The 72,089-nt window shown below is 36.8% G+C and overlaps 1 protein-coding gene across 1 annotated transcript; it reads right to left on the bottom strand.

Annotated features, from left to right (window-relative positions):
* Positions 1 to 24,914: 24,914 nt before the first annotated feature.
* On the bottom strand, positions 24,915 to 71,320 carry LOC101730747 (mucin-5AC). Its single transcript, XM_031901312.1, has 23 exons — positions 71,259 to 71,320; positions 68,024 to 68,138; positions 66,613 to 66,703; positions 64,008 to 64,114; positions 59,770 to 59,992; positions 57,948 to 58,070; positions 57,157 to 57,274; positions 50,628 to 50,640; positions 49,632 to 49,742; positions 48,604 to 48,673; positions 47,712 to 47,849; positions 44,987 to 45,151; positions 41,155 to 41,410; positions 39,585 to 39,634; positions 38,838 to 38,938; positions 37,200 to 37,351; positions 35,640 to 35,778; positions 33,681 to 33,791; positions 30,949 to 31,128; positions 28,617 to 28,856; positions 27,613 to 27,769; positions 26,131 to 26,259; positions 24,915 to 25,063 (listed from the first exon to the last, which is right to left on the bottom strand). The coding sequence occupies exons 1-23, from the start codon at positions 71,318 to 71,320 to the stop codon at positions 24,915 to 24,917; spliced, it is 3,000 nt and encodes a 999-aa protein (XP_031757172.1).
* Between the last annotated feature and the right edge of the window lie 769 nt (positions 71,321 to 72,089).

Below are 72,089 nucleotides of genomic sequence, written 5' to 3'. Positions count from 1 at the left end.
CACCTACACAGTGAGAATATACAAGATCCTTGCAAACCCAGGAAGAAACCTAGGACATCAGAACTGTAAATCAGCGTATTCCTCTAGTAGGGTGGGTTTTTCTTTTCTACTTGGAAAATGATAACACATTATGAGCTGAACAGTATAAATTCTACTCTTTTTAAAGTAGTACCTTTAATATAGAAGTTTGTCCACTGGATGTTGTCACCACACAGGAAGTCTGGACACACTGTCCACAGCACTGGCCACTAGAATTTGTGTGCTCTTGGCCCTAAGGGAAGAGATAAACACTATTATTTCAAATTACTAAAACATGACATTTTGTGATGCAGCAATTGCTTGTAAAATAAAAATAACATATGAATAAGTTTTAAGATAATTGTGGTTTATGAAGTATACAATATCTATTTATGTTATCACTGTTTTATAACCAAAGAACCATATACAGACAAGCATTTGACATCATTTGTGCTAAACAAGGTTTACCACAGAAGAACCTGATCGCTTCTCTAAAACCTATATAATTATTACCTTCCTGTCACGATTATATGATTAAGCAGAAAGAGGCCATTGGGAGGCCTTTGGCACCAGGCAAATATAAAATATCTGTATGATTTTAACATACTGATATATACCAGAAAGACTTCCTAACCTTAACCTAAACCACTTTCTAGAATCCAGGAGGGGTGCTTGTCTCGTAGCCTTCACTTTGCCCATTAATCCAGGTTTTCCCTGATGATATTCTAGTCTTCCTGAGATGATTATTTTCTCCTGGGTAAACCAACCCAAGTTGTTAAACCAGAGGGTTATGAAATTGAAATCAGCTATCATTCCCTCCTAAGGAAAAACATGGAGCTTTCCAAGTAAACCCAACTTATTATGGACATATCATACTACAGGTATGGGACCTGTTATCCAAAATGCTCGGGACCTGGGTTTTTCGGATAAGGAAAAATAAAGATTAATTCAATCAAGTACAAGGTACTATTTTATTATTATTAAATAGAAATATTTGTTAAAAAATGTGAATTATTTCCTTAAAATGGAGTCTGTGGGGGATGGCCTTTCCATAATTCAGAACTTTCTGGATTACAGGTTTCCGGATAACGGGTCCCATACCTGTAATGAGTTACATGACTTTCCATTTTCTCTGATATTTCTTTTATCTAGAAGGAACAAAGCAATGGAATACCACTTACTGGGCCACATTGTTCACTGCATTGCACTGGCTGACACTTCACCAGATTTAACTCAGTTTTAGGGTCCATTTCAGAACTGCATATGCATTCATAGCAACTTCCAGGAGGAGATGGTATTTGTGACCCAGGCTGAAGAGAAAAGAAACGTAGCAATAAGACATATATATAGCAAATATTATGATCTTAATGCCTCACTTGTAAGTATTATATATGCACATTTATGCAGGTTAGTGTTTTGTTTGTTTTTCTGAGCATTTGTTTCTTATAGGGCATGTTTGTACATTAGTGTTTTTGTATTAAAATGCAAAAGCTGTCTAGTTAGCTAAAGAAACAAACTACACAACATTTACTGGTTTTGACCAGCACGTAATCCAATATAATCACATGGGACCTATAAGAGGACTATATATATGTATGTGTGCACTTACCTGATACTCTATTTCATTTTGCACACACACATTCTTTGGAACTGTGCAAACAAACATAATTAACATTGAGTAAGTTCATTAGAATAAAGAACATTCATAGTCTGTGGAATCTTGAAATGTTTAACAGTAAACAAAAGAGCACTTTAAGTATATTTATATAGTTAGGATTCTCATTTATTTAAGGGTTAATGGCCGATACACTGAAAAATATGCATGCACTTTCTCTGTATATATTGCTTGAAACAAATGTGAACTTGTGCAGACTTTAAACAAAGCCCTAGACAATCAGAAAGAAGATATTTAATCTCCAGGTTTGGTGCCTTTGTTTAGTTAGTATGATTATGGCTCCCCTCAACTACTGTATACCAATAGGATAAAGTGTAGCAAATAAACAAAGACAGAAGATCATCTGTACTCATCCATAATCAATATGCTAAGGACATTTTGTGCATTAAGCTACCAAAAGTGTCTTCCCCTTTAAACAAAACACGTATTGTTTGTCCATATTTGCAATATTTGTGGTGAGCACAACTCAGTTCCATTATTCTCACGTACAGTGAGATTGTATAGATTGTAAGCTCTACGGGGCAGGGACCTCCTTCATCTTGTGTTTCTGACTCTTATTGCAACTGCACTTTGTATTTATTGTATTTATTGTTGTACTTTGTATTTATCCATTATCTTTAACCCCCCTGTCTGTATTAATGAATTCTACTGTACAGCGCTGCGTACATAAGTAGCGCTTTATAAATAAAGATATACATACATACATACATACAGTCAGGTATTTCCTGGCCAAAGAAAAAGGAAACCACTTGGGAGTTTTAATCTTGAAAAGCAAACTGTGGGTAAAATATAGTCCCTGTGAAAAATGTATAATAAAACAATAGAATTCTGTATGAATGATTATGATCTATGAGGATCTATTGTCTTTGTCCTTATGAATTTTGTTACAGTCTCATTGCACAGATTGTAGATAATAACTTTTTCTAGTGGAGCACCATTTGCCCCCAAACCAGTCTTTTCAGTACAAAAGTGAATGCTGAAATTCATAACTTGGCAAACCAAACTAATTAGGAAACTTACCACATGTGATATTCACACAGCAGTCATGTGATATGATTGTTTTTTCAAATCCAGGCGAACATTCAATAATTGGTGTTGGACACAACGTGGTATTGCAGACTGTTTTGTGTAAATGAAAAAAAATTGAGAGCTAGTCAATGGAAAATTTTGAAGTTATCGACCAGTAGTAGTGGGTAGTGATGAGCGAGTCACGTTTTGCTTCCTTGAAAATTTTGCTTAATGGCAAAAATGTCACCAAACGCAGCTACCATGTGACTTTTTTGACACGACCATGACTTTTTTTTATGCCACCGCAATATTTTCCTCACTTTGCAATTCTTTTTCATGGCGATTTTTTGCAGCAGTTTCACAAAACAATTTGCCAGTATCAATGCGCAGAATTTTGCAGCAAATCAATACCTAGCAAAAAATTTTGCTCATCACTAGTGGTGGGCACCCCAGTGCCTTGAGTTGTGCACATATTCTTTATTAAAATAACACATCAATCAGCACCCCACAAAACCCTCTATAACTCTGTATCTCAGAGCCTACCAGCAACCCCTGGGTCAACTATTTCCATTGTCAGTAACCTGTAGACCAGTGATCCCCAACCAGTGGTTTGGGGGCAACATGTTGCTCACCAACCCTTTGGATGTTGCTCTCAGTGCCCCCAAACCAGGGAGTTATTTTTGAATTTCTGACTTGGGGGCAAGTTTTGGTTGAATATAAACAAGATTTACTACCAAATAAAGCCTCCTATAAGCTGATAGTGTGCATAGAAGCTGCCTAATAGCCAATCTTAGCCCTTATTTGGCACCTCCATGAACTTTTATGATGCTTGTGCTGCTCTCCAGGTGTTTTGATATTTGACTGTGGCAGGCTGGGAACCCCTGCTGTAGACCATTAGTTGTAAACATGACTTAAGTCATTACTTAATTACTTTTTTGAGTGTATAGAGAAAGTAAAAATGAAAATTGAGTTATGTGTCATAAACACTGTTTGTAAATGACTAAAAGAAAATTACACATAAGTATCATATGTATCACAGAGAGTGCTGATGCTCTTAAAGTCACTTAAGTTATATGGCAGTACAGACTAGACCCCCCCCCCCCCATCTTTTTGCTGCCCCAGGGAAAACTGCATCAGGTGAGGTTCTCCACACATGTCAGGGTACAAATTTTTCTATACAGTGTTTGTCAACAACCAAGAGAATATCAAGATGTTGTACTCACAACATTGAGTGTAGGGACAGCAAGGATCTGCTGACACAGTCTGCACTGGCTCATAACCTGGTATATCACACTTAACATTCACAGAGTCACATGTAACAGGTGAACAGGTTATTGTGAGGTTGTATGGATCGCAGAAACAATTTTTGCAGTTTTGAGTCCATATGCTACCAGGCTGAAAGAATAAATCATACCATTAGTTTTAAAGGCATAAAAGAATGTTTATGTTTATGTCTATACAATATTGTGCCCATTCATGTAAATAATTGGTTACATACTACAACATTAATAGAAAACTCCAATGTTTATGACATAAAATAATGTTATAGAAAATTCCAATACTGACATAACCTTATGTATCACATACTACACTTTCTTGCGTAAAAGTAACAGTAGCTTGAATTACTATTATCACTTGCCTGTGATTTTCAATTTCTTTCCACATAGAATGCTTATACAAACTGTTAAGTCCTTTTACATAATGCAAGAAAATTGTTATTGCTGTATTTAGATTGAATTGTCAATTGTTTTCCTAACAACCCTTTCAGAGCAGGTTGCATTTTGTTGTACAATTGTAGGGACCCTAAGATATAAGTCCCTTTACTTAGGTTCCCCTTTAGGCAGGTATGCCAGATGTGGACGCCTAAAGGTGGTCCTAATAATGTGCCTATGGAAACTATTCTTTCCAGGTTAAGAATGAGCTTCCCCTGCAGTTCAGTGCAGGTGGAGGTGTTCAACAGTATAAAAGGGGACTTCACTTCACTAAGAGGTATCTACAGGAGTTAGTATAGATAGTGCAGTTAGTACAGTTATAGTCACTCTAGGAGTGAAAAGATAGAAAGGTTATTTAGTTGGGCAGCTCCAGGCCCCTATGAGGAGAATAGAGAGGTTATTACTTCATGGCATTACTGGCCATAGTTTCAGGCAAAACCTAGTGGTTAGCTCAGGGCTTAAGTAATACCTGAAGAGGGGGGATCATTTGATATGAGAGAATTCCATGGTGTGGATATCCATAAAGGGAAACCTGTGCCTGATTATAATACTACTAAATGTTGTCCTGGAGCAAATAAAGAAGTTATTGTTGGTTTGCAAGCAACCTCCAGTGTTCTGGTCAACTATCTGGTAAGGATGCAAAGGTCCCATGAGTTATAGGGAGTTGCACATGCCTTTAGCCTGTTCAGGCCTACATTAATCTACATAGCTCAAACAACACACACGCTCAAAATGCTTCCAGTCAACACTCACAGGTGTGCTACACAATATAGCCAAACTGAATGTACAAATATGCTTTATAGTCATAGTGCTGTGCAGTGTTCTAATGGTATCGTTAATCTCTACACCTTCACCTCTGCTACTCTGCATCTGAGCTTATCCTGTTCACAAATTCAGGTAGTGAGTAATCAGCGAGAGGCGTAGGGGAGAATATCTTTGTTTTGTCTTGGAGATAGGGCTTAGGCCAATGGATCATTAGGTGCCTCTGAGAGGACAGTGGTAATTGGGCATTCAGCAGTATATTGTAATCAGCTCCAGGTTTGGCAAATAGATTGGATCTGCAATAAACGTTTTCTCTCTCATGTTGAATGAAAACTAACAGTAATAGAGATTTTTCCACTGCCAAGTATAGTATACTACCACCTACTCCCCTTTAACAATATTATATTAAAGGTTCCAGGAGTATGGAAAAGAAGATCAAAAGGTCTGATATGTGATCCTACCAAGTTTAAAGGAAAAGGAAAGGTAAAAACTAAGAAATTTTTTCTATGTAAATACAGCCATAAGCATTTGCAGAAAGGCTGCACTGAGTCCTCTATCAAAAGAAATACAGGATTTCTTGTCTTCTTTTGTGTAAACATATTCTTCAGCATCTGACTTCCTCTCTCAGAAAAATCCTTCATTCCTGCTCAGATCTCTCCCCTCTCCTGCTCCCCCCTCCCACTAGAATGCTAAGAACTCCCTCCCACTCCCTTAGGAATGTGTGATCTGAGCTACCAATGCCTGGAGCTGCAGCAGGAAGCTACTTAAAATGGCATCTGCTCTCTTAAACAAACAGATGGAGCTTCTAGGGCTCTACTCAGGTATTGTAATGGTTTCTGCAGAATAAATATAGGGTTCTAGGTGGCACTAATATGGCAAATCTATTGGCAGTAAAATGTCAAAATGACTTTCCTTCTTTATAGTGATGCAAACTTTTAAGTGAAATTAACTTTCTAGATTTTGCTAGCATTAATAAAGAGATACGCATCAGTTTTACCAAAATAATTGTTGGATCCCTAGATACATGTATTTTAAGTGTTTTTTTTCTAAAAAAGGCTAAATAAAAGTTACATTTTGATTGGATTTCAAACAGCACACATTTGGGTGACCTTTACACCAAGAATACGTTGTGGGTGGAATGTTTTAGTTCTAATATGATATCATCTAAACTTAATATTAGCACATCACAGTGTAATTTCATAAGAGTATTGCTGACATTTTTGAGACAGACTTTCTTCATGAATGGTATTTATGGGTGATGTTTTGAAATTATTCTTCCTGACACCTAACCAGGGTTTGTACACAAGAGGTATACTGCATTTAATATATGGACTGTGCAACGTTTAACTCCTCTGGGAGTGTCTTTCTCTCTGTTGTTCTTGTATTTTTGTGGAGTTGTCAGCACTGGTACTTAGTTATTAGGAGGTAAGGAGGATATTATCAATAAGTGTTACATTTCTTCCTTCCTACATCTATGGGAGATCAGGGCCGAATTTGTTGTGAGGGCACAAAGGCTTGGGCCTAGGGCGGCATGCTGCCCAAACCACATTGTAATTTTGCTGACATACGGAGCAATGGGGACCTTTGCGCATGGGGGGGGGCGTTGTTCGCGAATGCGCATGTGTGCTTGGGGGGCAAGAATGGGGGCGGCCTCGGGACACCCAGGTGACAAATACGGCACTGTGGGAGATGCCCTTTCCATAATTCAGAACTTTCTCTTTCTGGATACCGGATCCCATAACTTTATTGTCAATGCAGATCATTTGACTAAGAATATTATTTGATATTCAGTGAGTACCAAACAAAGATTTCCCTATTTTCTCAAAGACAGTTAACACAAACTTACCGGTCTGGCGATTGCATCAGGTCCCAAGCAAGCTAAACAAAGAGTAAAAATTGGTTACAGGAGTTTAATCATATTATTAATATGGGTTTAAGAGTAATCTGAGTGAGATGGTTTTCTGTAATAACAAGAAATCTTAAAAAAAGTAATCTGCAAGCACCTGGTACAATATGTCCAGCAACTGTCATCACCTTGCTGTGCGCAATGGTCAGTCAATTTGACTGAAAACCAATTGGATTAGAAATACTCTGAATATGTGAGATGGTGACAGACAAATCATTTCTTCCTTGTTGCATACAATGAAGTACATGCTACTTAGACATTTAGATGAGATCCACATGTCCTACTATAACTCCCTATTTTGAAAGATAATTTTTACCTTTCACTCGAAATAAATATAGTGATGCATTGTGCCAAAGGGTGCTGCCCCCTAGGACAAATTAGGTGCAAAATGAAAGGGGTCATTAATAATGCGGAAGGCAGGGGACAAGTACAAAATACTGGTGCAGTCCTCCATGTTTTTGCACTTTTGAAACTCAGATATAAAGTACGTGTCAGTTCTTACTAAAAGATGCCTGAATAACAACGTTAACATATATGAGCTTACGTGGACATTGGAAGCGGAAACAGCATCCTTTTTCATCATAGATCCTTTGTGGTTCCAGATTACTTTCACATGTGATTTTTGTTTGAGCTTTACAATTCATAAAATTAACAGTAATGGCACCAGTGGTAGAGCATGATGCATTAAAGCAATCACTGATTACAGAACTCTGAAAAATAAATAGCAAGAGAAACTTAAAATTAAAACACCTTCTTGCACAGGTACATTTAAAATGTTCACAAACATAGATGTGTTAAGATCAAATAGTATCCTAGGCAAGGCAGAGATGTTTTGCCTAAGTTCCAAATCCCCAGAACCACAGCAGAACATCATTAATGTAGTGCTTCTAGTGCTGTTGTCTTGTGAAACTGATGGTGCACTACAGTATGTGCTAATCTTGGTAGTTTTGTACGTAATTCTGATCACAAAACAAAATGCAACATTTTCCAATTTTCCCAACATTAGTTAAGAAGTTTTTATCAAATGGTCACTTTGTGCCTGAAGCAACGAGGGTATTATGTAATAAAAGGTTCAACATTTGATGCAGGTTTAGCCATCTATAGCAAATAAATAGAAGGTAACATTTGGCAGTTAAAAGCAAACATCTTATTGGTTGTTGTTGGTTTCTGCACCTTGGGAAATACAATGGACTTTAGTGCTGACTGATGTCTTCCTTGTGGATGTTGCACTTACTGACAGTGGAGTGGTAGATTTTGTAACAGTTTTATGGATGACTGTTGAAATTTTTGTACTTTTGCCATTTTTTCTCCCAAAGAAATGGAGTCATTGACCGTTGCTGCCATGATATATTTTTTTAAAATTATATTTTTATTGAGTTTTAGTACTAATACAAATATAGATCCATCTGAACATGTGGTTATGTAAAAACATGGTAAAGCAAGAGAAAGGCATGTCAAATACTATACATCTTTACAGAGGAGTCGAGTATACGTTCTCTAGCCTCCTGTGCATTCGATTAGCGGGGTCCAGCTGGTAGAATCATGGAAGGTGCCATGATATTAATTTATCTAGTGTAGTGGGGGGGGGGGGTTGGAATAAATTGATGGGAAATGTATGAGAATGGCAAATGTGAGATACATAAAGAGAGGAGAGAAAACAAAAGCGAAAGAAGTGCAGAAGGGACAAACAAGACAAAAGAGGGGAAAATAATGGGTGAAAAGAAAGAAAAAATAAAAAGATTCAAAAGTCAGGAAGTAGAAGGGGAAAGAAAGAGTTTATTGTTTGTGCTCATTGTGGGCCAGAAAAGAGACAATCTGCTGCTTCATCTGGGTACAAATGGTCCCAATGCAAAAAAAAAGTGAAAGCTCACTGTAGAAGATCTAGAATCTGGCAAGACTGTAGACTGTTAATGTGAATTAAATGGTCTTTGGCACCACAGTGTCCAGTAATAACCTTATGATGTGCATCACACTCTCAGACTCATTACTCTCCTTTATGGTGCCCTGAGCAAACTTGACAGATGATGCCATAGACAACTGAAACCACATTGAGTGGAAATGGGGATTGCACATTAGATTATTTTGCACACCCAACTATAAAGCTACAGTGTAGGCAATAAGGTATTATGGGCCCTTCTGGTGAAATGTCTGGTTTACATTATATAAAGTAAAGAGAACATTATTATATGATACTTATAAATAGATAGAAAATCAACTTGGAAAAAGTGGTGTATTATTTACAGTTTAATAAATATGAATGGCTAAATTTTTAGAGAGACAAACCAGAGAACAGATAAAGTACGTCAATTGCTGGTTTACATTTTATTGGTTGTTCTGCAGCTTTCTGTACAACATAGTAAAGGTTTAATATAAATAGAAAATCACTTACTTTTTGGCTAGTAGTTAGATTCTGATCTCTTAAGAACTCTGTGGTTTTTGACAATAAGGTAGAGGCTCTAGCAGATGGTGTCATTGTGAGTGCAGATGTAGGGACCTGTGATTTGACAGGTGATGTGACAGCTAGTGTGGAATGTGAAGTTGTAATAACAGGCTTGGTGCTTACTGATGTCTTAGACTCAGTTATAGCTTTTGTAGATATTGATGTCAAAGCTATTGTCTTTGTTGTTGGTTTAGTTGTAGATTTTGGGCTTGCTGACAATATCGTTGAAGATTTTGACATGGTTAGCGAAGTTCTTGGAGTTTGAGTGCTAGCTGATGTCTTCCTTGGTGTTGTGGCAGTTTTGATTGTGGATGTGACAGCTAGAGTTTTTGTGGTGGGTCTAGTTGTAACTTTAGTGCTGACTGATGTCTTCCTTGTGGATGTTGCACTTACTGACAGTGGAGAGGTAGATTTTGTAACAGTTGTATGGATGACTGTTGAAAATTTTGTGCTAGCTGATGTCTTCCCTGGTGTTGTAGCACTTCTAAATGTGGATGTCACAGCTACTGTTTTTGTTGTTGGCTTGGTTGTAGTTTTTGAACTGACTGATGTTTTCCCTGAAGTAGTTGTTTTTAATGACACAGGAGTGGTAGATTTTGTCATGGTTGGTAGAGTGACTGATGTTTCTTTTGTGCTGGCTGATGACTTTCTTGGTGTTGTGGCACTTTTAAATGTTGATGTGATAGCTAGAGTTTTTGTGGTGGGTCTAGTTGTTACTTTAGTGCTGATTGATGTCTTCTTTGTAGATGTTGCACTTACTGACAATGGCGTGGCAGATTTTGTAACAGTTGGATGAGTGACTGTTGAAGTTTTTGTGCTAGCTGATGTCTTCCCTGGTGTTGTGGCAGTTTTGATTGTGGATGTGACAGCTAGACTTTTTGTGGTGGGTCTAGTTGTAACTTTAGTACTGACTGATGTCTTCTTTGTAGATGTGGCACTTACTGACAATGGCGTGGCAGATTTTGTAACAGTTGGATGAGTGACTGTTGAAGTTTTTGTGCTAGCTGATGTCTTCCCTGCTGTTGTGGCAGTTTTGATTGTGGATGTGACAGCTAGACTTTTTGTGGTGGGTCTAGTTGTAACTTTAGTACTGACTGATGTCTTCTTTGTAGATGTTGCACTTACTGACAATGGCGTGGCAGATTTTGTAACAGTTGGATGAGTGACTGTTGAAGTTTTTGTGCTAGCTGATGTCTTCCCTGCTGTTGTGGCAGTTTTGATTGTGGATGTGACAGCTAGACTTTTTGTGGTGGGTCTAGTTGTAACTTTAGTACTGACTGATGTCTTCTTTGTAGATGTGGCACTTACTGACAATGGCGTGGCAGATTTTGTAACAGTTGGATGAGTGACTGTTGAAGTTTTTGTGCTAGCTGATGTCTTCCCTGGTGTTGTGGCAGTTTTGATTGTGGATGTGACAGCTAGAGTTTTTGTGGTGGGTCTAGTTGTAACTTTAGTACTGACTGATGTTTTCCTTGTAGATGTTGCACTTACTGACAATGGAGAGGTAGATTTTGTAACAGTTGGATGAGTGACTGTTGAAGTTTTTGTGCTAGCTGATGTCTTCCCTGCTGTTGTGGCAGTTTTGATTGTGGATGTGACAGCTAGAGTTTTTGTGGTGGGTCTAGTTGTAACTTTAGTACTGACTGATGTTTTCCTTGTAGATGTTGCACTTACTGAAAATGGAATGGTAGATTTTGTAACAGTTGGATGAGTGGCTGTTGAAGTTTTTGTGCTAGCTGATGTCTTCCCTGGTGTTGTGGCAGTTTTGATTGTGGATGTCACAGCTAGAGTTTTGGTGGTGGGTCTAGTTGTAACTTTAGTACTGACTGATGTTTTCCTTGTAGATGTTGCACTTACTGAAAATGGAATGGTAGATTTTGTAACAGTTGGATGAGTGACTGTTGAAGTTTTTGTGCTAGCTGATGTCTTCCCAGGTGTTGTGGCAGTTTTGATTGTGGATGTCACAGCTAGAGTTTTTGTTGCGGGTCTAGTTGTAACTTTAGTACTGACTGATGTTTTCCTTGTAGATGTTGCACTTACTGAAAATGGAATGGTAGATTTTGTAACAGTTGGATGAGTGACTGTTGAAGTTTTTGTGCTAGCTGATGTCTTCCCTGCTGTTGTGGCAGTTTTGATTGTGGATGTGACAGCTAGAGTTTTTGTGGTGGGTCTAGTTGTAACTTTAGTACTGACTGATGTCTTCCTTGTAGATGTTGCACTTACTGACAATGGAGAGGTATATTTTGTAACAGTTGGATGGGTGACTGTTGAAGTTTTTGTGCTAGCTGATGTCTTCCCTGGTGTTGTGGCAGTTTTGATTGTGGAAGTCACTGCTAGAGTTTTTGTGGTGGGTTTAGTTGTAACTTTAGTACTGACTGATGTTTTCCTTGTAGATGTTGCACTTACTGAAAATGGAATGGTAGATTTTGTAACAGTTGGATGAGTGACTGTTGACGTTTTTGTGCTAGCTGATGTCTTCCCTGGTGTTGTGGCAGTTTTGATTGTGGATGTGACAGCTAGAGTTTTTGTGGTGGGTCTAGTTGTAACTTTAGTACTGACTGATGTCTTCCTTGTAGATGTTGCACTTACTGACAATGGAGAGGTATATTTTGTAACAGTTGGATGGGTGACTGTTGAAGTTTTTGTGCTAGCTGATGTCTTCCCTGGTGTTGTGGCAGTTTTGATTGTGGATGTCACAGCTAGAGTTTTTGTTGTGGGTCTAGTTGTAACTTTAGTACTGACTGATGTCTTCTTTGTAGATGTTGCACTTACTGACAATGGAGAGGCAGATTTTGTAACAGTTGGATGAGTGACTGTTGAAGTTTTTGTGCTAGCTGATGTCTTCCCTGGTGTTGTGGCAGTTTTGATTGTGGATGTCACAGCTAGAGTTTTTGTGGTGGGTCTAGTTGTAACTTTAGTACTGACTGATGTTTTCCTTGTAGATGTTGCACTTACTGACAATGGAATGGTAGATTTTGTAACAGTTGGATGAGTGACTGTTGAAGTTTTTGTGCTAGCTGATGTCTTCCCTGCTGTTGTGGCAGTTTTGATTGTGGATGTGACAGCTAGAGTTTTTGTGGTGGGTCTAGTTGTACCTTTAGTACTGACTGATGTCTTCCTTGTAGATGTTGCACTTACTGACAATGGAGAGGTATATTTTGTAACAGTTGGATGGGTGACTGTTGAAGTTTTTGTACTAGCTGATGTCTTCCCTGGTGTTGTGGCAGTTTTGATTGTGGATGTCACTGCTAGAGTTTTTGTGGTGGGTCTAGTTGTAACTTTAGTACTGACTGATGTTTTCCTTGTAGATGTTGCACTTACTGAAAATGGAATGGTAGATTTTGTAACAGTTGGATGAGTGACTGTTGAAGTTTTTGTGCTAGCTGATGTCTTCCCTGGTGTTGTGGCAGTTTTGATTGTGGATGTGACAGCTAGAGTTTTTGTGGTGGGTCTAGTTGTACCTTTAGTACTGACTGATGTCTTCCTTGTAGATGTTGCACTTACTGACAATGGAGAGGTAGATTTTGTAACAGTTGGATGAGTGACTGTTGAAGTTTTTGTGCTAGCTGATGTCTTCCCTGGTGTTGTGGCAGTTTTGATTGTGGATGTGACAGCTAGAGTTTTTGTGGTGGGTCTAGTTGTACCTTTAGTACTGACTGATGTCTTCCTTGTAGATGTTGCACTTACTGACAATGGAGAGGTATATTTTGTAACAGTTGGATGGGTGACTGTTGAAGTTTTTGTGCTAGCTGATGTCTTCCCTGGTGTTGTGGCAGTTTTGATTGTGGATGTCACAGCTAGAGTTTTTGTGGTGGGTCTAGTTGTAACTTTAGTACTGACTGGTGTTTTCCTTGTAGATGTTGCACTTACTGACAATGGAGAGGTAGATTTCGTAACAGTTGGATGAGTGACTGTTGAAGTTTTTGTGCTAGCTGATGTCTTCCCTGGTGTTGTGGCAGTTTTGATTGTGGATGTGAAAGCTAAAGTTTTGGTGGTGGGTCTAGTTGTAACTTTAGTACTGACTGATGTTTTCCTTGTAGATGTTGCACTTACTGAAAATGGAATGGTAGATTTTGTAACAGTTGGATGAGTGACTGTTGAAGTTTTTGTGCTAGCTGATGTCTTCCCTGGTGTTGTGGCAGTTTTGATTGTGGATGTGACAGCTAGAGTTTTTGTGGTGGGTCTAGTTGTAACTTTAGTACTGACTGATGTTTTCCTTGTAGATGTTGCACTTACTGAAAATGGAATGGTAGATTTTGTAACAGTTGGATGGGTGACTGTTGAAGTTTTTGTGCTAGCTGATGTCTTCCCTGTTGTTGTGGCAGTTTTAATTGTGGATGTGACAGCTAGAGTTTTTGTGGTGGGTCTAGTTGTACCTTTAGTACTGACTGATGTCTTTCTTGTAGATGTTGTACTTACTGACAATGGAATGGTAGATTTTGTAACAGTTGGATGGGTGACTGTTGAAGTTTTTGTGCTAGCTGATGTCTTCCCTGGTGTTGTGGCAGTTTTAATTGTGGATGTGACAGCTAGAGTTTTTGTGGTGGGTCTAGTTGTAACTTTAGTGCTGACTGATGTTTTCCTTGTAGATGTTGTACTTACTGACAATGGAAAGGTAGATTTTGTAACAGTTGGATGAGTGACTGTTGAAGTTTTTGTGCTAGCTGATGTCTTCCTTGGTGTTGTAGCACTTCTAAATGTTGATGTCACAGCTAATGTTTTTGTTGTTGGCTTAGTTGTAGTTTTTGGGCTGACTGATGTTTTCCCTGAAATTGTTGTTCTAACTGACACTGCAGTGGTAGATCTTGTTACTGTTGGTGGAGTGGCTAGAGTTGTTGTGCTGGCTGATGTCTTCCTTGGAGTAGTAACACTTTTGATTGTTGATGTCGAAGCTGTTGTTTTAGTTATTGGCTTAGTTGTAGTTTTGGGGCTAGACTTTGTCATAGTTGGTAGAGTGGCTGATGTTTTTGTGCTGGCTGATGTCTTCCTTTCTGTTGAAGCACTTTTTAATGTAGATGTCAAGGCTATTGTTTTTGTGATAGGTTTAGTTGTAGATTTTGAAATGAGAGATGTTTTCTCTGTAGTAGTAGTTCTTTTTGACATTGGCGTGGTTGATTTTGTCATGATTGGTGTAGTCGCTGTTTTTGTACTAGCTGTTGTTATTCTTGGTGTTGTAGCACTTTTGATTGTTGATGTGCCAGCTACTGTTTTTGTTGTATGTATGGTGCTGACAGATGTCTTTCCAAAAGTTGTTGCACTTATGCTCACGTGGGTGGTATGTTTTGTTGTGGTTGAAACAGTACTAACTGATGTTTTCCTTGGCGTTGGTGTGGTTGTTAGGACAGTACTAGTAGATATTTTTGTGCTGAGTGAGATTGTCTTTGGAGTAGCAATTGTTGTTTTGGATGTCGAAGCTACAGTAAATGTATGAAAAGAGAGAAAAGGAAAAAATTATAATTTAAAATGAATCACTAGATATGTCAAACATAATCTGTTACATCTGTGTCTTTTTATCTATTAAGGAAGTGTTATTTTGGGTAAGCTTTATCAAAGAGTTCATTTCTCTTATTTGAAGTAGGTGGTTTTTCACGGTGAGGGCAGTAAAGTTGGGATGGCAGATTCTGTTAATGCCTTTAAGAGGAGCTTGAATGAGGTCTTAAACAAGCATAATATCCAAGGCTATTGTGATACTAAAATCTATAGTTAGTATTGATGTTGGTATATATGGTTTATGTATGTGTGTGTATAGATAGGTCAGTATAGGTTATGTATGTGAGTGGATAGATAGGTCAGTGTGGGTCTGTATGTGAGTGTATAGATAGGTCAGTATGGGTCTGTATGTGAGTGTATAGATAGGTCAGTATGGGTCTGTATGTGAGTGTATAGATAGGTCAGTATGGGTCTGTATGTGAGTGTATAGATAGGTCAGTATGGGTCTGTATGTGAGTGTATAGATAGGTCAGTATGGGTCTGTATGTGAGTGTATAGATAGGTCAGCATGGGTTTGTATGTGAGTGGATAGATAGGTCAGTATGGGTCTGTATGTGAGTGTATAGATAGGTCAGTATGGGTCTGTATGTGAGTATATAAAAAGGGTTAGTGTGGGTCTGTATGTGAGTGGATAGATAGGTCAGTGTGGGTCTGTATGTGAGTGGATAGATAGGTCAGTATGGGTCTGTATGTGAGTATATAAAAAGGGTTAGTGTGGGTCTGTATGTGAGTGGATAGATACGTCAGGAAGGGTCTGTATGTGAGTGGATAGATAGGTCAGTATGGGTCTGTATGTGAGTATATAAAAAGGGTTAGTATGGGTCTGTATGTGAGTGTATAGATTAAACAGTATGGGTTTATGTATGTGTGTGTATAGATAGGTCAGTATAGGTCTGTATGTGATTGTATAGATAGGTTAGTATGGGTCTGTATGTGAGTGTTTAGATAGGTCAGTATGGGTCTGTATGTGAGTATATAGATAGGTCAATATGGTTCTGTATGTGAGTGTATAGATAGGTCAGTATGGGTCTGTATGTGAGTGGATAGATAGGTCAGTATGGGTCTGTATGTGAGTGGATAGATAGGTCAGTATGGGTCTGTATGTGAGTGTATAGATAGGTCAGTATGGGTCTGTATGTGAGTGGATAGATAGGTCAGTATGGGTCTGTATGTGAGTGTATAGATAGGTCAATATGGGTCTGTATGTGAGTGTATAGATAGGTCAGTATGGGTCTGTATGTGAGTGGATAGATAGGTCAGTATGGGTCTGTATGTGAGTATATAGATAGGTCAGTATGGGTCTGTATGTGAGCGGATAGATAGGTCAGTATGGGTCTGTATGTGAGCGGATAGATAGGTCAGTATGGGTCTGTATGTGAGCAGATAGATAGGTCAGTATGGGTCTGTATGTGAGTGGATAGATAGGTCAGTATGGGTCTGTATGTGAGCGGATATATAGGTCAGTATGGGTCTGTATGTGAGCAGATAGATAGGTCAGTATGGGTCTGTATGTGAGTGGATAGATAGGTCAGTATGGGTCTGTATGTGAGTGGATAGATAGGTCAGTATGGGTCTGTATGTGAGTGGATAGATAGGTCAGTATGGGTCTGTATGTGAGTGGATAGATAGGTCAGTATGGGTCTGTATGTGAGTGGATAGATAGGTCAGTGTGGGTCTGTATGTGAGTGTATAGCTAGGTCAGTGTGGGTATATATGTGAGCGGATAGATAGGTCAGTGTGGGTCTGTATGTGAGTGTATAGATAGGTCAGTATGGGTCTGTATGTGAGTGTATAGACAGGTCAGTATGGGTCTGTATGTGAGTGTATAGATAGGTCAGTATGGGTCTGTATGTGAGTGTATAGATAGGTCAGTATGGGTCTGTATGTGAGTGTATAGATAGGTCAGTGTGGGTCTGTATGTGAGTGGATAGATAGGTCAGTATGGGTCTGTATGTGAGTGGATAGATAGGTCAGTATGGGTCTGTATGTGAGTGGATAGATAGGTCAGCATAGGTCTGTATGTGAGTGTATAGATAAGTCAGTATGGGTCTGTATGTGAGTGTATAGATAGGTCAGTATGGGTCTGTATGTGAGTGTATAGATAGGTCAGTATGGGTCTGTATGTGAGTGTATAGATAGGACAGTATGGGTCTGTATGTGAGTGTATAGATAGGTCAGTATGGGTCTGTATGTGAGTGTATAGATAGGTCAGTATGGGTCTGTATGTGGATGGATAAATAGGTCAGTGTGGGTCTGTATGTGAGTGGATAGATAGGTCAGTATGGGTCTGTATGTGAGTGTATAGATAGGTCAGTATGGGTCTGTATGTGAGTGGATAGATAGGTCAGTATGGGTCTGTATGTGAGTGTATAGATAGGTCAGTATGGGTCTGTATGTGAGTGTATGGATAGGTCAGTATGGGTCTGTATGTGAGTGTATAGATAGGTCAGTATGGGTCTGTATGTGAGTGTATAGATAGGTCAGTATGGGTCTGTATGTGAGTGTATAGATAGGTCAGTATGGGTCTGTATGTGAGTGTATAGATAGGTCAGTATGGGTCTGTATGTGAGTGTATAGATAGGTCAGTATGGGTCTGTATGTGAGTGTATAGATAGGTCAGTATGGGTCTGTATGTGAGTGTATAGATAGGTCAGTATGGGTCTGTATGTGAGTATATAGATAGGTCAGTATGGGTCTGTATGTGAGTGTATAGATAGGTCAGTATGGGTCTGTATGTGAGTGTATAGATAGGTCAGTATGGGTCTGTATGTGAGTGTATAGATAGGTCAGTATGGGTCTGTATGTGAGTGTATAGATAGGTCAGTATGGGTCTGTATGTGAGTGTATAGATAGGTCAGTATGGGTCTGTATGTGAGTGTATAGATAGGTCAGTATGGGTCTGTATGTGAGTATATAGATAGGTCAGTATGGGTCTGTATGTGAGTGCATAGATAGGTCAATATGGGTCTGTATGTGAGTATATAGATAGGTAAGTATAAGTTTGTGTGTGCTGGGTTTACTTGGAAGGGTTGAACTTGATGGACTCTGGTCTTTTTTAAACCCTATGTAACTTTGTAACTATGTAACATATATTACACAGCCACTGATCCAAGAAAAATGACATTTGCTTATGAGTAAGAGTCATCTTAGTGTAAACTAGAATAAGGCACATAAGGCAATATGCAATAAACTGCATCAATGGAGTAAAAATTAAAACAAAAAATATAAGAATACTAAAATTCATTTCACAGTGTAACAATATTAACAACATAATATAATATAAATTTTTTTATAATATTGTTGATATCACAGATAATGTTTTAGTTGCAAAATTGAATTGTTCACTGAGAATTATCATTGTGCATTGTATATGCATGAAGGAGGTGTAATGTATTTGTGTAGAAAATAACATCATCTTCAGAAAGATGTTTTATAAACAATCTTTCCTCTCCATTTGTTTTTTTTTTTTCTTTTTTTTTTATTCCCTTCACAACATAATACAGGTATGGGATCCTCTCTGTAATAATAAAACAGTACCTTGTTCTTGATCCCAACTAAGATATAATTAATCATATTGGGTTTCATAGGATATAAATTCATATTTAAACATATTTGTTATAATAAGGGGATGCTCTAGAACAGGGGTCCCCAACCTTTCTTACTCGTGAGACACAGTCAAATGTAAAAAGACTTGGAGAGCAACACAAGCACCATAAAAGTTCATGGAGATGCCAAATAAGGGCTGTGATTGGCTATTAGGCAGCCTCTATGCACACTATCAGTTTACAGGGGGCTTTATTTGGTAGGAAATCTTGTTTTAATCAACCAAAACTTGCCCCCAAGTCAGAAATTCAAAAATAACTCCCTGGTTTGGGGGAAATGAGAGCAACATCCAAGGGGTTGGGGAGCAACATGTTGCCCCTGAGCCACTGGTTAGGGATCACTGCTCTAGAACAAGTTTTTAGGGGGAAGGGTTTTAATGATGCAGAGACATTTTTTGAGGAAACACTGTTGTTTGTCTCCAATGAAACTTCATGCACAAGGGCTTCTATTTTAAACAACTGTAATAGCTATTAAACGTAGGAATAACTCTATCTTTTATGCTAAAATGTATACTTTCAGGGCCCATTGGCCCACACTTTTGTTTTTACTTAAGACGTGAACATAAGACAATTTCAAGTATGCTTATTAAAAATACACTCAGCAAGCATGAACATCATTTTATAAGGTTCAAGTGAAAATGAAAAACTTTAAAGAAAGATATGACTTCTTTCCTAGAATTCATATTAGTGGCTGAGGGAAATATGGCTTTACTGTATATACTCGAGTATAAGCCTAGTTTTTCAGCACCCAAAATGTGCTGAAAAAGTCACCCTCGGCTTACTGTATATTCGAGTCGGGTGCCATGGGTCCCTCCAGGCTAGCTCCCTGTGTCCTTTGTGTGCAAATTAGGCCACCCGCAAGACGCTCCATTGCCCTGGCCCCTCATCTGCCCCATTCTGCACTAGACATTGCACTATATATTCTATATAATCTATATATAGTTTTGAATGATTTTAACTCTGTGTTTTAGCTGGGTTGCTGATTGAGCTAAGGGGGTAGTACCCTTAAGGTATCATTGTTGATACCATATTGTTTTTGTTGACCCTCTTCTCCACTTACAGAGCTGTTTTTCTTTGAAATAAATATTTAAAAACATAAACCCCACTGACGTCTCGTTTAATGTAATTGTATTGGTATTTATTTTGATTATTGAAACTTAGCAGTAGCCGCTGCATTTCCCACCCTATAGGCTTATACTCGAGTCAATACGTTTTTCCAGTTTTCTTAGGTAAAATTAGGTACCTCGGCTTAAATTTGGATCGGCTTATACTCGAGTATATATGGTAAGTGGTATTAAGAGATGCTTAGAGTCAGGAAGAGATTTGCAGGTTGGTGCATTGTAGTTTAACACCTACTGATATGTATACAAATTAAATTCTTCTATTCCTAATTCACACACAGGGTGTGGTTTTATAGTTGGGATGACTCTATGTCCCTCACACCACCACAAATGAGTCAATATAATGTAGCTATAGCAATAGTGCCCTATTTACTTCTCGAAAGTCATTTCTGCAATGATGCTTCCACAAATAAAAACAGTACTATGAAGCATTAAGATATGGTGTGCTCTCTGGGTCATTGGTCTATATATTTGCAACTGTTTAAAGCTGGCAGGGGTCTGTATCCTATTGAGAGGCCCAACCATAGTAAATGACCCCTAAGATTAAAAAAAACTGCCTGTACAAATGTATTATTCCACCATACCTTTTGGAGAAGTAGGGGTAACAGAAGGCATAGACGTTGCTTTTGAGATAGTAGATATTTTAGACACAGCTGTTGTTGTTGTTCTATTGCATGGTAATGCTTCCTTAATTATTTCACATGTATGACTACATTTGACCAAGGTTATGCAGCCATGTTCATCGATTGTTGAATATATTATAAAATCTGCAACAGAGACAGGTAAAACATTTATGGGGTTATGCAACAAAAGGTGCAAAGTTTGTTATAAGTCTAGTCACCTGAACAGCCACTCAGCAAGTGGCATTTACTAGTCACCTTACTAGTCACCTATTTAACAGCAAAATAATCTTATTGGTTACTGCACCTAGGCAAACTTTATTATATATGGGGGTTATTAGTGAATAATTTTACATATGTTGCAAACAGATAAACAATATTTTTTATTTCAAAATTTCTGCCAGCACACTTGCCATTGCCTAAAATTAACTTTCCATTCCAAAACTATTGGTTACTGAGAAGTTGCTTAGACCCGGACAGGCCATGTGATTACAAAGTTAAATATGCACAACTTTATTGATTTATGATCCATACACTGTATGTAATGACAAGTACAGGTATCGGACCCCTTATCCGGAAACCCGTTATCCAGAAAGCTCCGAATTACGGAAAGCCTGTCTCCCATAGACTCCATTTTAATCAAATAATTCAGAATTTTAAAACTGATTTCCTTTTTCTATGTAGAAATAAAACAGAACCTTGTAATTGATTCCAACTAAGATATAAATAATCCTTATTGGATGCAAAACAATCCTATTGGGTTTAATTAATGTTTTATTGATTTTTTAGCAGACTTAAGGTATGGAGATCCAAATTACGGAAAGACCCCTTATCCGGAATACCCTTGGTCCCGAGCATTCTGGATAATGGGTCCTATACCTGTACAAAGATATCTCAGGTCCAGTAAAGCATAGAAATCAATCAGATGTTTAGAAACAGCACTGAACTGGAGCAAACCTACACTTATTATTGCAATTAATATTGTATTTATTATTTTAGCTATAGGGAGCATCATATAAAAAACACTGGTTGGATTACTCTGCATGACTGGCTATTGCCACCCCCTAAGACATGCTATACTTTATTGTGCTTGGGGGATAAAGAGTGAAGCTGAGCAAGGATCATAGAAGGTGTGCCACAGACAGAATATCTGCTCTTATGGCCTTACATCTCTCGTATGGAGCTTCCAGAAATCTGTACTTTCCGGCTTCAAGTGGTATACTGGTGGTATAATAAGACAAGTGTTATAGACAAAATGCCAGTTTTCAAGATGTGTTCAAATGGTAACTTGCCAAAAAAAACATTAAGATGTGCAGCTATTTAGAGACTTTGCAAGCTGCACCTCTTGTAATAATTATTACCACTTTCTGCCAAAACCATCCTATATGTGGCTGCTATTTGGTTAATAAATTCATCCGATATTCATGGAAGATGGCAGTCAATGACCATATCAGGAGAAAGGATCCTTATTGAATACTTACGGAAAAAAAAACCAATAGAGAATAAGCAAATCTTACCCGGAGGATATAATTTTCCATCTGAAGTGCATGCACACTTAGTTATGGCAGTTCCACTTGTGTGTTTAACTGAAGTTGATAATGTGCGTGTAACTGCACTGGCAGGTTTGGATGTAACAGATGGCTGAGATGATGTCCGTCCCATTGTTGTTGTTGCATTACAGGTACCAGGTGTGCAGCACAAGACTTTAATCTTATAGTCAAAACATTGGCCGTAAGTTTGTTTTTCATTGTGGCATATTAAACCAATTTTGGGACTACAGATTGCTATCTGACCCATTTCTGCTGGGGTGGATGGAAACGCAACAGTCTGACAACGTATGTCCCTGGGCTCATCACAGATCTTATATCCTTTCAGTCGAATTGCTTCAATTGTTTCATAGTCCCCACCATATTTATCGGTTGTTGGAGTGCTAGAATCGATCCAGTCAGACCATGTGCAGACTTCGGGTGTACAGCTTATTGCAGGAGATACTATAAAGGAAAGTTAGCATTTGTATCAAGAGCTGTAAAAATGCCCTATCAAAACAAACTGTGCATTAAACATTTACATTTAGTTTAATTACTATGTGTGCATTGTCCGCAATATTTAAATTCCTAAGCTGACATAAACCGTTTGCAGATTGCACTACAGGCAAAACCGAAATAACCTACATTTAGTACATAAACCGTTGAATAAACTTCAAGCATGCCAGGATGAGCTGAGTCTGCTAAAACATGGTTTTTATTTCTCCATTTAAAATCAAAGTGCCTGATGCGTTTCGTGCGCGTGCGCACTTAATCATAGGCAATGATACGCAATTAGATATGATTTAAATAATACAATAATGATGATAGACAAAGGGAAAACACACCCCCACCAATTAAAAAAAATCATGAGAAACTCGAACTTTGTTTGATGCTATTGATTTCTTTTGAGTGCTTTGGGATTGAAAACTCTGAGACAGGTTTGGGGTTTATACACCCGAACCTCTAGAAGTCATTGGTATGCTTAACATTATTATCTTAACTTGAATCCCACAGCTCATTTAGTTATTTATTTATTTATTTATTCATTCACTCACTCATTTATTGTTTATTTGAGTTAGTTTGTTATTAGCCAATTTGTGATACATTTAGTACAGACAAACCTTTTAGTGTTGTAGTTGGAACTGAAACCCTTTTAGTGGTTGGTATTTGTGTAGTAGAACATGGATAAGTATTTCTGATAATTGTTCCATTCGCAGCACAGATAGCAGTAAGACAGGAATCTCCACCAATGTAAGTACTGGATATTGTTTCATTGTAAGCATATATCCTTCCATTGTAATCACAATAACACGCTGTAGAAAACAAAGCAAACCAGTTTGCACATGAAAAACAACCCATCAATTACGTAAATTACAGTTAATTAAAGTACTAAACCATGTGATGGTCACAAATGAATTCATATTTTAGAACACCATATACATTTTCTTCTATTTAGTCTAAATTTAGAAAAAGTCTTTCCAGAAAAGAATGTGTTTAATTAATTGAGACACTTATCGAAACAGATTGAAGTTCCCCATATTTGAGTCAACTGTAGTGATGAGCGAATTTTTTTTGGCAGGTATGGATTCACAGCGAATTTCCGCCTTTTGCCATTGACAAACTGTTTCGCGAAACATTCATGAAAATTCGCCATGGAAACATTTGCAGAGCGCCAAAAAAGAGTTGTGGTCACGTCAAAATGGGTGCGGTCACATCAAAATGGGTTGCGGTCACTGCAAAATAGGCGTGGTCGACACGCGCAACAAAAAAAACCACGTACGACAATAAAAGACGCCCTCAACAAATTTGCAAATTTTTCGTCGAAGCAAAACAGGACATATTCGCTCATCACTAGTCAACTGCTCTGAGCAGTAGTGATGGGCGAAACTCTTTGGAAGGCATGGATTCACCAGCAAATTTCCACATTTCGCCATTGGTGGATTTTTTAGCGAAACAGGCGGTAAAATGTGGAAAAATTTGCCACGTGATGAAAACTGTTGCCTGCATTAAAAATAAAAAAATGTTGCACACATCAAAAAGATGATGCAAGTCAAAAAAGTATAAAAAAAATTACGTATGCATTCATTTTTTTTAACGTGCAACTTTTTCACAATTTCGCAACATCTTCGCTGTTAAGTGAATTTTTGCCGCTTTACAAATCTTGTGATAGATTTGTGAATTTTTCGGCGAAGCAAAACAGGACAGATTCACTCATCACTACTGAGCAGTCAAATTCTGTTTTATCCCAAGAAAGACCCTACAGAATTGGAATGTGTCCAAAAAAACCATTGCATTAAAGGACAATGACACTAATTGGAGGTTTGGGGTATTTATGTGTTTGATCACTTCCTATATTTACCTGGCAAAGACTCCTTGTAGATCAAATGCATAGATGTTTTTTCTGTGAGTTCTATCTTTTTTTCCAACCCAATTATAACACAACAATCTACTCTCCTTTTAGAACAAACAGCTAAACCAAACTTGTAAGGACAACTCTTTGAAAACTGTGCTCGCTGCACCGGACCCTTTACTTTAGGGGAGCCATTTCACCATTCATTCTTGTACAATAGCTCACAAGGACACTTGGTTTGGGGTCCAGTATTGGGCTAAGAGTTATTTAGGTAAAGGAGTTGGACAGTCAGTTAGCAGTCAGGTTAATATCACTGAGAGAAGCAAGTTTGGGCATTTTTGGCTATTGCCTTAAGTGAATGAAATTCTACCTTAATCTGTGAAGGGACCTGGTAACTTACCATATAAATCATACTTGCAATCAATAGTTCCCATGCCACAATGACTGTAACAGAAATGATTGAAAATGTTTTAATTAGACATATGTTAATGAAGAAACTATACCAGTCAGAAATAAAATGTCTCTTGTATCTATATTGCAATGAACGTTAATATGTATTTTTCTATAAATAATGTAGATATTGGTTGAACAGTTTCAAAATCGCTTGTCCCCCTGCAACATTATAAAATTAAAGCTTCTGTTCATGTATTACTTCTCTCGTGTCAAAGTAGTCACGAAATTAACTTACCAGCTTTCACAGTTGTTGCAGGATAATACTATTTCTCCTGGGTGATAGTATTTGCCCTTCTGATCATAGCAGCCACACACTTCTACACATGACATGCCAGTTTCTTCAAAGTATGGCTTGTTGTCTGGGCAAGTTGGGTAGCAGCCTTGAGAGATGAGTGGAATGATATTATATTTAAAAAAAAAACTATAAATTACTCACTGAATAAGGAACCAATTAAGAGTTATCAAAAGGGATCACTTTTTACAACACAGTCAAATCATCGATTAATCTTAAATGTAGTTTCAGCGACCTAACAAGGCAGTATAGGGACCCAATGAAGGAATATTTTTGAGCCTATTCTTGAACTTTAAAGCCACACCAATATATATATGTTTTTTTATTCTAATGATATTAGTACATTTACAATACCATTAATGTTTGCTGTACAAATGTATCAATCTGAATGTTTCTGCTGTTCCTGTTAAAGATGGCTCTGTTTCTGCCAAGGTAATGTGCCTATTGTATAGCCATAAACAAATGGACAGGGAAACTGCAATTAATAGATAAGATTTATTTAAGAATGGATATGCACTTGAAGTAAGTGTAGACACAAAGGTTATGCCAGTTGTGGAACAATGCATGTTTTATGTATCAAAATGTCTAATAAACCTTCACTTGTTTCATTATACTGTATATATATATATATGTTTTTAGACAGGCACACCCTATTTAAAATTCAACTTTCTTTATTGTGAGATTTATATATAAATCTTCAAGTCTTTGCATGGGAATGGATTCTATTAGTGCCTGTCGGATTTAGGAATCATTGTGCCCTGCTTGCTTAAAATGATTCGAACTAGCAATTTCAGTTCTTTGAACACAGACACATAGATAGATAGATAGTTAGATAGATAGAAAGATAGATAGATAGATAGATAGATGATAGATGATAGATGATAGATAGATAGATAGTTAGATAGATAGATAGATAGAAAGATAGATAGATGATAGATAGATAGATAGATAGATAGATGATAGATAGATAGATAGATAGATAGATAGATAGATAGATAGATAGATAGATAGTAATACACCCCCAAGGTGACTTATAATATCCTTATATTTTACAATGGGGATGTTATTGAGACTTGTTATGGGGAAAAAAAATCCTTAGTGCAAGCAAATAAAGATAGGAAATAAACTGAAAAAAAAGAAAATATTTAGTTTTACCTTCCACTTTAAATAGTTCAGGTGAACATATCCCAGAAGGATTTTGACAAGTCTTCATACAGTTTGGGCCACATGCCCTATAGTGCCATTCACAATTTCCTTCCCGGTTATAGTAATCGCAGAATACCGCTACAGAGAGAAAAAATGCATCAGTGTTTAACACTCAAGACTGCTTGCTGCTCTCAACAGAGCATGATACCTGATTAATATTAACATTGCCAGAACTGATTATCCTTCATACTGCTGGCTAATGCTAAAGATTTTTAGGTCATTCTTAACATGTAATCCAAATTAATAATTTTAGCACAAAAAAAGTTGAATCACAGAAAAAAAGTTTTTTAAACAACTTTCACTCAATTCTAGGTTATTAATCATTTCAGTCACCTTGTAGTTAAACTAGAGTGTGACAAAATGGCCTTGCAAGCTTTCAAATGCTGAATGTTTACAGAAGAGTTTTTTTTTACTCAATAAATATTGAAAGTTTTGCATTTCAATATTCATCCTTTTTTTATCACAAAAAACTTGAACCACAAAAAAACAAAATATGAACATAGATAAATAGCCTCCATAGGGGCACATTTATTAAAGTGTGAAATTAGATCTCACTGCAGAAAAACTCACCCACTTTCTTTTCATTCCTATTGTCTTGTTAGCAGCATATTTATCATAGTTATATTAACCATTTAATAAATACACTTCTAAAAATTCCATAGGAATGAAAAAATGGGTGAATTTTATTGTGGTGAGCTCTAATTTCACACCTTGTTCTCTAGTCTGTAAAGAGTCTATAATACAGGCTATATAAAGTTTACGGGGCAAATTTATGATTGATCAAGCCCCAAGCTGGCTTTCTCACATAATAAAAAGTTTGGCCAAAGACTTAAGCAGTCATAAATATGCCCCTAAGTAGTTTCCATTACGATGACACTAATTGGAGGTTTGGGGTATTTATGTGTTTGATCACCTTCTATATTTACCTGGCAAAGACTCCTTGTTGATCAAATGCATAGATGTTTTTTTCTGTGAGTCCTATCTTTTCTTCCAACCCAATTATAACACAACAATCTGCTCTCCTTTTAGAACAAACAGCTAAACCAAACTTATAAGGACAACTCTTTGAAAACTGTGCTCACTACTTGCCCCAGACCCTTTATATAGGGGAGCCCTTTTTCCATTCATTCCTCTACAATAGCTCACAAGGACACTTGCCATGGCATTCCAGTATTGGGTGCAGAGCCGCAGACTCATAACAAGGGGGGACTTAGCAGCAAAAAGCACAATTTCTTTAAATGAACGTGCACTCCAAAGTACATATATCAATCAACATAGAAAAAGGAAATGCACTCACAGCACTTAAGCAAAAGTGTAAGGCCAAGGCCTGACAAAGTTCTCAAAAGAAACTGAAACATTGGCATTTCATTCAATTACACGTTTGCTTATCCTGTAAATTATAAAAAGTAAAAAGTTTTAAAAAGAACTCACGGCAAAGATTTGGATTTCTCCACTCAACGCAGACACATTGTGCAAGACATGCTTGTGCATACATAGCTACAGCTGTGCAAAAACAATCACAGTCCCCTCCTTCATTGCAACCACAGGAATCTTTGACACAGGCATCATAGTAGCTGGACGGATCCACCTATGTAAGGAGAACATGAAGTTTACTGGCATTCTCTTCTTATACAAATTTCTCTTCCCTAATCAGGGGGAATGCTTAACATTTAAACAGTCAGTGATTTTAAGACTTGCATCAGTGATCCCCAACCATTGGCTCTTGAGCAACATGTTGCTCCCCAACCCCTTGGATGTTGCTCCCATTGGCCTCAAAGCTGGTGCCCATTTTTAAAATTCCCAGTAAGAGGGTTTTGGTTGCATAAAACCAAGTATAATGCCAAACAGAGCCTTCTATAGGCTGCCAGTCCACATAGGGGCTATTAAATAGACAAGTATAGCTCTTATTGACACCCCCAGGAACCATTTTCATGCTTGTCTTGCTACCCAACACTTTTTACATTAAAATGTGGCTCACGGGTATAAAAGGTTGGGGAGCCCTGACTTACAGTTTATATAGTTTATTGTATTTGCTGTGTGAGCAGCATTTCGATAGGGATAATGCTTAAAATCAGGAGTATGTCCGATAAACTGTAGATATTGAGCAGAATAATAATAATAATTATTGTTATTATTATTAGTCAGTGAAGTAAGGAAAAGGCCATAGCTGAATGCACAACACAAAACAACACCCATTTCCATCACAACGGGCAATGTGTTGCTTGTGCTGTGTAATTCAGCCGGAGACGCCATGGCAGCTCCATTATTATTATATTCAAATTTGTAAATACCATTTATAAAAAGCAATAATAATCTAATCTTAAAGAAATACAGGAGACAATAACTACAAAAACACAACCAATATTTAATGTAATTCTATGAAAGCTTTATCGTTCTATGAATACAAATCTGTATTAATTTCTTTGCAGCTGTACCTGAGCATGGCAGGGCTGGAACACCTCACTTAGGATGATACTGCACTTCCTCTGAGCCCATGTTTTCCTAAATGGGTTCATTTCACAAGGCTCTGGAATAGATGTTATTTCTGGACAAGTTGGGTAGAGTTTCCAGCTATTTCCAAACTCTATTACATCTGCTACTTGAAAGTGGCCTCGTGTGTTAAAATCATTTAATGAGTTTCCATCATAATTGCCACAGAGTCCACAGAGTTTATTCTGTTATAGAAATAAAAAGGGACAGTTAGTTTAGCAATATTTAATATAAATAATTGTTAATTGCATAGGGAATAATGTATCCACTGTTTTAAAATGTGTGAAAATTAGAAGTCGGTTTGGCATTGCATGACCATATTAAGGCATGAGTGCTCTTTATACACTTTATACAGGTCACAGAACTCCAAGGTTACATCTAATGTCCTTATATTATACAGTATAAGGATATCCATGTCTCTTGTATAATATATATATATATATATATATATATATATATAATATTAATAACAATAGTAACTAACATGCTCCCTTCCCACTACCAACATTTAGGCATATGCATGATGGCATTATAAAAAGTAAACACATGAATCCTCCGCAGATGTAAAATGCCTATGTGTAAGGAGGTGAAAAAAATGTGATTGTGAGACTGTGTTGATGATAAGTGTTAATGTTAACCAGTATCTAGTAGAACTAAGTCTAAAGCAACTTGACTTCCTGAGGTTTCTTTAAAATGTTTCACCACTCATCCGAGTGGCTTCTTCATTTCAAGTGACTGGTAGGGAATTCCCTGGCATTTAAACCCTTGAGGGTAGTACAGTCACAGGCATCCAATCACAGTGGTTCTGTTGAACTTATTCAGTTAGGTGTTGGCCGAAACTGACAGGTGTGAGAAAGTATGATCCAGTCACAATGGTACCATGAGTCTCACTGAGGTAGGTTTTAATCTTTCAAAGTACATGACTGGAAGGGTGAATTGTTTTAAAACAGGGTAAGGATGTCAAAGCAGCATTGTAAGTTGCTGAAAAGCGGTGTCGCAGGCCCCCTCCTCTCTTCAGGGATGGTTTTTCCAGTCTGGCATAAATTGCCTCTTTCAAACCTCTTTCAAACCACTTTCAAACCATCCCCCATCTCAGCCCAAAATGTCACATTGCTGTCCTCAAAGGAGTGTCCCTTTTCCTTGAGATGTAGATAGACTGCTGAGGCTTGTCCTGTTAAATATTCTTTCTTCACTAGGTCAATAGGTGTCAGTGAAGTTAGTGAAATAGTTTAGATGTTATTATCACCAGCATAGCTCCCAACTGTCCGTTTTTTCCACACTGTCCCACTATCGTGGGCATGGCCAAAGAATATTTCGCTGTATTACGCGCACAAAAAAGTTTTAACTCTCTTTTTCATTTTCAAACGTTGGGAGGTATGCACCATTCACTACAGGTAGACTTGTATAAAAAGGGCAATATCACCGGGGCTCAGGGTCTTTATGGAAGGGTGCCGAGACTGGACCAGTCGGTGACAGATATGCAGATCAGCAGCAGCAGATTAAAAGCCAGACTAGAATAGGTGAGTGGGCACTAGATGTCTGAGATACATTTAATATATGGTACATTTAACATGGGCTGATATTGCCCCAAGAAGGGGAGTATAAATAGGTAGATAGGGTCCCTGGAGGATAATATAAATTTGCCAGTGGAAAAATCCTGTGCAGAATAGAAAAGAAATGGCATCAGGAGTGTCAGATTGCTGAGGGGACAGGGCTCCCAAGACTGAAGGAAGACTTGGCAACCCAAACTGAGAGATAATTGTGACATATTTTGAATGTAATTGTGGTTATTTATAAGAAATGCATGCTACCTGGTGAATGTATGCCTGTATGCAACCAACCCCCTTAGTGTGTGTGAATAAAATTGCTGATTTGAACAACTGGATGTGCATATGTCAATCTGAATGTGGAACTGTTTCATTGGCCGCCTGCTCTCCAAACATAACCAGTGGGAGCCTGCTCTCCACTGGTAATGAAAATGTAATATGGCAGCCATGAATATAACTTATTACAATGTAACGTATTCTAACATATCCCACATATGATGCCAATTCCCCCCTTAATTAACCCCTTAATATCTATAAATATTTCAAATAAGTTATATGAAGGAAGTTTATTATTTAGTCTCAAATGAATAACTAGGAAAATTAAATGTAGGCAAAAGGAGAAAGGTTGACATCAAATTAAAATTGAAGGTTTCCAAATCAAAATTTTGCAATAAAAGTAAATATTAATTAAGAAAAATTATGTAAATAGGATAGTCAAAGTCAAACTTACTTGAAAAGATGGGGTAACTTTGATTATTATGCTGGTCTTCTTATCCCACGTGAGGACTATTCCATTACTAACTTTAATGATCAAATAGATACTAGAATTTCTAATTTGAAAAGGTGAGTCCAGCTGATCTCCAAAATTGGTCAGCTGCATGTTGCCATCACTTAGAACCAGTCTGAAATCCTTGCAAGGGGTGTGTAAAAAAAAAGAAGTTTAGGATTACATTATGGCTGTAATTATTTTGTAGGTCTACTTTTATAAATTAACAGTGATGATTATATTGTCTGGCTTGACTTGGTCTGGTTAATATATAATACATTTGTGACCAATGACAAAAGAAAATATCTACTGTGAACTTTCAAGAGTTAAATGATATAAAGACTTTTTTTCTTATGCACCAGTAGCAAGAGCATTAAGTAGTGCAAAATCAAGCACTTCAGTGCTCATTTATGCTGCACTTGTGTCCAGGGCACTACAGAAATAAATAAATATTATGCACAAAATATCACTTATAGGGGCCGATTCACTAAAGGTCGATAACGCTTATTGCATGCTTTTTTGTGTTAAAAAGCATGCAATAATTAAGTCCCGATTCATCAAAGTCATTTCGCATGCGTTATTTACCTCGCATTGCGTTAACTAGGGAATAGAAATAATACTAATGTATAATTCACAAACACATATGATGCGTTAAATACGCTAAATATCGCATTAGTCTGTGCAAATATTAACACCTACTTGGGGCAGGCGGTACTTAAAGAATATTGCAGTTCATGAGCTTTTGGCAACACAACATGGACTTTGCAGTGGGATTTTTTCAAGTATGTGTTGGCCCTAGAGTGATGCAGCCTCCAGTTTTCAGGGAAATGGTCATTTTCAGAACAGTAGTTTTCCGAAAGTAATGGTTACGTGCGTAAAATCGTGCACTAATACAGCACACAGAGGGAAATAACGCACACTGCGGGAAATAACGCAAGAAAAACACTCACCGCGAGTTAATTAACGCAAAGAACATCACGTCTTAATTATGACGCCTGACCTTTTAGTGAATCAAGCGTTAAGACGCAAAAAATAAGAAGCGATAAAATTTTTAACGCATGCTATAAATAGCACTTTTAGTTTTAGTGAATCGGCCCCATAGTGTTATATTAATACGAGCAGTCTCAGCAAATGACATTTAGTGGCATATTTATTATGCAGTGTAAAAAACGGCGAGAAAATTCGCCACACATCGCAAGGCTTCACCGTGTAAAAATGGCGTAAAAACGGCGTCAAATTGGCGTAATTGTTTTATGCATTTTTTCTTCCACCGGAACTTATGGAAATAGCGTAATATCCGGCGTTCAGATAGCGATCTTTTCCATTTATTTTACACAGCTTTTTACTCAGTTTTTTCGGCGAATTAGTTTTACACAGCATAATAAATACGCCCCTTAATATCATAAGGCCTAAATGTACTCCCAATCTGTTACCGCTCCTAAATCAAACGTAATCATAATATAAACATTGCGCTATAACAGTAAAATATGTCCAGCAGCACCAGCAAAACGTTGATCCACTCGTCCACTCAAATTCAGTACATTATTAACCTCAACCAAGGCATAATAATAATCAATAACCACACTGAACATAGAATCTTGTGTCAGCATATTTCATGTGGGCCCACTGAGGTGCCTGCTGGTGCTTCCTAGCTGGTAGGTTCAATGTGCACATTAGGAGGCAACAAGAGGAAGGAGAGTGGATTACTTCTCTCTGGCCCCCTCACTGCAAGCAGCACCATATTAAGGGGAAGCACAAGGCTTTATGCTCCATTCGGTGCTGCAATCTGTAAATGACCCCTATAATATACACTGAATGAAAATGCAGGGATCTGCTTTCCAGAAACCCATTATCCAGCAAGCTATGAATTATGGGAGGCCATCTCCTCTAGAATCAATTTTGAGCAAATGATTATTTTTCAAAATTTTTCCAATTATTTTCTTTTACTCAGTACAGGTATCAGACCTTTTATCTGGAAACCCGTTATCCAGAAAGCTCCGAATTACGGAAAGCCCGTCTCCCATAGACTCCATTTTAATCAAATAATTCAGATTTTTAAAACTGATTTCCTTTTTCTATGTAGAAGTAAAACAGTACCTTGTAGTTGATCCCAACAAAGATATAAATAATCCTTATTGGACGCAAAACAATCCTATGGGGTTTAATTAATGTTTTATTGATTTTTTAGTAGACTTAAGGTATTAAGATCCAAATTACGGAAAGACCCCTTATCCGGAATACCCTTGGTCCCAAGCATTCTGGATAATGGGTCCTATACCTGTATTAATAAAACAGTATTTTGTAACTAAGCTGAAGGAATCTATACTGGCGGCAAAATTATCCTACTGAGTTTATTTAATGTTTAAATCATTTTTGGCAGACTTAAGGTATATGAATTTATATTATAGAAAAAAAGCCTTTTCCAGAAAACCCCAGGTCCAAGGTGTTCTGGATAATAAATGTATATCATCATTATCACATTTAAATGGCAGTCTACATTATATCTATTTTATATTTGCTATCAGATTCACTCAGTCTGGGTAATTAGTGAGGACATTGCCCTTAGAAGTGTCCGGTACTCTAGCTAGGAGGGTTTGTTGGGTTGAGGTGACGTTGGAGCACAACCCCACAAGATTCATATTAATACCTTGGGTTGCTTTTTACTTCATTGCTAAAGGTCAGGCTTAAAAACTTACATTTATCAAAACAGTAATTGACTTGGAGCAAGTTGTGCCACTTGTACCACATTTGGTATTCTCAGACATGATTCTGAATGTTCCATTTAGTACATTATACCCACAGTAGTCCTAGAAAGAGGGATACAAATAATAAAAACAAAACATGTCATTTTTCTTTTTTTATTGTTTTTATTATATGTTAATTGTAACTAATTCTTGCTGTTATTTAAGCGTGACCAAAATGTAGACTACACACATGTAAAGGCTGGGCTAATGTACAGGTATCCAGATTAGGGATTCATTACTGAATCCTAAGTGAAAGGTTCGGCTGAAAACCAAGCTAAATCCAAAATGTTATTTGCATCATTAAATATAAAAAAAAAAAATCTGCAAACAACAATTGTTAATTGTATTATTTTTTTAAAAATAAGTCACATGACAATATGGTTTCTAATTCATTTAGGCCCACCATTGATTTGGATTCTACCACATCCAGAACTGAGCTCTGGATTTGGAGCATTTCTGGTTTATATTCTGTAGAAACTGCAAAAAGTTTAGCAGAAATAGAAGTGTTGGTGTTATGATATCAGAGTTCACTGTTATACACTGGCTGGTTCCCAGTTAGTCTCCAGTGTTAGTTGTTGTGCGTTTTAAGTATATTGTTTTTTGATAAATGAACAAACCTTAGAAACCCCACTCCTGCATGACCTCTTTTGCTATTTTTATTGCTGTAATGTTTAAATGGGACCTGTCACCCAAAGATACATGTAGTAATATGGATGGGGACTATGCATACATACCTGCAATTATGATATTAATATCATGAAATGTACATAGTGTAAAAGATATCTTTGTAGAGTGAGTCAATGAGTCGGTCAAATGTTAATTAGGTTGCTTCTGTTGGGAATGCTTTGAAAAGCCTTTGTGAGGGTTACCTTGGTATTTATTATCCCTAACTGATATGGTCATAGGTGGGTGATTAACACCAAGGTATCCCAGGAAGCTATCAGCAGGGTCTTTCGCATTTTAAAGTAAACTGGTTGTTCAGCTGTTTATGGTAAAACAGCATCCTTATTGAAATTACCTGATTAACACAACAAGATTATGATACCTAATTATCTTGTCAGAACAAATCCCCACTTTGGTCAGTGAGATTCTAAGGGCGAAGACACACAGGGCATTTAGCGCAGTGAAAATGCGCAAACGATTAGTCGCGGCGCCGCCCATTGTTCACTATCTGCGAAAAGCTGCCATGATTAGTCACCGCGACTGGCTTAATTAAAAGTTGCAACGACTAATCACCCCATGTGTCTTCACCCTAACAGTATAATTTGTGAAGCCCTCACACAAACAAAGAGAGGGAGTGTGCAAATATTATATGAAAAGTCAGGGAGAAGTCTTCTGAAGGTTATTCCCTATGCGATATATCCTGAGGGCATGTTTTGAAAGACCTAAATCGTTTCTGGAAAAGAACCGTGGTTGTCTCCATTTACCTGTGGTTAATAGTAAATCTATATGTATATATATATATATATATATATATATATATCTACAATATACAACAATTAAAAATGTATATTAAAAATATCCTTTTCAATTTAAAAATGAAACCCAAGTTCCTTTTTTTATTAGCACATCCATACCCATTATAAAGGCATTAAATAATCCCAACTGTCAATCATATATAATAACTTTCACTTTCCATTCAGCAGTCACTTTCACCCTCCCTCCTCACCATCTAATTGTGTATTGCAAATGTATGTGTTGTGCCATTGGCGTTTTTTTTTTCTCGAAGTGGGTGCAAAAATTTACCACACCAAAAAATTTGCCACTCGACAATGTTTTTGGCACGTGCCAAATTTGCCACATTTGCCTAAATTTCAACTGGACAGATTCACTAAACAGTATATTTTATCATAATTAAATATGAAAATAAGTTTTTTCAGTAATGCTGTTGATATGCATAAATGTTATTACCTGTACCAGAGTATATTGACACTGTCCATTGTATCTGTATTGTTTTTGATCAAATGTTATATAGTTTCCTTCTCCATACACTGTGCATTCTGCCATAATGTCATTATTCTCACAGTCCCATTTCTGGTTATTACATGTACTGTTGGTATAGCAAAAAAGAAATTTAGCAAAATAAATGTGATTAAACCTGTACTACTGTAAATTACAATCCTACACGTGTCCACTTTATTATTAAATGCGAGAAAATTGTCCCAGATTTTGTGGGAGGCATCATATTACAGTATGTTACAATCCAATATTACTTACTGTAATTATCAGTTTTTCATGTATTGTATTGGTAACAAAATCACATGATTCTATGCAGGTAGAAATGACTGTCAAAATCTTGTTGGGGTTTTTTAATGACCCCATTATCATAGTATAGTAGCTTTTTGGTACAGGTATGGGACCTATTATCCAGAATGCTCGGGACCTGGGGTTTTATGGATAAGGGATCTTCTAAAAATCATTTAAATGTTGAATAAACCCAATAGGCTTGTTTTGCCTCCATTAAGGATTAATTATATCTTAGTTGGAATCAAGTACAGGTACTGTTTTATTATTACAGGGAAAAAGGAAATCATTTTTAAAAATTAGAATTATTTGCTTATAATGGAGTCAGCGGAAGATGGCCTTTCCGTAATTTGGAACTTTCTGGATAACAGGTTTCCAGATAAGGGATCCCATACCTGTACTGCCTTAGTTCTAAGGAAAACTCCTGGTTACATACATCTGAACATTTGTATTGACACTTTTTAGGGCCAATTCATTTTCCAGTAGCCCGGAAAAGCGAGCCTGGGACAGGTAGAGCGGCACGAGGCCATGACAGTGGGGGTGAATAGGAACCCAGGAAGTTAGTGGATTGGATGATGGGAGTTGTAGTGCAGAAAGAGCAAGTGGGAGGAGAGAGAGGCAGCATAAATAAAAGAGACAGGAAGAAAGGGGGATCACTACCTCGTGGCAGCTGAAGAGTGAGGACAGCGTTCCCGCCCGCCCGCCCTAGAGTAAGGGACTTTGGGGGTAGGCGATAATGGGGTAACGGTTAGTAGTCGCAGCTGTAGGCGTGGTGGGGCTGCCCTAGGGGGAGCCAAAAAGGGGATAAATAGATGAAGGTACAGGTGTTTTTCTGGAGCGGCAGGCCTGGGGGCTAGGCTTTGGGGGGAAAACAGGCATAGTAGGCACAGGAGGTAGGGAAGTTTGGATGCGGAGGCCTAGTCACAGGCTTAAAAGGGTCCTGCAAATGTTTAAGGTTAATTTAAGGTTACTTAATGGTAACAATTGTAATGCAGCCTTCAGCGGCTAAATGTTAAGTTTATGTAATTGGTGAAAAGTGTATTGTAAGTAAACATTGATTACAGTTCTGTGATGTTATTTAATAAAATAAGCTGCGGCCTTTCCACCCAAAGAAATGTAAGTCTGTGTTTGGTGTTGCGGGCTAAGTGGAAAAGGGGGGTTAAAGGGAAGGGGACCGCTATTGCAACCTCCCCATGTCATGTTGCCGGTATCATTATTATCACATACCACATAGAACAGCCAATTCTGGTACTCTGTTTGTGATCATATATGATATCATTGTGAATGCAAGTACATGTGTCACTGGTAACACAACCTCCTTTGCCATCAGCCAACATGTCTGTAGGGCAAACGCATCCTGAGATACAATCAGTGCTGTACTGTGAAAAGGAAAATAATCAAACATATTATTCCTATGAACAAGGGAATTACAAGAATCTAAACCATCAAAAGAACAATATACAAAAAAATAATTACTATATTCATATTTTGCATGTCTGAATATTAACATAAATAAATATATTTATATATTCTATCTATCTAAAATATAAAGAGTGATTTATTTAGTGGTAACTAGTGATGGGTGAAATGTTTCGCCAGGCATGCCATACATTCGCCAGGCGGCGAATTTCCGCATTTCGCCATTGGCGGATTGTTTCGCGAAACGGATGAAAAAATTTGCCGCAGAAAAATTCGCCGCACGTCCAAAAATTGACGCACGACGAAATAATAGCCGTGGATGACAAAAGAATAGCCGTGCAACGAAATAAAAGTCGCAGGCGACAATTTTTTCATTTTCGCCGTTTCACGGATCTTTATAAAGATTTGCAAATTTTTCAGCGAAGCGGAATGGAACAGATTCGCTCATCACTAGTGGTTACCCGCTCACTCTTTATATTTTACTGTAAGCCCTGTTAAAGGAGAAGGAAAAGTAAAAACTAAGTAAGCTTTATCAGAAAGGTCTATGTAAATACAGCCATAAGCACTCACAGAAATGCTGCTCTGAGTCCTCTATCAAAAGAAACTCAGGATTTCTTGGTTCCTTTTTTCTAAACATGTTCTTAGGTATCTGGCTTCCTCTCTCAGAAAAATCCTTCATTTTTCTCTCCCCTCTCCTGCTCCCCCCTCCCATAAGAATTCATAACACTCACCCCCTTCCCTTAGAAATATGTGATCTGAGCTACCAGGCTAGATTGCAAGCAGGAAGCTACTTAAAATGGCAGCTGCTGTCTTAAAGAAATGGAGGGAGCTTCTTGGGTTCTTTACTCAGGTATGGTAATGCTTTCTGCAGAATTAATATAGTGTTCTAGGTGGTACTAATGTGGGGAATCTATTAGCAGTAAAGTGATTCCCAGGAACTTAGTAACCTACAGAAAAAAGACTTAAGAAACAGTAACACAAACAAATGAAAGTGTTTTAAAGTAATTAAAATATAAAATATTGTTGCTGTGCATTGGTAAAACTGGTGTGTTGGCTACAGAAATGCTACTGTATATAAATAAGTGGCTATGTAGCTATGGGGGCAGTCATTCAAACTAGAAAAAAGGAGAAAAGTTAAATAGCAGATAACAGATAAGCTCTGTAGAATATAATGGGGTTTTATCTGTTATGTGCTAAGTAACCTGTGCCCTTTCTCCTTATAATGGCTGCCTGCATGGTTACACACAGCAGCTTTGTTTATATAAACTATAATAGCCTTTCTGAAGCAAACACACCAGTTGTAACAGTGCAGGGCAACAGTGCATTATACTGTAATTACTGTTATACATATTTTGGTGTTACCGTTCCTTTAATCAGAGGTGACTAATCTCAACATGTACCATCACCCTTAGGAACTTAGTTGCACTGTATATAAACAATACTCACACAGGGCACATCCTGGTTTTGGCAGCTCTTCAAACACTCAATCCCAGTAGCTCCTTCAGGTACCACAGAGCAATTAAAATAGGTCATAGGAGATGTGCAATCTGCAATATTATATTAGAATTAGATATTATAGACACATGCATATAGATGTAAATACTCTAGGTCTCTAAAGTAGATAATCAAACAAACTTATTACATATTAAAGAGAAGTTGCTAATAAGAATGCTGCATATCAGGTAGTTCTGCCGTTGCCTTACATAAAGGGATTATTGGGTAATTTTGTACATGCCTTCTCTCTCCTGCTTCATTTGCACATGTTTGACTGGCAAGATTTGGCCAATTGGATCAATGAAATGCAAATGAAGCAGGAGAGGGAAGGCATGTCCTGTAACCAGTTCAGTGCCATCTTTCTGTTTGGGTAGAATGCAAGCTGGAGTTGGCAATCCCTTCCAAAGAGACAGGAGAGAGCAGAGGAGAGGCAGTTTTAGCAGTGCTGATCCTGGTCTGATCAAAACATTAAAATAATAAAGATAAATTACAAAAATGTTTATTTTCTGCCAGGGGTTCTTCAAATTTGAGCTATTGTCTGAAGGTGAATATCCCCTTTAATAAAGAATATGGAGCCATATTTAAAGAGATCAGGAGGACTACGCAACAATCTTTAAGCCTGACAATGCCCCTTAAATGCATTCATTGTGGTATATATTCATAAGGTTTTTGAAATATTGGGGTTATTTAATTCCTTACCTTTTGTTTCCTGCTCAGCTTCACACTCCAGCTTTCCATTAATGCAAGTACTTAAAAAAACAGATGAAGAATAACAATTACAATTATTAGCTGACAAATACATGTGTAGGGACCCCAAGATTTGGGCCCCTTAGAATGGGTTCCCTTTTAGACAGGCAAACCAGTGGGTGACCTTGTGGGATATGGACACCTAAGGGTGGTCCTAACTATGTGTGTACTATAACTATTCTTTCCAGGTCAAAAGAGAGTTTCCTCTGTAATTCAGCAGTAATCACCACTAGGTGGTGGTGTTCTGCAATATAAAACGGGATGACTTCCTGGGACCTCACCTCTTTCAGAGGTTAATGACAGGAGCCAGTTTAGATAATTCAGTAAGCCATTTTATAGTCACTCTAGGAGTGAAAGGATAGACAGTGTATTTCGTTGGACAGCCTGAAGCCCCTCCAAAGAGATTAGTAAGGTTATTACCTCCCGGCATTACTGGCCATAGTTCAGGTATATTCAGTGGCTAGCTCAGGTTGTAGCACATTCCTAAGAGAGGGGAGATTATCTAGAGAGAGAATCTCCTGGTTGGATAAAGGGGAGAGATACCTGGATCTGCATATCATATTACTGGATACTATTTGGATTGAATAAAGAAGTTTATTTGGTTAAGCATCAACCTCCAGTCTCCTGGTCTATTCCTCTCTAAGGGGATCATCAACTACCAAGTGCCAAGTGGAGGCCTGCACGAATTCAGAGAAGTTTTCCAGGGAGGGGTACCGCAGTTCAACCTGTCCTGACCCTGGGTGGAGGCACGCCATTTAATAGTTTTCATATAGAGGAGGCACAGGACTGCTGTAGAGCCATGTGCAAGTAAATGCGCGCTAGATCCTATGCAGTAGCAGAAGAGGGCTGCACATGTAAAAAGTATCTGCCCATTGATAAAGGATTCTATGATGTTTGCTGTTAATTTGCGGTAAATTTTATGTGTAGTATAATGTCGTTAACACAATATATTCTGTACTTTTTTGATAGAATTAGTAAAAGGAAATTGTAATTGAAATGTAATTGTCTCAGTTGCTGTAGAAGGCTGAATTAGATCTACAATACATAAAGCAAAAGAGGCAACAGGGTAGATTTATCAAATGTATGTGTGATTTTTTTTTTCCTGCTGGTCAAAATGTAAGAAAAAATGCTACAAGGACTATTGTAAAATGTCAACTCAAGTTCAAATTCTGTTTCAATTGGTCATAAATGGTCAGATACAATTTGGTGAGAAAAACATATCCCACTAGATTGCCACTAGGCGGTACTTACTGCCTTACTATATTTTCTGCCCACAGGGCATGAAGAATGGAAAATGAAAGTAATTGCTATGTCTGAGGCATAGAGGCAGGGAAAAACAACTGAGATTTTTAAATATGTTTAGAACAGGTTTAGATGTTTTAGCAAAAAAACTGGGAGACAGGCCCCTTAAAGAGAATTTGTTCTACCTTGTCATGTCTTCATCCCACCATTATTTCTGATGGTTTTGTAAAATGCATGTTTATTCTAATAAAGCAGTGCTTCAATTATACAGTAGGCTTACCAAATAATTCCATTCTTGCTTGTTTCTTCGCCAGGGTTTATATAATCCCCCATATAATAACATGGACAGCGCTTCATCGTCACACAGTTACCATCTTCTGTGAGGTAGGTGTCTTTCTTACAGACGCATCCATCAATAGGTATAAAGTTTACAGAACATGATGGGTCGTGATGGCTCAGAGACTTGCAGGTGGGCTGGCAGGAAGCAACTAACTCTTGGTATCGCATAGAACTATCACAGTCTTCTGCATATGTGGCTATGAGAAGAAATTCATTTTGTTGTATTTATAATCATCATCATTATTATTATTATTATTGTTATTATTTTAATGATCAGTAACTTTCCAGTATTCTATACTAGAAGGCCAATTATTATTAGCCAAGTCCAGGATTTGGCTGAAGAGATGTCAGAAAATAGTCCTTTAACCCACTTACATTTTTTTGGCATTACCAGCAAAACCCAAAGCTCTTAACAAATACAAGATGTCTCTTACCACAAATCTCTTCTCTCCATCCTGTAATTAGGACTCCCTGTTCAATGCAAGCCCGCACATATGATGAAAATACTGCACACATACAGTCATACTGCCTTTTGCACAAACATGTGTCATGCAAACATGTCTGAAAGCAAGAAAGTGCACTGTGTTAAAATAGTTTTATTGGTATTAGGTAATATATTTCTTTGGGTTGTTTTTGGTTGCATAGAGCTATATATGACAGTATGCAATATGAATTTTGCACCAAAACCTCTCCAACAAGAATATCTAAAGGGCCAGAAGTTATTTTTAGGGATTTGTGGAAAGGCATTTTCATGAGTTTTGCAAATCTGTGCTAGAATCTCACCATGCATAAAAAAAAAATTCTTTAAAAAATAAATGGCCATTGACTGATACATTTGGCACAAGAAATAGCATAAGAGAAATGCCCATTGAGTCTAATGCATTTGGAGCAAGAAATAAGCACCCATTGACTCCAGTGCATTTGGTGAGAGAGAAAACATGCTAAAAAAAACACCTGTTGACTCCAGTACATTTGGCGAGAGAGAAAACATGCTAAAAAAAACCACCCATTGATTCTAGTACATTTAGCAAAATTTTTGCACTTTCACAGATTTTTCCATCAAAGCTTAATTAGGTGGTTTTGCTTATTACAATTTAAGATCTTGTGTCAGTTTTGAATTATTCACTAAAGTATATGAATCATTTATAAAAAATGAGCAACAACTGTAAGCATTATTATCTCCTAATACTATCTTCAAGTAGGGCACAGGCCACTGCCAGCATTGTACTGTATTCATGAATGGCAGGTAGATGAGGAAAATAAACCTACCAACTTCCTAACCGCCCCATAAGTTGCACGTTATTCAGATGCCAATGTTGTGGAGTCCTGACAGGTGCAGGCCACAGTGAGGACCTGCACCAACTGCTTGCCATATGCTTCCTTGCTATTGGTTTTATGAGTGCATTTGTATTCATTTCAATCTGGTAATAAAACTAACTGATAAGATTGGTTTGCATACCTAAATAGCCTATAAGCACTTGGTTTTCTTAACTTCACAGTTTGCTGTTACTTCTATCTCCTAATAACATTTCTAATAGTGAAAGCAGAAAGTATTTAGACTTCACTTCAACAGTTTGCTATTACAGGTATGGGATCTGTTATCCAGAATGCTCGGGACCTGGGGTGTTCTGGATAAGGGATCTTTCCGTAGTTTGGATCTCCATGCTTTAGGATTACTAAAAAATTACTTAAACATTAAATAAACCCATTAGGATTGCTTTCCATCCATTAAGGATTAATTATATCTCAGCTTGGATCAATTACAAGGTACTGTCTTAATACTACAGAGAAAAAGGAAATTTCTATCTGGATAACGGGTTTCCGGATAACGGATCCTATACCTGTACTTCTATTTCCTAATAACATTTCTAATAGTGGAACATGTAAGCAGAACATATTTGAAAATCTTTTTATAGTCTTTCGTATAGTCTTTAACTCTGAGATTCAGGCATCTTTATTGTCAGGTCCTCATTCGGCTGCCTAAAGTATTCCAAAGAAAATGAGTGTAAGCACAATACCCTCAGAGAATAAGAAAACATAAATGTGCCATGTACAAATTGTTTACCACCAATTGACTCTGTAGGTCCTGATCCAAGTCTGCTACATTTAGCAAATTATAATTGTGCATTAACATTTATAAAAATATGCAATGTTTAAGTTTGTTCCCTTTATAGGTTGGGGTAAAAAATTATTTTTACTTAAATCAAAAAAATGCAATTTGGCCAAATATGACCTATATCTTCACTCTATATAGAATATAGCAGAAAATGCCCCCATGTTAAAAGAATAACAGAACAATTAAAAATGACATGTCTCTCTATACCCAAGTAATTACAATTATAGAATTGACATACTATACCGTAAAATAATCAGCTGGATCAACTTTACTATGGCAAGCAGCAAAATACCCTGCTCCAGAATTCAGGTGAGAGCACCACATTTGTGCATATGGCTCTGTTCAAGAAAATAACAGACACTTTATCAGTTTCTATGTTAAATATACAATCAAATCACCTTTCTCATACACACTTTGTTTTGAGTAGTCGACACATTATACAAGTAGAAAAGAGACATACCGCCATTAATTGTTAACTCATAAACCTGATCAAGATGAGATAGTTATAGATCACCAATAGGTGAAGAGCTATATGCTGTACAAGATATTATATTATAAGAAGAGTATTGATTACTCAATGCCCTTTTCAATATAGCTTCTAAATTGCTTATTTATAAAAAATCAGATTAAAAAAATATGGACTTATACCTTGAATCGTGAACTCTACATATCTTTAATAGCTTAAATAGCCCCCCCAGAAATACAACAAAACAACTGAATACCTTGAAGTGAAAGAACCACAAAAAAAAATTCATAGGACAGTTCCCTCCTACATGACCTGACAAGCTTTTAGATTGTGTACTTTTACATTCAATATATAACTATACATAAATATAAGATTTTAACACATTTTCCCCTGATATTGGTGCAATCAAGAAACTAACATTTTAGTTAAATATAGAATAATCATCATCGCTATTTATATAGTGTGGTGATATTATGCAGCCCTTCACAATAAATTTAAACAAGCAGGGACCTTAAAAAGTTTAACAAACATGGGTATACAGAGTAACAATAGGATCAGAGGGCCCTTCTTGCAAGAGCTTACAATCTACAGGGGTTATGGGTACATTGAAACAAAAGGAATGTGGATACTGATTGATAATTTATGATACATATATAAATGTCTGATCAGCATAGATACATTGCATATGCTTCTCTAAACAGAAGGGAGCTTTGTAGGTTTGGAAGGAAGGGGAGAGTTTGATGGGCTGAGGCAGAGAGTTCTAGAGGCAGGCAGAAGCCCAGGAGAAGTCTTGCAGTCAGGAATGAGAAGATCTGATGAGGTTTGGAAGGAAGGGGAGAGTCTGATGGGCCGAGGCAGAGAGTTCTAGAGGCAGGCAGAAGCCCAGGAGAAGTCTTGCAGTCAGGAATGAGAAGATGTGATGAGAGGAGGAAAGAGCTGAAGGTCAGTGGCAGAATGTAGGCTGCATGAAGGAATATATTTTGGGATTAGAGCTGAGATTTAGGGAGGGGCTTCATTAGTAAGAGCCTTGTAACATTTGGATATGAAAATAGTATTCATATAACTTCAATTCTTAAACTACACTAAACTCTTGCCACAGGTACTTTTGTTAAAAAAATGAAAACTTTCTCTCACAAATAATTTTCTTTAAATGGATATTGAGACGATACATTGATGCAGTAAAATGCTTACCGTTCATGAAGTTGTTGGTACATGGGTCAGTAATCACAACAGGAACATGGGGACAGGTTTGAAGGCTCCTCCAAGAATATGTAAAAATACTGAGATCCTGTACGGTCATGCCATCTGGAGTTGTAAAATCATCCTGTTGTTTACTGTTGTAATTCCCACATAATCCTGAAGAGGAAAATATGCCAAGGCTGAAATTAAAGTATTAACTGGGGGGAACTGTTCTGCTATCCAATCAGAATTTCTGTTTTCATACAAGATTGTTTTAATTCACTTAAAAAACTTAATGTCCTGCTTTTTCAATATTAATATCCAAACATCAATATGCTGTTTGTGTCTCAAACTTAACAAACTGCCATCATAAAAAGATGAAAAGAAAATCACTATATGGGGCATTTATCAAAGTACGATTGAGTCCGAATACAAAAAAATCATATTTTTTCTAATTTATAGAACTGTGCGTACTTTCTGTATTTTTTTCAATAATTTGTGCAAATTTTTGTATCTTGTGACAAAATTTACACAACAAAATCGTATCTCTAACAACGAGTACGAAAGTGTCGGATTCATTCAAGATTCGGTACTGTGACTTTCCTTGGGCCAGGTTGGAGCTGCAGAGTGCTATTGAGCCCTATGAGAGACTTTCCTTGGGCCAGGTTGGAGCTTCAGAGTGCCATTGAGCCCTATGGGAGACTTTCCTTGGGCCAGGTTGGAGCTGCAGAGTGCCATTGAGCCCTATGAGAGACTTTCCTTGGGCCGGGTTGGAGCTGCAGAGTGCCATTGAGCCCTATGGGAGACTTTCCTTGGGCCAGGTTGGAGCTGCAGAGTGCCATTGAGCCCTATGGGAGACTTTCCTTGGGCCGGGTTGGAGCTGCAGAGTGCCATTGAGTCCTATGGGAGACTTTCCTTGGGCCAGGTTGGAGCTGCAGAGTGCCATTAAGCCCTATGGGAGACTTTCCTTAGGCCAGGTTGGAGCTGCAGAGTGCCATTGAGCCCTATGGGAGACTTTCCTTGGGCCAGGTTGGAGCTGCAGAGTGCCATTGAGTCCTATGGGAGACTTTCCTTGGGCCGGGTTGGAGCTGCAGAGTGCCATTGAGCCCTATGGGAGGCTTCCAAAATCATGCACAGAAGGATCAAAGCCAGAAAGGTTTTCCCGTCGTTTACGATCGTCCGGATATGAAAATTTTGTGACTTTTGGATCGCCAATACGGTATTATCGTGACTTTTACGTTTTTTTCGTAAGCATTTTTGTGACGTTTCCGATCATCAGAAAAGATTGTATCTAATCCGAATTTCGCGCATTTTGGGATTCAAACTCGTACTTTCATGAATCTGGCCCTATGTGTAACACTCTTGGTAACTGTTCTTATAGATCAAACTCTACTGGGGCCAGAAGTGGAACACAGAGGCAAATCTTAAGACCTTAACTTCCAGTTCAAAAAAGAATGTTCATGATTTTTTCTCTCTCTGCTCTAGCAGGACTTGCTCATGCTAATGCACCTATTAAAATCTTGTCATTAGAAAATGTACTCACATATCTCTAAAAGTAATCAGATATCTACAGTAGAACCCCTCGGTTTTTAGTTGGTTTTTTAGTTTAGTACTGAGAGTTCCTGAGATATATATACAGTACAGTATATATCCGTACCTCTATACGCACGGCAATAACTCTACTTGTCTGATAAGACTCTGACAGCCGTGATTATGCGGTAGCGCTGTGAGAGTCCCCCGCGAGCGGCATCCTCGCTAGTGCACATGCTGCTAAAGGTTGGAGTTAAGCATCTGGCTTCCGAGCCCTCTGACCCTTTGGAATTTAACTCTTGGGTAGACTTAGAGCCCTTGTCACCGGAGCAGACAGTGAGCATCCCGAGAATCTAAGTGAGTAACATACCAACTCGTGCTCTTTGCTTTGTTTTTGTTTATTTTTCTTTCTCTGTGCTGTTTATGTTTCCTCGATATATATACTTTATTTCTTATGGGAGTTATTACTTTGTGTTTCGTTTTGTGTGTCTAGTATTTCTCCATATGTGTTGTCCGTTGAGACTGACTGGTAGCTCCTCCCGCGCTACATTGTAGCGTTTATAGATATCATGTTTTATTCATATGTTTCAACTTGAATATCTCAACACTGGATAACTTTTTCCAGTTGCTGTCTTGTATAAGTTTCGCTTTATACATATGTTAATGTAATCCACACAATAACAATGGGTGTTAGTATATTGTATAGTGTGACGTCACGCTTGCACATCTGTTGTCTGTATTTTCCCGCCACTAGGGGTATTTATGGTTTGAATTCACTCTGTATTGCCACTTTGAGAAAGGCTGAGGTGTTCAGCCGAAACATCAGTCCACCATTCATTAAAGGAATCTTTATTTTTTCACATAAGTCCTGTGAGAGCGGCTTCTTTATTTTCTACTCTGTTTCCGGATTTTGGACGCTGCACCCAGGCAGAATTTGTGCTTTACACGTGAGTGCCAGTGACCTCTATTCTTCTATATATATATATATCTTATATAAAATATAATAGATAATGTACCTTAAAGTAAAAAAACAGGATAATTAAGCACAGTAATTAGAGAGATATGAAATGATATATTTGGATCAAGCATTAGACATAATTTACCATGGCCAGTTTATGGGCAGAAAACCATTTGAGACCTTATGATCACCAGGATGTTGAAATGATTTCCAGGCATTTATATGGCTAGTATTGACTTTATAACTTACCACAGGTAAGATCAGAGTACGTTGTGTTCAAATTTATGTAGACCTGCATAATAGGTATGAGCTGGATATCCAAACGAAGACCAAGATAAGTATCCACAATAATGTAGAATGTAGTAGGTTGGAAAACAGTCACATTGTCTGTGTATATGGAAGATAATTTTAAATAAATATATAGAATTAACATGAAAAGCTATTTCAAATATACAGTATAAACAGTAGATGCATATATACAAGCATACATGAAGATATAGATATTGAAGATATTGGCTAAAGATCAAACAAAAGAAAAATATACAAACAGATAATTAATGTAGATGGTGATTGATAAGACATACAGATATGGTAGATGGTGCTAAAAATAAATAGATACAAATGGCTGATGGGGTCGGTTTTATTCATACTGTTGATTTGACCTTTCTTATTGGGACTGGAAATGAAAATGTAACTTGAGTCAATAAGAATGAGAACAGTATAAAAGACTAGCTCCTAAAACAAACTAAAGGTTGGTGCTTTCTGCTTAAGATATTACCTGGTTAAAGTGTTCCTTAGAAAGCAGTGTGTTATGATATTAGCTGCTGAATTGGTTGATAATGCATTGATACTAGAGCTATGGGAGATATATAGTTGAAGATGTAAATTATAGCTTATAATGCAAAATCCAGACTGGAGATCATGGTCAAAAATTGTGGGAAGGGTCACTTTATGTGTACAGTGTGTCAGCAAACATAATGGTTCCCAAGATGACTACCAAGCCACTTTCCATTAGATCTACTCATGAATATAATATAGTAAGTTCAATAAATATATACAAATCATGAGTACCGATATAATCTATCATGCATAATCATACAAACTAAAGAGTCTTTCAATATTCATTTATTTTGTTACTCACTTATATAGGCAGGTAGTTCAGCTGTTTCAGAGTTAAAGAGCACTTCACCAGTGTTTTTTATTACCACAATCTGTTTGAAAAATAAAAATCAGAAATGTATTAAAAAAAAACATTTACACAGCAAGATATTCATTTGAACCCTGTGGGGCACATTTACTAATCCACGAATCCGAATGGTAAAAATTTGTATTGGAAACGAACATTTTGCGACTTTTTCGTATTTTTTGGTTTTTTTTGTCGCCGTTACGACTTTTTCGTAAATTGTCGCGACTTTTTCGTAGCCGTTACAACTTGCGCAAATGGCACTCTGCAGCTCCAACCTGGCCCAAGGAAAGTCACGATACTGAGGCTTGAATGAATCCGAAACTTTCGTACTCGGCGCGACGGCTACGAAAAAGTTGTGACAATTCGCGCAAGTCGTAACGCTACAAAAAAGTCGCGACAATTTACGAAAAAATAGCAAAATACCGATCATTACGAAAAAAACGCATTCGGACGCTTTTCAGATGTTCGTGGATTAGTAAATGTGCCCCTATGTTATTTGCATATTCCTATTACAGGAGAAGTCCTTTACTCCTTTGGAGGAGAGTAGTATAACTGCAACACACTGTACTCTATCAATAGTGGAGCAGCAAGATCTTTATTTGAGCTTTGATCACAGCAAGATATTTGCTGCTTCCCCTCCCCCACTCACGTGCATGCAGGAACAAGCACATGAACACACACATTAACACCATTGAGGGCGGAGCGCAGCACTAAAGCGTGCAGAGGAGGGAGCAACCAGGAAATCAGCGGTGGGGGTAAGAGATCCCGGACTAGGGGTTGGCAACAGAGGCACCTGCCTAGCGCCCACTGACTGTTGCATCCTAGGCAGGTGCCTCTTCTGCCCACCCCTAGTTCCGGCCCTGAGTTTCACAGAAGCTTGTGTAAAGAAATCAACTATTTCTATATTTAGCTTTTAAAATTTCCATTAGTTAAATAAAATATATAGGTTCACTTGCTGTGTTAAAAATGTTAAATGTTCTTACTGTGTTTGTGTCATCCAGGCTCAGAACTACTTTTGTAAGACAGGTCTCACCCTCATTCTGGTTACATGACTTAAATTCACCATGTACAGTAAACAAGGAATTCTGGCAAACCTGCAGTATATAAACAAATATAACAAACATTTAATTTGAAAGAAAAGTACATTTAAAGTAATGTTTAAAGCTAAAAAACTGAAATTAAGTACTGCTTAAAACTGAAACATTACTTTTTACAATTTGTTGGGCTTGAACATGCTCCCCCATGATTCAATAATTAATATGAGGCAGTCTTAGCTCAAAACGGGTCATTTATTTTACACTTTGTTGTGATAATAATTTATTTATTAGTGTGCTCCTTCTTCGTAACATGTTTCAGCTGGAAACAACTCAACCATGCTGAGTATGTTTTGGGGTTTTTTGATGTGGGGGGGGGGGCATTCCTAATGGGTTGTGTACTAAAGTGCTTTAGTCAATAGGAAGACCTCTTTACAGATTGAAAAAAATATCTTTCAAAAAAGAATGTCTTTGTAAACATATTTCAAAATAATTGTCCAAATGTTAATTTACAAGATGGTTATTAATGTGAGCATCAACATTCTACTTCCCTGGAAAATTTCCTGAATAATCAGATATAACTGATACATGGAAAAATGATGGGACATCTAGAAAATATTTTTAATTTCCCAGTTTGATCATTTTTTTTCTTGTAGACTTGTATTGTGATAACAAGTTTCCAGAATGTTTCCCAGCTGGGAAATGCCATTAAGAATTCGACCTTTGATAAATCAGCACCAAACTCCATAAAAATGTAACATTGGTTTATTTGAATTCATTTTGTGAACCAAGTCTACATTTTAACTTCAAGAGGGAATATTCTGAAACTTCAGTTTCTTCTAATAAAGGATTTTTATGATGAAAATGCAACTGTCTATAGGAAACTGGTCTTAATCATTAATAGTATTTGTACTGCTGTATAGAATGTGTCCCATCGCCTCCTACCTCTCCATGGTCACTAAAGGGTTATAGAAACAAAAAAATAAACAAAAATTTAATCCTACTGCTCTTGGGCACTAACATTGATAAAGAAAATTGTATTTTGTAGTAATTTCATTGCCATGGTACAACTAATAAAATAGTGTAGCTTTTTCAGATGACTACTTCCTACATGAACTTCTCAGAAACATTTGCAGGAAATGCATGTAAGTTAAAAGGGTGATTTCAGGTGTTTTGGTCCCATATTGTTTGACTACTTAAAAACATGGAGTTGAAAGTGACCTGTGTGGCATTGCCATAAATAAAATGGTCAAAAAGGAGCTTATTAAGCTGTATCTTAGCCATCTATTATGGACACAGCATCGACTTAAAAGTTTTTTTTAAATATTGTTTTAAGTCTGAATCCATGACTTTTATTTAGATGTTGGATGTTGGATTTTTGAACAGCAAAGACACCACATGACATGAGAATGTTGTCAAACACCCCTTTGACATCTAACTGTAATTAACATTAAATAAAAGGAGAAGGAAAGGTACAAACTAAGTAAGTTTTATCAGAAAGATCTATGTAAATACAGCCTTAAGACTCACAGAAACACAGGATTTCTTGTGTCCTTTTTTGTAAACATGTTCTTGGGTATAAGACTTCTTCTCTCAGAAAAATCCTTCATTCCCAGGGCCAGAGATCTCTCCTTTCTCCCTTCTCCTGCAAACTCCTCCCATAAGAATGCTAAGTACTCCCTCCCTTAGGAATGTGTGATCTGAGCTACCAGGCTAGAGCTGCAAGCAGGAAACTACTTAAAATGGCAGCTGCTGTCTTTAAGAAAGGGAGGGAGCTTCTAGGGCTCTTTACTCAGGTATGGTAAGGCTTTCTGCAGAATAAATAGAGTGTTCTAGGTGGCACTAATGTGGCAAATGGATTGGCAGTAACATGCCAAAATGACTTGCCTTCTCCCTTAATACCTGCATTTGTTCTGACAGTTAGGAAAGTGTTAATTAATTGACACTTTTATTAAAGCAGTTAGGTCATTTCATTAGAATGTGTCACTAATTAAAGCACATTCATTTCCAAAGAACTATCTGAATCTTTAATCCCTGATGCAAATTGCAATGATAGAAGAAAGCATCTGGACAATTATGTTCTTCACTAAAACAAATTTTTCCAGCATGGACTACAGTTTGTTAAGTGATTGGCTTGTGATTTACCTTTGCTCCAACAATCTTCACCACTGAAACATTACCAAAGTATCTGTCAATAATATATTAAATGGTTTGATGGTATGTTGTAGATCATGGTGTAAAGCTTATATCTTATTATTTGATCTGTTGCAACTATAACAGCAAATTGAGTTTTTACTCTTGGAGGCCTTCTTAAAGTTTATAGCATATACAAATCTTTTCTTATGTAACCTTAATGACCTGCTTGGTAGCATATTTTACCTTGGTATATATGTGCAAGTTTATAGCATGAAGAACACATAGGGGCAGATTTATCAAAATGTGAGCTCAGCTGAATACATAAAAACTCACCCACATTCTATTCATTTCTATGGAATTTTAAGAAGTGTATTTATTAATGGGTTAAAATTAGAACTTACTTTTTGATAAATACACTTCTAAAAACCACATAGGAATGAATTTCGGCAAATCGCCGAAAAAGCCTCGCGAGGAAATCGCGTCGCCGCGTGTGCCATCCCACCAGCGACTTACATTATCGCCGGTGGGATGGCAGGTGATGGCAACTCGGGGAGATTAGTTGCCCGCGAACAGGGAGTTTTGTCGCGGGCGACTAATCTCCCCGTGTGCCAGAGCCCCTAATCTCTGAACTCACATCTTGATAAATCTGCCCCATAGAGTGGTATATTTATTATAGTGTGTAAGTCAACATCACCAGTGATGTTGCGCATAGCAACCAATCAGATTTTTGTTTTTGTTTTCCAACTTGTGGGTGGCCAATTCTAAATGCTCATTAGTTCCTATGGGCAATATCACTGGTGATGTTGGCTTACACACTATAATAAATATGCCCCTAAATCTTGATGGGCTTGGAATAGCACATATTTTTGAAAAGTAACTGACATTGAGATGTTGTTACTAATGTTTTTCTCACCTACAAATTGATAGAATTTGCCTTTTTTATTTTACAGTATTGTACAGTACATTTGGGTTTCTGGAACAGTTTGTAGTTTTTACCTGTGATAAGATATATATGCAATCACCATGGAACGTATAACGCCGACCATCAAATGTCATGAAATGTGCTCCTCCTTCTACTGAACAGACTCCAGCACATGGTTTAATTTCACAATGCCATAGTCCATTTGAACAATTACTGTAATTTGGAAGAGGGTGCATTAATATAACTAACCATGAACTATTAACGTGTACATTAAGGGGCATATTTATTATGCTGTGTAAAAAACGGCGAGAAAATTCGCCACACATTGCCAGACTTCGCTGTGTAAAAACGGCATAAAATCGGCATAATTTTTTTACGCGTTTTTTCTTCCACCGGAATTTATGGAAAATAACGGTGTAATATCCAGTGTTCAGGCGGCGATCTTTTCCATTTAATTTTACACAGCTTTTTACTCCGTTTTTTCCTCGAATTAGTTTTACACAGCATAATAAATATGCCCCTTAGTCTATAGAAAGTAACAATTATCACTGGGTTGGCAAGTCAGTTTAATTGTGATATGTTTTTATTTCACAGATGTCATAAGAAAAAGGCACGGTAAGTAATGATGTAAAAAGTACAAATTTTACTATTATGTGAAACATTGTTGTTATTATCGGTGTTATTATCCTTTATTTATTCTGTTATTTTGCTAGAGATTTATAAATGTTTCCCAACACATTAAAAATGGTTCCTCAAATTTGTCCTAACAGTCTGAAGCTTTTTTTTTATAACTCATTTGCAAAGCATTCCCCATTGTTTTCTTTTGCTTTCTGTTAAATTGTTGACAAATCTACACACTTTCAAGTTTGCACCACATTTTATGAGTTAACTTAAAGGACATGTAAACCTTACATTTTCCTACCATGTGTATAAGTTGGGCACATCAGTCCCTCCCAAACCACACAATTTGTATTGCATATATCCCCTCAGTTCACCATTATCAGTGATATTTACATCTGCAAATTGCACATGTGCACTGTAAAAATTATGCAATGAAGAATGCAGGCTTACACAGCTAGAACATGCTTTGATAAAAAAGTCCTGCTTAGATTGAACACCGTAATGGTCAAGCTGAGCTCAGAAAAGGGGGTTAGGAGTAAAAAATCATGTTTACCTCACATTCCTACAGGCAACACTGATAAATGAGATATGGTCCTAGACATTGGTAGTAAGAAACATTTCCCTCTCCATATAAGGCCCTCCGTCCCCTTGCTACTCAGTATTATTTTCCTACTATTGGTAGAGGTTGTATCTCCACATTTGTTATTTTGCCTGCAATTAGGAGCTTGGCCGCAGGAGCCAAGGCTGATTGTGCTCCCTGGGGAGAGGGGTATCCTCTTCTGTGCCACTGTAGGGACTGGTTGGAGTTTATTTTGTCATCTCCTCCATGGAGCATTAACATTTCTGGGAAATGCTTGGTCTTCCAGTCAAATGTAAAGCTCCCTCTCTGCTAGCCAAATAATTATGGTTATTGCTTCCTATCATCTCCACTATCGAAAGGGATGACACAGTTCATGTATCCATGGCAATGACACAGTTGACGTCATGGACATGCACACCTCCCTGTAGGAGGTTCTTCTGGGTCATGAGGCATTCGCTTTGGTGTCCAAGCTGCTTCAAGCTGAATGTGGACAAGATCTACCCTTTTACCCCTGCCTCTGTTCTGCTGGTAAGCCCTGCTATGGTGTGTTCCACTACCCTGCTAAGCATTGTTACTTTTATTAGGTAACTTATAAGCTTCTTTCTGGTCTTTCATTTGTGTTTTAACCATGTCTGATTCTGCTCCTCCTGTCATAGCAAAGATAAATGTAAAATGAAAGAACCTCTGCCTAAAGAATCTAGAGAGCTTAAAAAGGAATTTAAGTTGTCAATCCAAACCAAAGTGCTATATCTGAAATGCTTTTATGCATTTATGTAAAATGCTATGCTTTAGACTAGGGGAAACTAGTAAACGTTTTTTGGGATTAGTATTAAGAAAGACTGGTTTACTGTAGAAGAATTAAAAATGAATGGAAATATCTACCTAAGGTAGATTCACCTGTGGCTCAAACTGTGAAACAAACTACACTCCCTTTGGAGGTTTAAAAAACCACATTGAAGCAGCTCTTAGAAAGATATACTTATCTGCAGCTGCAGCACTTAGACCAAGTATTTCTGCTGCTTCAGTAGCCAGATTTATGAAAGTCTGGTTGATTCAACTACAGAGAGATTTAAGCAAGGGGGTTTCAAGGGAAAAATTTTTGAGTGATCTTTCTATTCGAACACTTTCTATAACAACTATTGCATCTATTGATCTGCTGGCAAAAACAACGCCTATTCTACTCTTGCTCCTAAAGCATTATGGTTAAAATCCTGGACAGCAGATCAGCTTCTTAACGTATCCTTTGAAGGTGACAAGTCGTTTGGCTCAGAGTTTGATTCACTGGTGAAACAGAAATCTGAAGATAAAGTAAAATCTTTGCCTTCTGACAAGCACTTTCCTGTAAAGAACCTTATTTTCAGGTCATTCCAAACAAAATAGTTTCAACACCAAACCTTTCCTTTTCACCTAAAGTTAATACAGACTTTCATAGAAACAAGTCTGCCATCCCTTTGTAAAAATCCTAAAACAGATAATGAAAGAGAGTTATGTTTACTGGATGTTAAAAGATGCATTTTGATCTACTTAAAGAGGGTCAAACCATTTTGAATTTCACCTTTGGTTTTGCCCCAATGTGAGACAAAGAATGTATCTGAAACTCGGAATGGTTTGACCCTCTTTTAAATAGATCAAAAATCCACCAAAATACACATAAACTCAATGGATTAAGCTAGATACAGTAAAGCAAGCATTCCAGCACCTTCATAAAGCATTACAAGTTAGATATATCCATGCCACAGAGTTTGTCTTTGCTAATTCAGTTCTTAATTCAGTGTAATCCTTCCCTAGTACTAATATGAAATTATTCTTCATCAGTGCTGCCTGTAGGTACGCGAGGGAAAGAACTGATACTCAACATGAATCCCTTTTCCCTCAGAGGCAGCACAATGGTCCCTCCCAATAAATGTGTTTGAGTACAGCATTATTACATCTTCTCCTTTCTTTTCAGCTTAGGTAAAACACTGAGTAGCAGGGGGAAGGAGGGCCTTATATGGGGAGAGAATTGTTTTTATAGGTTTTATTGTCCTACCAACGACTAGGACCATCTCTCATTCGCCAGTGCTGCCTTTGGGACTGAGGAAAAGGGGATTTACAGTGAGTACAAATCCTTCCTTCCTCCAGCAGAGTGCACAGCTAGAGCAGAGGTTCTATGGAAACCAGCAATGCCATCTCCTTATTGGCTCTTAGACTGGAGGGTGTGTTTAGTAAACTTAGTTGAGAAAACCTGATCATGTTCAGTTAGCCAAGAGCCAAAGCAAATTAATGAGGGAGGGGGCCAAGTGAGTTGGAGAAGGAATCCTAAGTGATTTAGGCATGGGTCCCCAACCTTTCTTACACGTGAGCCACAATCAAATGTAAAAAGACTTGGAGAGCAATGCAAGCATCATAAAAGTTCATGGAGGTGCCAAATAAGGGCTTAGATTGGCTATTAGGCAGCCTCTATGCACACTATCAGCTTATAGGGGGCTTTATTTGATTCTTAAATCAAATAATGATTCTCGATTAAATCTTGTATTTATCCAACCAAAATGTGCCACCAAGTCAGGAATTCAAAAATAACTAGCTGGTTTGGGGGCACTGAGAGCAACATCCAAGGGGTTGGTGAGCAACATGTTGCTCAAGAGCCACTGGTTGGGGATCACTGGATTAAGGGGATGCTGCAGCCCATTAGCCTTTTAACAACTGGACTGGCAGGTATTTAAATATTTTAAAAATTATCTCAAATTAACTGCATTTTTTTCAGGGTTTCCATAAAATAAACTGGAATCAGAAAATATTTAGAAAAATAAATTGACATTATTTGCACAAAAACTTGCAAAAAATCATATTGTAGTAGTTTTGAACAATGTAACCTTTTTTGTCCAAAATCTGCCTTTTACTAATGACGCCAGGTATACATATGTAGGACCACCCCCATAAATCCAAAATTACGACCACTGCACGCATGATATGGGTCCCTCACTGCAGAAGAGGTTCAAACAATGAAGATAAATAACAGAGCAAGCATATTCGCCTGGACATTTATATAACGAAATGGCCACAGTGCCCCCAAGAAATATGTCTGGGTTTATCTAAGCTCTTTCCCAAGCTAGATTATACATTATGGGTACTTAGAAATATTAGCAACTTTATTGCTAATATTTAAACTTATGCAAACATTATTTATTTATTGAGAATAGAAGTAACAATTGAAATAACGTATAAATATCTTTTACCAATTTTGGCAGGGAGTGTTGATAAATGACCCTGGTGGGTATATCTGTCCTGAGTACTTGCAATAGCACTCCGACGCCTGGATACAACCTGTTTCTTTCACATCATCATATACTGTGTCTACAATAGTAAAAAAAATGAAAATCCATTTCAGAATAATGGCAAACTCAGAAAGTAAGAGAAGAATTTGAAGTAAGGGTAAGGTAGCTTTAAAAAAAGACCAACACTCAAAAGAATTTTCTTTATGTTGTTGGTTTTTTTGTGATTAGGCAAGACAACTGATTTTAAGAAATATGTGAAAGCAGGTTAATTCCCCATAATTTGGGTGATGGGAGGTCACAGATAATTCCAAGCAATATACTGTATGAAGGGGTCATTTGAGTTGGATAAAGTGAATAATCCATATTAGATGTGAGTTTTATCACTGGAAACGTTGGGAGTACACTATGTAGGCAAACTAAGCCAAAAAAACTGTCTTACATTAGTTAAAAATAGGCTCAGGCTGCTCCCAGACTGATCAGGGTTCCGCCAGATATAAATCAATGTTGAGCTAATCTGACCTGGGTGGCAGAGTTGGGCAAAGGTCTGCTCATTTGGGAATGAGCCACTGAATGCTAAATTCTAGTAGTTTCCAGACAAGATAAATAAACAAGAACAATTATGAGGTAAGATGTGAAATTAATGAATATGGCCAATGGATATAGAGAATTGTTTGTGTTTTCTGTTTCTCTTTCCTTTGTCAGTTTATTTTTAGACAACATTTCATATGGATTTTGGAAGCAGTTGCACTTACCATTTGGACAAAAGCAGCCCATGATACAACTCTGATCACATGCTATTAACTCTTGATTGCTGCAGCTTCTTTCACAGGATGTGCCACATTCTTTGTATACCATACTTGCAGGGCATTGTATGGCTATAAAAGAAATAGTTGAAAAACTGTGTTTTTTTATTACTGTATGTTTAGTATTGAGAGCACGTTGCCTTGTTTTATAACATAAAATCCATATTGAAAAAATGAAACTAAAGTGTTTTAAAGGCCAACTAAGCCTATTTTCCTTGGTTTAATTGCCATATGAGAAGAAGAATCAAATTATTTCTTGTTTACTTACTTATAACGTTTAAGGTACATATTTCATGTTCTCTGCTAGTGTATTTCAGGTGGTGAAAAAGTGCCAAAATCACCCCTTCTACTTTTCATTGACTATATGTGAGGTTTTAACACTGGCAGTTCTTCGGTAGAAGGTTTACACTTGAGCACAGATATAGATAATATTCCATGTGTCTCCCAACTTAAGAGTAGTTTTTTACTCTGGTTGTAGACATTCTTTACTACAGAAAAGCCCATTGCACTCTACTAATATAATTTATCTGTCAAAATCCGTTTTTTTAGTTTTTTTTTAGATTCTAGAGCAGATTCTCATATCATCAGAAGAAGATTTATCTTGGAAATCTATATAATGTGGAGAGCAGTGGGCCACTTCCTCTTTGGCTGATGTAAAGAAGATATGAGTAGATGATGCCAGGGAGCTTGAGGTCTGCCACCACAGAGAGTTACCAAGGCAGCCAAGAAGTTTCATTAACTAGTGGTAGCCCAGATCTATGGAGCTCACTGTAGGTAGTGAGAGATAGTGAAAAGCCAGCTAGTTGAGCAGCTAAGGCTCCAAGAAGGAGTAAGGAAGGGACCAGCACCTTGGTGATACCTTACCAGTCAAGATACCCTGTGTTTATGGAACTAGGACTAAACAGTCCCTGATGTCATGTAGATGGCACCCCTAATTCAAGTTGTCTCCTATGCAAGATACTCAACCCATGAACCTTAGAGTGACCTAATATTAAGGAAAAGGAGCAGGAGAGGGTCAAGCAGCCTGATCACTTTACTGAATTGGTGACATTATAATGGTAAGGTGTGTGAACAACTGTCATCTACTGTTACTGTGTTCATCTGCAAGATCGTGTAGGGCTTTAGTTTATTTTCCACTAAGGGTTTATCTACAAGTCTCTTATTTGTACCAGTGACATGTTCCCAAAAGGATTAATTCAGCCATTTACTAGAAAAGATATTACCATAAGTAGTACACCACATTACAGGCTTGGTATTTTTGGAATATGTTAAAAAGTGCAATAATTAAAAAAAACTAGAGATTGTTTGGTGAGTCATCATTTCTGAACCTGTTTTAAAATTAAAAACATAATTTCTACCATAAAAAAATAGTCTAACTATGTAACCATCTGAATGTTCCCACAGAAAACATAGCTCTGACTAATGTTCCCACTAAGATTAGTATTAGTAGCATGCACATAAGTTGTAAGTATTAGATAAAACTTTCCATAAAACTTACATACCTTTTCTATTTTATTTAGTATGAATTATAGTGGCAGATGTCTAGTTAGGTAGGTAGTCGTTTTTAATGGAACCTTGTTTGTATTAACAAAACACTTCTGCTTAGTGTCTTTTAGGGCTGTATACCGGTATTGTCTTCTATACAGTATATACAGTATATACAATATATATATACAGTAACAATTTGGGGTTATATAATACTATATGAATATAATACTAGCCTATTAAAAAAATCATGTAAGTTTTTGCATTACTGCTGACAGATACTTACGACATGTTTCTGTATTCCTCCAGTTCTCTGGAATACCACTAGCAATGGCACATTGCCTTGCATATTCTGTTATGGCAGAGCAAAAGCAGAATTGGCTGAGTTCTGGACTCTCTCCACAAAGACAGTTGGTATAGGAACATATCTGCATGAAGGCCTCATTATCAAAATGGTTGGCACAAGTGGACAACTCACTACTTTCCAATATAGCTTTGCATGTATCATTCTGGAGAACAAAAACACAAAAATACCAGATATAACTATATACAAAGGTGCTGTAATTAATAAATATCTTTATTTCTGGATATAAAATGTTAATTAATATAACAAGTTATTTATCTATCCAGCAATTTCACGATCTTAACAACAAGTGCATTATGCATTATGCATTTTTTGCATAGAAATAAAAGTAAGCTGACTAGTTTTATTACTAAATATGTAGAAACAAACTGTAATACAAGCTCTGTTTAGTAAATTAGCCTTTTATCTTGGTTTGCAGGGAGGCCACAAGTTTGTTTATGTCTGCACTGACCACCCATTCAACCATAAATCCTTTGCTGTCCTATAACCTGAACTGAATTTCTGTGATTTGAAACTGCCTTCCTGACCTGCCAGCACCTACTGTATCTTCTACCCTTAGTTATCGCAAGGTTAAACTGTATCTAGTACAAAATATACATAGTTGTGTGTATTATGTAGAGCTATATCTGGTGATAGCTATCACTGGTATCATGTCCCCAGCATACAGTAAGCTTCCTCACATTTTTTTTTATTATTTTTTTACACATGATCTCTCTTCTAGCCATATGATGTTTCTGTCCAGCAACTCTATTCAGTTATTTGCAGTATATTTGAACCCATCTGGCTACCATACCCACAACACTTGACCCACCACAGTACCTTGTGGGAGCATTATGTGATTAAATCTAGACATACACCCATCGATAGTATTGTACAAAACCTCGTTTGGTATGATAGTTGGTGTGTGTATGATGGATCAACAAGATGACCAATATTGTAAAGACTGTGGATTTTTGTCGTCTTGTCGACCGGGTGGGTTAAAAAATTTTGATCTGTGCCGTTGATGGCACCCAAGCAAAATTTACGTTAAGGGCTGAATGGGCAGGCGGAGGTAGAATTCCTATTGTTTCTACCTCCATATCTGACGATTCAGCCCTGAAGGTCAGTAGGGGAAACGAACGATCATTGGTCGCAGGAAAGATCGTAATTGTTATGTGTATGGCCACCTTAATGGTGAGGAAGAAAATAATACTTTCTACCATTATCCTCCGCAATGGTGGCATTGCTAGAAAGCAAATGGACTTAAATCTGCACACTCATAGCAGCTCAAAGACATTGCTGCATACATATGTTGTGTCAGCATCTGTGTCTTCATGTTGCAGCTGTTTAGCTTATGCATTGCATGTTTCAGTGATTGTTCAGTGAATGTTTATTGAAAATCATTCCTGTACCCATTGCATTTTCTTTCATTTTCATCCACTTCTCAGGCCTCCAAAACTCCAAAAATATCAGCAGCAACAGTAGCAGGCATAGGTGGTGGTGGTGGATGGGATAAATGTATAAATAAGTTTCTTTGATTCTCCACAGGCAGCAGCAGGCCAGAGCAGCAGCCCAGGACAGCAGCAGAATTTAGAATTTTACAGGTGTACTTTGCAAAAACATGTAGTTTTCTATGGCCAAATTACCATAAAGGGCCATATTCAGTTCAGTGAGAAAAAGTAATCTTATGGTTTATTATGTGAAAACTTATGGTCGAGATTCAATTTGAGATGCAATTCAATTCAGAAAGATGTATCGCTCTGTCTAGCACGTGAAAACTCTATTGAAATCTATGGAAAAACTACAACTGAATTAGTAGAAAAGTTTTTTCTCCTTCAGTTGAATCTCGTCATATGATAAACCATGAGATAACTTTTTCTCACTAAATTGAATCTGACATACAATATAATGGCTTTGTTTTTTTATTTAGCAGCATAAGCATATAAAGTATAAGCTATGAATGTGTTATTTTTATTTGCCTCTGCATGCCACCTACATTGATACTCCATTTTGGTCATCAAACTGTTTATAGGACCCCTGGTATTTACACCTATGACATGTGGAAGAAAACATGCAGTAAATGAAAATATAAAGAAAGAAAGTTTAGTTAGACTTTAGAAATGTCAAATAAATTACTATGGGGCAGATCAAATGCTCCACAGAAAAAATCACCCACTTTCTATAAATATGTTTCTAAAAATCCCATGGGAATTAATAGAAAGTGGGTGATTTTTTTTCTATGGTGTGCTCTAATGTCACATTTTGATTAATCTGCTCCTTAATGTAAATAGCTTTGTAGTTTGTTCTATTGAAGTAGAAAGATATACTATACTTCTAAATTAGTCGAAATGTTAACTTTTTGAAAAAGTCAAATACTGTATCTCTTAGTGGTCTTGCAATGTAAAGTATTCCTATTTCTGGTGTGGTGCATTGAAAATTCAGTATTATAGTACTGGGGTTTTTTGATATCTTTTAGTTTTTGAGTGTATAATAAAATATACATTATATGAGACACAGTTTTTCCACTGTAGTTTAGGTATTGGGAGTCATATTTTTTTGCAGAAACAAAATTATATAAAATCACAATAAAACATTTTTTTTTTATAAATAAACTTTACAACGTAACATTTTTCTAAAGTACAAAAGAAAGTAATAGTTTATAATGAAATGTATTTATTACTCTTTTAATGGAATATATAGGCTACAATTGTGCTTATAAACACTGAATTTAGTTAGGCATTTAAGATACTGTAAATATTTTCCCATTGTATTCCCAATTATGACCTTATTCAACCAAATCCATTGGAACTGAAAAGTGTAACTATTATAATAATACACCCTTCATTTGTGTTTTATGTTTTGCTTTATAGCACATTATGGGGCAGATTTTGAAATTAGAGCTCACTTCAGAAAAATTCACCCACTTTCTATTCATCCCTACAGGATTTAGTGGGATTCGTGTATTTCTCAAACAGTGAATGATAACTCACACCCATTGATAAATACAGTTCTAAATATTCCATAGGAATGAATAAAAAGTGGGTGAATATTATGATGTGAGCTGTCATTTCATACTTTGATAAATCTTCCCCTAGATTTTGCATGAGGAAAAGATTTTCCATTTCAATTTTTTTTTCATCCTTACTATATTGCTCCTATTTAAATTTTTTTTCATCCTTACTATATTACTTTTTTAAAATGTGTTTTGTGTTATTCAGAAGCAAGATTAACCAAAGTGTTAAATTAGTGGCAGATTTATCAAAATTAGTGATGAGAGAATCTGTCCCGTTTCACCCAAATATTAGGGAAACAATTTTTTTTTACACACGTCATTTTTTTTATGAGCACAAAGGGCCTGATTCACTAAAGGGCGATAAAACGTGCGCTATTCTTATTGTGCGCTAAAATTTTTACCGCCGCTTAATTTTGGCGATTTTTCGCACAATTCACTATAAGCATACTCGCGCTTTTTTACGCGCGATATTGCAAGCGTTATTTAACTCGGGAAAGACTATTTCAATGCAGTATTTGCCTGTACATGCGCTAAATTACGCGAATAATCGCCGAATATGAATGGTAGCATAGAATTAGAGTATAAAAATAGTCGAAGCATATAAATGGTGTATATAAATATTAGCCACATATAAATAGTAGATGCTTATAAATAGTAGCCACTAGTGATGAGCAAATGTGTTCTGGTTTCTTTAGTGAAAAATTAGCAAATCTTTCGAAAGATCCCCGAAACGGCAAAAATGTTGTGCGGGCAAAAAAATTTTTTAGAAGTGTATCTATCAAAGGTTGAATGTTAAAGTGCACCATTTGAAATATACACTTCCCATAAGAAGAAATAAAGAGTGGGTGAGTTTTTCTGTGGTGAGCTCTAATCTCACATTTTTGAGCTTACAACTGAAAAACCCACCCACTTTCTATTCTCTTATGGTATTTTTAGAAGCCTGTTTACAAAATGGTGATCGCTTAACCCACTGATAAATACATTTCTAAAATTCCCATACGAATGGTAGAAAGTAGGATTTGTTCAGTAGTTCTGATTTTACACTTTTATTATTATTACTTATTGTGGTATTCAAATAAATTATTATAACTTAATTATTGTGTTAACCACATTAAATTCTATATTGCCCAAAACACTTATTTATGTGATGATATTTTATAAAACTTACTACTATTTGGCATTCAGGAATTATTTCCACAGCACTTTGGTAGCAGGTTTCATGTGCACCTTTCAAAGTATTTTTCAAGAAATATAATTCAAGATCTTCCATCCCTCCTGCAAAATTAGTGAAATTTACACATTATACTGTATCATATTTGCACACAATATATTTGCTTGGGTACAAACAATCCAAAAATCACTCAGTAAAAACTATATATTTTTTTAAAAATGTTGAAATGATAGCTACATATATGTTGATATGCATAAAATGTGTTGATGTTCATAACACAAGGTGTGTGCATTTAGTGCCTAGTATTGAGGTTCACATATAATAAAAACAGACCCACATTAAAATAAATAATCTCTATATGTTTTTCCATATTTTGAAATATCTACATCTGTGTTATATACATACACATATTTACATATTACTTGTCTTAAAAGTCACTAAATCTTACCATACACACAACCAAATAACTTGGCTTTGAGATATATTACATGGATAAACCCAGATGTGGGGAAGGACATGAAATAAGAAAAAATATATGATTTTATCAGTATGCATCGTACTGAACCATATTCAGTAACATTTTTTTTCTGGGATGTCAAATTAAAGACTTCAATTATTTCTGTATTGTATAGGTCAACTGCCACTAGTACACTACTAAATTTCCAAAGCATTGCTCCAGAAATATGCAAAAATTCCACTAACAGTAGGTTTACCTTATAAAAAGCTTACATTTTTGGACACATTCTGACATATCCAAAATAGATAAATGCATCTTTCTACCCCAAACTACTAAATTGCAATGGTTTTGTAAAGTTATTAGTTTTTATAAAAATTTCTGAAATGTTTGAAAAATTACCTAAAAGCTTCCAGTTTACCTTATTGTATCTATTTCTGGTCATTAGGTAACAAGATCCTTAAAAGGAATGTTGGGGTCTACAAAACAGCGTAATGCCCAATTTGTGTAGGTTTTTCTAAATATGCGGAGAAGAAGGCTTCTAATCTTCAGCATCTTGTTTCCCTCATATTTTTAAGGTACCAAATTTCCATTGGAAAATGTGTAAATACCCCATATAATATATTATTTCTGTCATTTTAGCTAAAGAAAATTAACATTTACAGAATTTTATGTGGGTAAAGCCACAAAAAACTATGTTTACCACCGAAAGCCATATATTTTTGGAAAGAACACATTCTACAGAATCCAAAATTGATTTCTACTCCAAACTACCAAAAGGGCAAAGCTTTACTAAAGTTGTTCATTTTGATGAAATCTCTGGAAATTACATCAATGCTTTTAATTGCAGTATTTTATCTCCCACATATTACTAGGTACCAATATATAACTAAACACAAATGCCAAGGGTCCACTGAACAATTTGATTCCTGATATACATTGATTTATTAAAGTACATAGCCTATAGAGACCCCCTATAGAGACCTATGTGCATGCTGATTTCATGGCTTAGACTTGAACAAATTCAAAAACAATGTGAGGTAAAGTTGAAAAAAATATTAAGTCACCCTAAATATAAAAGCCAGTGGTCTACTGAATAGTTGTATGACCAATATGCATAGATCTACCAAAGTATGTGGTATGTAGGGACACCCAAACAGTGCATACAAATTTTCTTGGCTTCCAACTTAGCTTCTGCAAACAAAGCCCCCTGCCTCTAAATTATATGTCATAAAACTGAGCACAAAGCCTCAGAAAACTCTATATGTTTGGAAAGTACACTGATTAATCTAATGTGGATAAAGACATTTATCTACCCCAAACGACCAAACTGCAAAGCTGCGATAAAAAACAAGTAATGAACAATAACACAGGGGTAAAATGTAATAAAACAACAAAAAATGTGCAAATCAGTGAAATAACAAAATATCAGATCAATAGCATGATTAGTGGTCAAAATAACTGATCCAACAGTCATGCTGAGAAATAAACAGTTAAGTAAAAAAACAAAAAGACAAAATGGTAAAATTAATTAAAAAAGTAAAATAGAAAAGGTGTTTGTGTATGCACTTGTGTAAACTTGTGGCATGGCAGTATGTATGTGCGTATATAAGTGTGGAAATGTTAAGTGTAAAAATGCATGCAAAAATCCCCCTCCCCAAAAAGCCCCAAAAGGCTAACTTTAGTAAATAAGTGTGTAAAAAGGGGTACTTACTATTTTTTGAGAGCTATAGAAGACCCTGGTGACCAGAGTACCTAAAGCAGGAAGTGAGTGGGTGGGGCTAGTGAAAGGATAAGCAGGATATGCAGCAGACACATGATTCAATGGTGTCTGCTGTTTGGAGTTTAGTCTTGCAATGATGAGCAAATGAGCGATGAGGGAATCTTTTATGTTTCGCCCGCACACCTTTTTTTTGAATACATCTTTTTTTGTACAAACTCAACTTTTTTTCCACAACCCCAACTTTTTTTTTACACAATTGCAACTTTTATGTTGTGAATGCAGTATCCCAGGGGAAAGAAAAAAAATGCCAGACAAAACAGCTATAATTTATTGAGAACAATTGTACACTATACACAAAAAAGTTGTAATTATTACTTCATATGTAAACTTTAAAAGTAACTAAAATGATTTCTGTTTAGACTTACCACTGTCACTGAACTCATTGAAAACTGGAAATCCATTAAAATCACCACATACACCACATGTCTGATTTATGTATTTATCATCCAGTTTTACCTAATAGAAAATGAAAAAAGGAAACAACTGGTGCACTAATATGTTGCAACAAAGATAACATACTACAATAAATCTCATAATAAAGCTCGTAATAAATGACTCTATTTCAAGCAACTTGATATACATGAACCACATAACAATTACATAGGAAGGGTTTAATATGGACATCTAAAAATATTGGTTGGGCATTGGATCATATTATTTATCATTTAATCCTTATCTGGTCTGTTTCAAAGCATAAGCAAGTAATTCAAGAGATGCAAGAGTTGTCCCGAAAACAACTTTTTTAGTGCAATTTTGCCATTAGTGCAATCTTGCCATTGCATTTGTTTTTTGTTTTTTTTTCTGTTTTTGTTATGTTATATAACTGCATCAAACACTGACCAGCACTATCAATAAAGGTGTAACAATCATGGTCTAATGGAAAAAATAGTTACTATACATAGGCTTCGATGTGGTAGATATATACATTACCAAAGTGTATTGTCTGCTACCATTTTAAAAATAAATTTAGCATTTTAGGATGCACTGATAAAGCCAGAGTATGTAAGGCTTGATATAGGCAATTTTATTTGTGGGGATACCTAAACAGTATGATCTAATGTACAAAACCGGAGTTTCTATATTTTTACAGATTAATGTCCCTGTTCTGAATATCCTGAAGACTTGAACTGTTGGTAAGGTACATATTAAAAAAAAATATTCTGAGCTGTCAAGGATAAATGTAAGTAGGTTTAGGGAAAGAATTATTCAAACCCATATGTCATTTTATTAACATCAACGTTTGCAATGGTTTGTGATTAGAAAAAATCATGGCAAATATTGAGAACTCAAATTTTTCCAAACTCTTCTGTATTAACTTGACAGTTGTAATACACATCCCCATTGACTATTTTGTTTTACAAAAGGCCCAGTTAGTCAAAATGAATCATATAATGTACATTTTAATGCATTTTCTCAACTTTTAATTCAGGTTTTAGCAATTTAGTTTTTTCATAATCTAGCAGTTGAGATTTTTTTAAGAAATCGTGTTTATTCATGTTTATTTCTATTCACAAAAAAGTAAAGAATACTTGAATTCAAATCTTCCTCTAATGGTTGGGTCGGCATTTATAAATCAGCCCCCAAGAGTTTAATGAGAGGCTGACTTTAATTCTCCCATGCAAAAGAGGTTTACTGAGCACTATGCTGTGGCTTGAAATTTTTTAGTAACCATTGCTATTACTACAAGTACTCCAATGTTATTGCTCAAGGTGTAAAAAAAATCTGCAGCTCACTATTTGGTTTACCACCCTAATCAGTTCTAAATGTAATGTATACCTGTAACCTGTCAGCAAAATTCCATGTCACTTCAACCCCCGGTGTACTAAAGACAACAACGGAAAAGCCAGAAGTATAGATCTTCAAGTTCGTATTCTGAAAAGGAGTTTGAATTCTGAGGGGAAAAATAGAATGAAAAGGGCTAAATACACATATACATTAAGGGGCACATTTATTAAAGTAGGACAGGTCCGATTACAAAAAATTTATATTTTTTCTAAAGTTTACAACTTTTGCGTATTTTCTGCGATATTTTCATTAATTTGCACAACTTTTTCCAAAATCATGCACTGTAGGTTCAAAGTCAGAAAGGTTTCCCCGCCTTTTACGATCGTTCGGATACGAAAATTTTGTATCGAATCAGATCGCCATTCGCAAATAGAGATGTAGCGAACCTCACAAAAAAAGTTCGCGAACCCGTTCGCGAACTTCCGCCAAAAAGTGCGAACTTTTGCGAACTTTGCAAACCCCATAGACTTCAATGAGAAGGCGAACTTTAAAAACTAGAAAAGCCATTTCTGGCCAGAAAACTGATTTTAAAGTTTTTTAAAGGGTGCCACGACCTGGACAGTGGCATGCCGGAGGGGGATCAAGGGCAAAAATTTCTCTGAAAGATACGTTGTTGACACAGCGTTGCGTTTTGTGCTGTAAAGGGCAGAAATCACACTACATTTCTAAACTTGTGTAATAAGCTGCTTTAAAACGTCAGGCGTCTACATGCCAATCAAGTCGTGTAAAGGTTACAGCCGGTTCACACGCAAAGACAAAACGCCGCAGTAGTGGATACGGAATATATTATTGCTGGTGGAAAAACATCGCTCAGGTGATTTTATTGCAATGCAATGTCCCTACTATGTGTAACGTGTTTGATGCACTACTATGAATAACAGCAAACAGCACTGGACACATTAAAGAACAGTAAGTTAAATTAAAAAAAAAAAAATTAATAATAAAAAAAAGTGATCTCTGGTTGGTGCTGGGGGTGAACTACTAGGAGCAGCACACCAGTCCTCAACAGCTAGACTAATAGCACTCGGCTCTATAAATTACAGTAGCAAAGTAAAAAAAACACAAATAAAAAAAAATGATGTGAATGTGTGGTTGGTGCTTAGTGCACTACTATGAGCAGCACACATGTCTCCAACACACACAGACGGAGCTGCAGTACACAATGAAAAGAAGAGTAACAGTAATCAGAAAATAAAAGCAGTCCTTACAAGGACTATTGGGTTACAGCAGATGAGATCAGCAGGACAGCTGCCCACAGCAGCTACATACAGAGCAGTAGAAAGTAGATTACTAGTCAGCAAAGCTACCTAAACTGTCCCTCAAACCCCTGCACAGCTCTCTGCCTATGCTAACTCATCAAGCACACACAGGAAGATGTAAAATGGCTGCTGGGCTTCGGTTTATATATGGAAGGGAGTGGTCCGGTGGTGGTCCAGGAGGGAGAGCTGTCTGATTGGCTGCCATGTATCTGCTGGCTCTGGGGTGAGAGGTCAAAATTTGGCTCCAGCTAAGGCGAACCCAAAATTGCGAACATCGCTAAAAGTTCGCGAACTTGCGAACACCCGATTTTTGTGCGAATTAGTTCTCCGGCGAACAGTTCGCTACATCTCTATTCGCAAATGATTGTTTCAATATGAAAATTGCAGAACTTTCGGAACGTAAGTTTGAAATCTTGTATTCAAACGAATGGAATTTTCGTGACTTTTGCAATTACAGAAATTATCGGATTTTGTGATTCAGATTTGTACTTGAATGTGTCCCTAATTGTATGTATTTTTAAAATTTAGTTGTATTGTTTAATACAGTGCAGTTGGATTGTTACTAATTCCATATTATTTGTGATGTAAATCTCCCCCAATTTACAGTATCCCAACCCTTAAAGGAAAAGTATACCCCACAAACAATGTAGGTCTCTATAAAAATATATTGCATAAACAGCTTATATGTAAAACTCTGCTTCATTTAAATAAAATTTTCATAAAAATATACTTTTTTTAGTACTGCATGCCATTGGGTAATCCTAAATAGATTCATAGTGCACATACAAACCAAGGGCACACATACATGTTAGGTCCCATCAGCCAATTAATGGAGAAAGTTCTGTCTTACTCCCACACTACTTCCTGTTACGGTTAGAGGTGCAATATTTCCTGTCAGGTGATCTATGCAGGAGCACACAGCCCATCACAAAATGATGAATAAAGGTAAAAGAGTAATATTTACTGATAAATATATATTATTATATATTTCATTTTGGGAAAATTCTTTAAAAGCCCACTGTTGGTTAGGTATTCATTCTGGGAGTATAGTTTCCTTAAGTTTCAGTATATAAGGTATGAGTTCAAAATCATGCTGTCAAATGGTTATCCAGATTCCAGCATAAATACAAATTTAGGCCTATTTTAATCAATTATTGGATTTGTGGCAAATCCAATAATTGAGAGACTGTTATGTCCGAACATAAAGTACAGTTTTAAATTAGTATGAGTAATCTGACCAGTTTAACAAACTCTTTCTAAAAAATGTTTTCTGAATTCCTCCAATTAACCAGAAACAGATAGCAACAAGTGATGAGCAAATCTGTTCCATTTTGCTTCGCAAATCTTTTTTAAAAGGCATAAAACGGTGCAAAATCCGCAAATGTTGAGCTTAAAAAAATTTTTGCGCACATATTTTTTTTTACATGGGCAGCATTTTTTGTTGCATGGCTAATTTTTACAAGGCGAATTTTGACGGCCTTTTTACGAAACAATCCCCCAATGATGAAACGCCATGAATCCATGCCTGGCGAATAATTTTACCCATCACTAATAGCAACTACAAATGGTTGCAAGGTTTTGAATTAATTTGAACCCTTTTTAAATTCAAATGTTGGGAGGTATATTTTTGTTATTTAATTATATATTTATATCATTTATATTTAGATTGATATTTTAAAAACTAGGAAATCTATGGGGCAGTTTGTATCATTATATGCATGTACAAGAATTGGTTGTGTATACAATATGTACAAAATGTAAAAGATTTTTGCTGTATTAGATTGTGTACCTACACAAGTATTTGCCGTGGTTTGTTATTTACCTGGGCAACTAAGTTCAAACATATCAACTTAAATAAGAAATATTCCAACAGCCACATTTAACCAATTAGCAACGAAAGGCAAATATGATATTGGTTTCTGAAAGACCAATATTTTAAGAAAAGAACAATCTAATACTGTACTTACACTTGGCCATCACATGTTATAGTGCTTCTGTCCACATCAACAATATGGCCTTCGAGCTTCATGATCATAGATGTTATAATAGGAATCGTATTTATCTCTGTGCGCCTAAATTGTATGTTGAAGTCCTCATAAACACTATGGCAGTGTCTTGTAAAAATATATGTACAATTGCCTTTGAAAGTGAACGATAACCCATCAAATGTATTGAAAAAGTAAAACCCCCACGTACTGCAGACTTGATAATTGTTTTGCATGGCTGAAAGTATATAGAAAAACACATGTTAATATTAACGGTGCACAAAAATGCAGAGGGTACAGCCTTTGGAAAAAACTCTATAGTCAAGAAAATTATATTTCTATATATATGTCAAAATGAAAATGGTTTACATTATCCTGAATTATATATATATATATATATATAGGGACAGATTTTTTTTACCTTCATAGTCAGTCTGCTGTCTCATATACATTCTTTGATTTCTCATTATTTCATTTTGGTAGCATTCTTTTCCAAGAGCTTGAAAAAAAAATAATTGAATTAGACTGGTAGGCATTCAACATGAAATTAGGATTGTTGGAGTTGTAGCTCCAAATAAAAGCATCATTAATTAATATTTAATCAGTTAATTAATTAATGTTATGAAAATTCCATTAAACATTTACAGAACTTTGGAAGCAAATTAAATATTAAAAATGGCTGCCTATGAGACTGATCCCTATGGAATTTACACAGAACAAAACGCAATGCCGTGTTTGTAAATGATTGCAGTAGCAATGTTTAGTACTGTAATGCACTGTGATAATTTTGTCATTGTTGGAAATGCCATTTAT

This window comes from Xenopus tropicalis, chromosome 4 (genome assembly GCF_000004195.4).
Source record: "Xenopus tropicalis strain Nigerian chromosome 4, UCB_Xtro_10.0, whole genome shotgun sequence".
In the NCBI taxonomy this organism is placed as follows: domain Eukaryota; kingdom Metazoa; phylum Chordata; class Amphibia; order Anura; family Pipidae; genus Xenopus; species Xenopus tropicalis.
This window is presented reverse-complemented; position numbering and strand designations above follow the sequence as displayed.

Bases quoted from the DNA above. Each gene is read 5' to 3' on its own strand.
- LOC101730747 (XM_031901312.1), bottom strand. From the start codon at position 71,320: ATGAAGCTCGAAGGCCATATTGTTGATGTGGACAGAAGCACTATAACA. The intron at 58,071-59,769 runs GTAAGTATCTGT...TTTCTTTTATAG, and splicing joins GAGGAATACAGAAACATGTC to CCATACAATGCCCTGCAAGT. The intron at 41,411-44,986 runs GTAAGCATTTTA...TTCTTCTCATAG, and splicing joins TACCAACAACTTCATGAACG to CCACATATGCAGAAGACTGT.